Source organism: Zingiber officinale, chromosome 6A, assembly GCF_018446385.1.
Source record: "Zingiber officinale cultivar Zhangliang chromosome 6A, Zo_v1.1, whole genome shotgun sequence".
In the NCBI taxonomy this organism is placed as follows: domain Eukaryota; kingdom Viridiplantae; phylum Streptophyta; class Magnoliopsida; order Zingiberales; family Zingiberaceae; genus Zingiber; species Zingiber officinale.
Genome location: NC_055997.1, coordinates 84,286,559 through 84,358,647, shown reverse-complemented (window position 1 = coordinate 84,358,647; position 72,089 = coordinate 84,286,559). Strand labels below are relative to the sequence as shown.

The 72,089-nt window shown below is 41.1% G+C and overlaps 1 protein-coding gene and 1 long non-coding RNA gene across 3 annotated transcripts; both read right to left on the bottom strand.

Annotated features, from left to right (window-relative positions):
* Positions 1 to 40,905: 40,905 nt before the first annotated feature.
* Positions 40,906 to 42,768, bottom strand: LOC121994143. The gene is made up of 2 exons (XR_006115602.1): positions 42,547 to 42,768; positions 40,906 to 41,130 (listed from the first exon to the last, which is right to left on the bottom strand). It is a non-coding gene; the product is annotated as an uncharacterized LOC121994143 (long non-coding RNA).
* Positions 42,769 to 48,436: 5,668 nt separating this feature from the next.
* Positions 48,437 to 54,308, bottom strand: LOC121996755. Of its 2 annotated transcripts, none has more exons than XM_042550834.1 (2): positions 53,496 to 54,308; positions 48,437 to 48,659 (listed from the first exon to the last, which is right to left on the bottom strand). In XM_042550834.1, the coding sequence occupies exons 1-2, from the start codon at positions 54,236 to 54,238 to the stop codon at positions 48,656 to 48,658; spliced, it is 747 nt and encodes a 248-aa protein (XP_042406768.1). In that variant the 5' UTR covers positions 54,239 to 54,308; the 3' UTR covers positions 48,437 to 48,655. The 2 variants fall into 2 exon arrangements, with proteins under 2 accessions (XP_042406768.1, XP_042406767.1); XM_042550833.1 differs by lacking the exon at positions 48,437 to 48,659 and adding an exon at positions 53,114 to 53,254.
* Positions 54,309 to 72,089: the final 17,781 nt, after the last annotated feature.

Genomic DNA, 72,089 nt, shown 5'->3' with positions numbered 1-72,089 from the left:
AGGGCTATTCTTGCTCATCAAGGGAATGGTAACTCCAAATCTATACACTTGAAAACAGGAATGACACCAAACTGCAGCTAAGGGAAAAATGAAACTTCGTGCTTACTGGAATAACCAACAGAATCCGTAAGGGTTAATATAAGTTCACAGCAGTAACTAAGGCTCTAAACAAAAACAACATCTAATAAAATTGTTCTTATCAATTTTAAGCTATCAGAGACTTGGTTCGGGTGGTACCAATTGGTAAGTCTCCATGGCAGCAAACTAATAAAGTTAAGTTATAACCACTAATACTCTAAACATTGCTTATCTAATGATTTGCATCCTTAAACTCATCTCTTGCAAATTGCTACACTCCCAATCAGATAAAATGCAGCCACCCACTGCTGTACAGAAGAAAAGACCCGAAATCCAAATCCTGAAGAACCCAATGAACACATAGCAATGTGTGCAATTACAAATAGTATAGAATTTGCTACTGGAACCCAACAAAAAGTAACAATCCTGCTTCAGGTTTAGTACCACGGCAAGGAGCAAAGAAAACCAATTTACCAAAACCTACATGCTCCACATACTAAACCCCCTCATGTTCTTTCTTTGCAACCCATGGCAGCAAGCCTTAAACAACAATCTCCATAATAAAATTCGGAAACAAAACGAAACCAAACTCCTGGAAATCCGAAATTTCTCACGGTACATTCACAAAACAAGAGATACTCTAAATCAAAGGCTCGAAACTATCTTACCGCAGGTGAGGAGCGACTTACCTCTTCTTAAACCTACAACCGGAACAACTTCTAGGGCTTGCGGAAATTGCAAGCTTCGACTCCTTCGTGCTTACGGTTCCTCCTCGACGCAAGGATCACGACGGTGAAGAACCACCCCGAGTTAGCCACCCGCCGGCCGCCGGAATTGTGCCCTAGCCGCAGCTTGTTTCCGCCTGAGCTGCCTTTGTCGCGCGAGAGAGGAAGGGATCGGGAGGGAAAAAGATTAGGTTTAGGTCACGGGAAAATTAAGCCTTAAGTTTCTCTTTTAAATTCCCGGATTCCATTAACTTCCTTAAATAAAATTTCCTATCTTTTCTAAATAGAACCGGTGGTTGGATCACTTGGTCAGCCGGGTTTTGACCGAGCCAAAGGCCGCAGGTTCAAATCCCCAGCCGAGCCTTTTATTCTCCTTTTATTCAGCTATTAACTATTTATTACTTAAATACAATTTGACCCTTATTTGATCAAGTAATAACTGCTAGCCCAGTTGGTTAGCCGGGGTTTGCTCGGGTCAGGGGTTGCCGATTCAAGCCTCAGTTTGGACATTTTTTTGTTGAAACTTCTTTCGTTTAGTAAAAATACCAAACGACCTCCTAAAATTGCATAAAAATATTCTATAAATTCCTAAAAATCTCTAGAATTTTTCTAAAGAATTTCTAGATTTTAATAAGGTCTTTTAGAACTCTAAATCATGAAATTTGGGGTGTTACATTTAAAACCATGATATCCACATAAGAAATAATTTTAATAAAATCCTTTTTAATATTTTAGTGGTCGGCCACCTAAGCTTGGGACCCAAGCTTTGGCCGGCCACCAACTTGACTCATCCACTTGGTCTTGGCCGGCCCTAGCTTGGGTTCCAAGCTAGCTTGGCCGGCCCAATTAGGATGGGTAAGAAGGTGGGTATGTGGTGGGTATAGATCTCTATATATAAGAGGTTACGATAGGGACCGAGAGGAGGAATTGGTTTTGGTCTCCCGATGAAATTAAGATTCCTATGTTCGCCCCGAACATACAACTTAATTTCATCAATAATAATTCATTCCACTAAAGAACTATTATTGAACTACCGCACCAATCCCAAATTATATTTTTGGGCTCCTTCTTATTATGAGTGTGTTAGTCTCCCTGTGTTTAAGATGTCGAATGTCCACTAATTAAGCGAGTTACTGACAACTCATTTAATTAATATCTTAGTCCAATAGTAGTACCACTCAACCTTATCGTCATGTCAGACTAAATCAACCTACAGAGTTTAACATGACAATCTTTATGAGCTCCTCTTGGGGACATTATCAACCTAGATTACTAGGACACACTTTCCTTCTATAATCAACAAGTCACACTATAAGTAACATCATTTCCCAACTTATCGGGTATTTTGATTTATCGAGCTAAATCTCACCCTTTGATAAGTCAAAGAAATAAATATTAAATATATATGTTTGTTATTATATTAGGATTAAGAGCACACACTTCCATAATAACTAAGGTCTAGTTCTTTTATTAAATCAGTATAAAAAGAACTTACCTTAAATGATCCTACTCAATACACTTAGAGTGTACTAGTGTAATCTATTAGTCAAGATAAACTAATACCTAATTACACTACGACTATTCCAATGGTTTGTTCCTTTCCATCTTAGTCGTGAGCTACTGTTTATAATTTATAAAAAACTGATAACACGATCTTCTGTATGTGACACCACACACTATGTTATCTACAATATAAATTAATTGAACATCTACATTTGGTATATATAAATGTAGACACTTGACCAATGTGATTCTTATAACTAGATAAATGTTTATACCAAAAGCTATACTTTTAGTATAAACTCTAACAATCTCCCACTTATACTAAAAGACTAAGCTGTCATATCTGCTGCCATACATCTGATTCCCAACCCTTCAACATGTCCATCAAAAGCTCTTGCCTTAAGGGCCTTATTGAAAAGATCTATAGGTCATCATCTAATGCAATATAGGTGGCAACAACTTCTCCTCGTTTATATGATTTCTCGTATTGGGTGGTACTTGCGCTCTATTGTGTTTACTCGCCTTATAGACTCATGGTTTCTTCGAGTTTGCTACTGCACCACTATTATTACAATAAATTGTAATAATCTTTGGACAAATTAGAAATCATATCTAAGTTTATCTTGAGGTTATTAAGTCATTCAGCTTTAATGGCTACCTCAGAGGCTTGCCATATACTCAGCTTCTATGGTGGAGTCCAGAAAAAACACCTATGTTTATTGTTAATACAGTCTGACCTGGATGTTGTTTTGATGTTGACACTGATTTAAGTTTGTATCAGATGTTATTTGAACTCGGATTGATTACTGATCAAGGTTGATCGTGTGGAAGGGAAAAGTCCAAGTTGGAAACTTGGCACGCGAAGTCGGAGAGGGCTTGGTAGCTCATTCTCCGTACTAGGTCGGAGAGGGCTCGGTAGCTCGTTCTCTAGACCTGATGAAGTCGGAGAGGGCTTGGTAGCTCGTTCTCCGTACTAGGTCGGAGAGGGCTCGGTAGCTCATTCTCTGGACCTGACGAAGTCAGAGAGGGCTCGGAAGCTCGTTCTCCGGACTAGGTCAGAGAGGGCTCGGTAGCTCGTTCTCTGGACCTGACGAAGTCGGAGAGGGCTCGGAAGCTCGTTCTCCGGACTAGGCCGAGAGGGCTCGATGCTCGTTCTGGACCGACGGGTCGGAGAGGGCTCGCCTGCCTCCTGACTAGGCCGAGAGGGCTCGGTGGCTCGTTCTCTGGACTGGAGTCGGAGAGGGCTCGGTAGCTCGTTCTCCGCACTAGGCCGAGAGGGCTCAGTAGCTCGTTCTCCGGACCGGACCGAGTCGGAGAGGGCTCGGTAGTGTTCTGGATTAGGTCGAGAGGGACCCAAGTGGATATTCCATGGTGCATTTGATCGGTCGGCAGAGTGGTACATGAGACGGTGGATCGGTCGGCCGCACCGATCCGGAAAGTTTCTGATCGGTCGTGACCGATCAGAAACACTCAAGAGCACATCGAGTGTAATCTGATCGATGCGTGGATCGATCAGAAACACTCGCAGCACACTGAGGTAATCTGATGCAGACCGATCGTGAGATGCGAAGAGAAGAGGAAGGATCGGTCATGGAGACCGATCCACCGGCGTCTGATCGGTCTCCACGATCAGGATATGTCCTGATCGGTCCATGGATCGGTCTGGTGATCGATCCACACATAATCTGATTTGTTCGATGTTCTGCGATTCCTCCACTGCATCTGATTTGTCTGATTCATGTGATATAACCCTCTGTGCTGTTAGCTTTTGAGTTTGTAGGATTACAGGCACCATTCCAAGCATAATTTCAAATTAAGTCCATAAGAGGAATACGACAAATGGACTTTCTACTGTGATTCGCGGCGCATGGTGCATTTGAAGCATCAACGGCTACTGGTGAGATCTGGCTGCGATCCGCTTTACTCCCGGCGATTGGTTCGAGCTCAGAAGACACCAGTGAAGACTGTGATTTCATTGGTGTGAGTTCAGAGGACCAGGTAAGGAGGAAAAGGGATTGGCTGCAGCGATGATTTTGTGCAGATTTACCACGATCCGTGACAGCAGAGAACAGGGGCTTAAGAAGCAGAAAACAGCGAGAGTAAAAAATAAGAAGCAAGCAAGAAAGTGAAAAAAGTTCTGTTGATCGTTCTTGAGCTCTCGTGTGAAAAACTGCGATCTGTGAGTTCTTGTTTCCACTGATTCTTCTTTGCCACCGAGCTCTGTAAGTCTTGTGCTTTAACATATATATTTCTTGAGACTTTGTGGAGAGGTTACTCCACCGAGAAGGAGGATCTTTAGCCGGAATTTATCCGGGGTGCGATCTACCGAAGATCAAGGAGTCGTCCACCTTACGGACACGCCGAGGAGTAGGGGCAAGTTATCCCCGAACCTCGTAAATCCGTGTGTTAGTGTGCTTGTTTCTTTTGTTTTAGTTTCCTAATTTCGCTGTGCTAACAAGTTTCTCTGTAGAAATCTTTGCTTAAGTTTTTAAGAGGCTATTCACCCCCCCTCTAGCCATCTAAGATCCTAACAAGTGGTATCAGAGCCTGGTGCTCTTCATCTGGACTAACATCCTAGAGCAAAAGAAGATAGCTATGAAGGAAGGATTTAGCACCAATCGTCCTCCCTATTTCGACGGAGCGGATTTTCAGTATTGGAAGAGTCGCATGGAGTATTATCTCAAGACTGATATCTCCATGTGGTTCTCGGTCAAGGAAGGATTCACACCACCGAAGGATGAAGAAGGTAAGGAACTTGATTCATCAAGGTGGTCTACCGAACAAACTCGTAAAGGGCAAGCTGATGCCAAGGCAGTAGTCACCTTACAATGTGGGATTGCCAAGGACCAACTCGTCAAGGTAGGTCCATTCTCGAGTGCAAAAGATTTATGGAACAAGCTTATTGAGCTTCAAGAAGGAACTCGCGATTCTCGGATAGCCAAGAGGGACCTATTCTTGAATCAACTACAAAATCTCACTATGAAGGAAAATGAAACGGTAAGTGAACTACATGGGAGGTTCAAGGAAATCATCAACGGACTACATTCCGTAGATGAACGCGTGGAGAATCGTGATCTAGTAAGGTACGCTCTTAAATCCTTTCCAAGGAATGCCTTGTGGTCATCTATGGTAGATGCCTACAAGGTTTCCAAGGATCTTTCCATTGTTAAATTAGACGAATTCTTTTGTGAAATGGAACTTCATGAACTTGCTAACAAAGGTCAAAGAGAGAAAGGTATTGCCTTAGTTGCAGGACCAAAGAACAAGGATGGAAGAAGAAAGAGGGAAAAGAAGAGGGAGAAAGAGATTTCTTCATCTACATCCTCATCTGAGTCTGATGATGAAGGCGGATCATCATCAAGCGAGATGGCCAACTTCGTGAGAAGAATTATGAGGAGAAGCCGAAGATACAAAGGAAAAGGTAAACCTAATGATCAAAATATCGATAAGACTAATGTTACATGTTATGAGTGTAGCAAGAAAGGCCACTACCGGAGTGAGTGTCCAAAACTCAAGAAGGAGGAACGGGCCAAAAAGAAGGAGGAGAGAGCCAAGAAGAAGAAAGCTCTCAAGGCCACTTGGGATGAATCTTCCTCAAGCTCATCGGAGGAGGAAGAGAAGAAGGAGAAGAGTACTCGGCAATTGGCACTCATGGCAAGGGAGGAGTTCGAGTCCGAGAGTGATGACTCAAGCACTTCAGCCGCGGCTTCATCATCTTCGGATGATGAAGAGGTAACCTCTTCTCACTTAGAAAAATGTTATAAGACTATTACACATTTGTCTACCTTGCTTAAAAAATCAAAAACAGAAAATAAATCATTAAAAGAAGAAGTAGAGAACTTGAGAGCTCTTAGGGAAGATGAGGTTGATGACCTACATCTAGAGCTCCTTGAAGATGAGAACAAGGCCTTGAAGGGTGAGGTTGAGAAACTCAAGAAAATGCTTGAGAAATTCTCAACTAGCTCTAAGACCCTAGACATGATTCTAAATGCCCAAAGGGTGGTCTACAACAAGGCTGGATTAGGATACCAACCTAAGGAGTCTAGCTTTATTTCTTTAGTGTCAAGAACCCAATTTCATAGATCGCATGTTTCTAGGGTTCATGAGACTAGGAAGAAGGTAACAAAGGCATGGGTGCCTAAGTCCTTCATTGTAGATGCATTAGGTCCCAAGATTTGGGTACCTAAAACATCTATCTTTCGTGTCTTGTAGGCATTGGTAAAGGGGGAGCGTCTATCAACTTGGTTTGTTGATAGTGGATGCTCCAAGCACATGACCGGGGACAAGTCACTATTTTCTACCATTCAAAACAAAAATAGAGGTAATGTGTCTTTTGGTAATAATGGTAGTCTTAAGGTTATAGGAGTTGGAGACATTCATATATCCGAATGCCTCCAAATCAAGAATGTCCTTCTAGTCAAGGGGATGACTTTTAATCTCCTAAGTGTCAGTCAATTGTGTGATACGGGTTACACAATTGAGTTTCATTCGAGTCAATGTCTAGTCAAAAACATTGACACACTTGACACGGTACTAGTAGGCACAAGGGTAGATAACATTTATCAAGTTTCTTTTAAAAGTACTACTAATGCTCTTGCTAAGTGTTTCATGTCAAAAGAAGAAGAATCGTGGCTTTGGCATAGGAGGATGGCTCATGTGAACATGAAGAATATCCGGAAGCTGGTCAACAAAGGGTTAGTACGAGGCTTACCAAGCATCAAGTACCAAAAGACCAAATTGTGTGATGCATGTCAGAAGGGTAAGCAAACTAAAGCGCCTCATAAAGGTAAAAGCGCTGTAAGTACAACTACTGCCTTAGACTTATTACATATGGATTTGTTTGATTGCAGTAGTGTTATTTCATTAAATGGTAGTAGATACTGTTTAGTGATTATTGATGACTTTACTAGGTATACATTGACCTTCTTTTTGAAAACTATGGATCAAACCATAGATATTTTTATTTCCTTTTGTAGAAGAACTAAAAATGAAAAATCAACAATAATTAAAACCATTAGAAGTGATCATGGTGGGGAATTTCAAAATCATAGGCTTTTAGAATTCTGTCAAGAAAAGGGATATAGGCATGAGTTCTCTACTCCAAGGACCCCACAGTAAAATGGGGTTGTGGAGAGAAAGAACCGAGTCTTACAAGAGGCTGCACGAAGTATGCTCAATGAGTACTCACTACCGAGTTACTTATGGGCTGAAGCTGTAAATACAGCTTGCTATGTGCAAAACCGAATCCTGATACATAGGTTTTTAGGAAAGACTCCCCATGAACTTTGGTTTGGAAAACCCCCTACAATTAAACATCTTAGGGTGTTTGGTTGTAAGGTGTTTATTTTGAACACCAAGGACCATCTTGGAAAATTTTCGGCCAAGGCTGATGAAGGGATACTGGTCGGGTACTCGCTCACCAGCAAAGCCTATCGAGTCTACAACAATAGGACTAAATTGATTGAAGAATCCTCTGATGTAGCTTTTGAAGAAATCCCGAACTTAAATGATCAATCAAGGGATGTAGGAGAAATTCAACTTGAACTTAGAAGGCTAAGTTTGAATGATCGAAACATAGAAAGAGTCAAAGTTGACTCTGATGATGATGAACAAAGGCAACAAAGAACTCAATCTGATCCTTTGCCTGATATTGAGTCCTTGCCTGTGCCTAGTGAGACCATTCATGAGGCACCATCAATACCAAGACAATCTAGGATAGCCACTAGTCATCCCCAAGACCAAATTGTGGGAGACATCCAACAAGGGGTTAGGACTAGGTCATTCTTTAGAAATGAGTCTAATGAAGTCGCATTGATTTCAGAGATTGAACCAAAATTAGTTGATGAGGCATTGCGCGATCCTGATTGGATCATAGCTATGCAAGATGAGTTAGGTCAATTTGAAAGGAGCCAAGTGTGGGACTTAGTTCCTAGACCTAAGAAGACTACCATTATTGGAACTAAATGGGTCTTCAAAAATAAGTTAAATCAAAAGGGAGAAGTTGTAAGAAACAAGGCAAGACTTGTAGCCAAGGGCTATAGTCAAGTCGAAGGTCTCGATTATGATGAGACTTATGCTCCCGTGGCCCGATTAGAGTCCATTCGTTTGATGCTAGCTTTTGCTGCACATAGAGGTTTCAAGCTCTATCAAATGGATGTTAAATCTGCCTTCTTAAATGACTTTATTAAAGAAGAAGTCTATGTTGAACAACCACCGGGGTTTGTGAATACCGAAGCTCCAAACCACGTGTACAAACTCAAGAAAGCACTTTATGGGCTTAAACAAGCACCACGAGCTTGGTACGAAAGGTTGTCAACATATTTGCTAGAAAAGGGTTTTGTAAGAGGCCAAATAGACCCAATATTATTTCTGCGTAGAGATGGTGAAAACATTTTTGTAGCCCAAGTGTATGTCGATGACATAATTTGTGGCTCAAATAATAAGGGCTATTTGAATGAATTTATTTCTCACATGGAAAGTGAGTTTGAGATGAGTCTAGTAGGAGAATTGACTTTCTTCCTTGGACTTGAAATCAAACAAACTCGAGATGGAATTTATGTCCATCAAACGAAATACACTCAAGAGATGCTCAAAAAATTCAACATGAGTGACTCTAAGGAAGTGTCCACTCCAATGGCGACAAACACTCGTCTTGACAATGATGAGAGTGGGAAACCAGTTGATCTAACGCAATATAGAAGCATGATCGGTAGTCTTCTATATCTCACAGCTAGTCGACCGGACATACTTTTTGCTGTGGGCATGTGTGCTAGATATCAAGTTTGTGGCAAGGAATCTCATTTAACTGCAGTTAAGAGAATTCTAAGATATCTCAAGGGCACAATTAGAGTAGGACTGTGGTACCCTCGTACGGAGTCTTTTGATTTGATAGGCTATACCGATTCTGATTACGATTATGCTGGATGCAAATTGGATCGGAAAAGCACTAGTGGGGGTTGCCAATTTTTAGGTTCATCGTTGATTAGTTGATCAAGTCGAAAGCAACATTGTGTTGCTCTCTCCACGACCAAGGCTGAATACATTGCCATGGGAGAGAGTGTATCACAATTGTTGTGGATGATTCACACTCTAGAAGATTATGGACTTTCATATAAAGGAGTGCAAGTGTTGTGTGACAACATTAGCACAATAAACCTAACGAAAAATCCAGTCCATCATTCTAGGACCAAACACATTGAAGTGTGTCATCACTTCATTAGAGATCACGTAGCTAGGGGAGACATTGCACTCACATATGTTGAGTCAAAGTCAAACTTAGCCGATATTTTCACCAAACCCCTTCCGGAAAATGAATTTAGTCATTTAAGGAGAGAATTGGGAATGTGTTTGGCTCAATAAGTCATTTTGACCACATCATGATCAATAAGGACCATTAAAATGACAAGAGAAATTGGAAAATTAATTTGGGCAACTTGGGGACATCTCACACAAACTATAAGGTTTAACAAAATATTTTTGTTTGCTAGAAATGGGGTGAGATGCTAGGATCAACCAAATTATTCAAAATGTATCATGCATCCCATGAATAATTAGGTTAAAGAGACATAAACTGAGTATGGGGAAGGCCATTACATAATTCATATGTATTTGACTCCTAGATCTTACTCATATATTCCAACCAAGGAATCTTGGTTGGACCTGTGTCTAGAAATCATCTAACCTGGTTGATGTGTTGATTGATACCCTTGATTGATACCTTCCTGATTTTGATTGAAAATAGGACAAGTTGGTGAAGAAATTTTGACATATTTTGACAAACTTGTAACTACTCATAGCAAGGATATATTTTGAACCGATAGCCTGAGTCAGATTTATTACCTTGGTTCACTATAAATCATAGTTTCAGCAAACAAACAAAACAAACTTCTCTGGTTTTGAAACTTTGAGATTCAACACATTTGTTATGAAGTGTCTGAAACTTTCGAGCCCGTGATAATTCCAAATCATTAGAGCTCATCATTAGGAAATATTCATTGGTATAACTGAATATAATCTGTGGGCTCTTCAGATCCTAGGTTCTGAACTTGGAAGTTGTTGAATCAAGTTTCAGAGCTGTCGATACGAATTTCAGAGACTGAAGTCACTGATTATCAGACACTGATCGGTCCAGGGACCGATCAGGATGATATCTGATCGGTCTCTACGACCGATCAGGAGAGTTCTTCGATATCTGATCGGTCTGCAGACCGATCAGTGGTTCTGGCACGTATCAGCAGTTACTGGTCGACTTCTGATCGGTCCGGGGACCGATCAGGAGCTTCCCTGATCGGTCTCCACGACCGATCAGGAGGCTTGGCACGCTGATCCACCTCTGATCGGTCCGGGGACCGATCAGGAGGCTCCCTGATCGGTCTCCATGACCGATCAGGAGGCTCTACCTCTGATCCACCTTGATCAGTCCAAGGACCGATCAGGAAGCTCCCTGATCGGTCTCCGCGACCGATCAGAACACTCCCTGACCGATCAGGACGTTTCCTGATCGGTCAGGATTTCTCCTGATCGGACAGCCGTCCGATCTTATGATCTGATCACCCTTTTAACTTCACCCAGTCCTTCGTTCTCTCATTTCACGCCGAAAACCCTAGCCGAACCACTCCTCAGTCCTGACTCTTCTCTCCATCTTCTCCGAAAACCTCAAATGGCGCCCAGGTAACTTCCTTTCTCCCCTAAATCTGTTCATTTCTAACATGTTAGTTTCTTTTCACAGTGTTTCTCTGTGTGTTGTCTCGGTTCTCTTCTTTGTGGCTCCCGTGGTCTCCCATTTGCCTCAACCGTGTCCTATTTTTGACCTATTTAGGAAGAAATCTGCCGGTGAGGGTACTTCTAAGTCTTCTGCCGAGAAGTCCAAGTCCCAGGCACCCTCCCGACCTCAACCTTCCTCTTCTTCAAGATTCCCGAATCGACAGTTTGAACAAGCGTTTCAACAGAGGACATTCAAACTACTCCTATGTCGTTCTGTGGATCGAAAGTACATGGATGAGTTTTGTCCCTCTGTATCTGAAACACTAGCATATTACAATCTTGACTCGTTAGTCTACTTAGAAAGGGACATCAACTATGACCTAGTATCTGAATTCTACAACAATCTTCATCAAAGCAGCGATGGTATTTATAGAACCAGAGTCGCTAAGAAAACTGTTGATTTCTCTGTAGTAGAATTCTTTAGGTATCTAGGTTGCCGAGTTTGTTCAGGAGATCCTTTTCCCATTTTTCCTGATTTACCAGAATCATTACCTCCTCCACTTGATGTATCACCTGATTCCATCTATGAGTACTTCTTCGGTCATCCTAGACCAGGTGTACTGGATGAGTTGGATGTTGATTTTCCCACCTTTGCAGCTCTACGACTATCTGCCCCTGACTATATTCTTTTTAAGATAGTCACAAACTGTCTCCTTCCAATCACGTCCAAACCTTTAGCAGAGATTCGACCATACCACTGCCTGATGCTTTATGGTTTGTGTCGGCGTCTCGACTTTGACATTATGTCCAGCATCTATTCTTCGATCATCTCCTATTCTCAGCCTAGCAGCTCCACCATTTATATGCCTTATGGGCATATAATTACAGATTGACTCGAGACCCTTCAGATAGATGTGTCTAAGGGTAGGATAGTGAAGATGGTCAGACAGGATTGCCGGCTTGGGAAACGGGCATTTTCCAAGTCCGGTATCTTTGGACAGAATGGGGCTGTTCGGTGGAAGGATGGGAGAGGTCTAGGAGAGTTACCACGGGCACTTCCTCGACAGGTTGCTGTTCCTCCTCCTGCTGCTGATGAGGCCGATCCTGATCTGCGCCGATGAGCTGCTGGCTGCTGAGCTCCATGGACTGCGCGTTCGGATCGACCAGCGCTATGATGATCTACGCAGTCAGCAGCTGGTGACGCAGCAACTGCTTCTGGGCTGGATGGCCAACTACCCACCTCCACAGCATTTCTCGGGCCATCCACCTTCAAGCTCCAGCATGCCGCCTCAGGGTTACGAGCCTCCCGCGGATGATGATGATGTTCCACATGTTGAGGAAATTGATTGATACATTCTATGTGTTATTTTGCCTGTCTGTGTGTTGGATGATATTTGTTGGATATCTGTGTCTGACCTGGATACTTATGCTACTCATATATTTTTGCTATTCATTTGTCTATTTCTCGTTTTTCCTTATGCTTCAGTTCATATTAATATGTTGTTCCTATGCCATGACTTGATTGTATCTTATCTCTTTCTTACTGTCACATAGTACACTTCGAGGGAACTCTAGGTGCATTAAGAAAAGACAGTATGGGTTAAGGGGGAGTCTTTTGAGTCTTATCACCCCATTCGCACCTTTTCGGTATTTGACAAAGGGGGAGAGATATCTAAGTTTAGAGATGTATGAAGGTTTGATTTTAGGGGAGAAGATAACGGGGAGGATCTTGATTCTCGTTATTGACTTCCTTACATCATGGTATATTCATATTAGGGGGAGGATCTTGATTCCCCTAAAATTATGAAAATAAGAACATTTCTGATCTAAACTTAAATCGTGTTGTCAAACAACAAAAAGGGGGAGATTGTTAATACAGTCTGACCTGGCTGTTGTTTTGATGTTGACACTGATTTAAGTTTGTATCAGATGTTATTTGAACTCGGATTGATTACTGATCAAGGTTGATCGTGTGGAACGGAAAAGTCCAAGTTGGAAACTTGGCACGCGAAGTCGGAGAGGGCTTGGTAGCTCGTTCTCCGTACTAGGTCGGAGAGGGCTCGGTAGCTCGTTCTCTGGACCTGACGAAGTCGGAGAGGGCTCGGAAGCTCGTTCTCCGGACTAGGTCAGAGAGGGCTCGGTAGCTCTTGGACTGGCAAGTCGGAGAGGGCTCGAAGCCTCTCCTGACTAGGCCGAGAGGGCCTCTGAGCTCGCTCTGACCGACGAAGCCGGAGAGGGCTCGGAAGCCTGTTCTGACTAGGTCGAGAGGGCTCGGTAGCTCGTTCTCCGGACGGGAGTCAGAGAGGGCTCGTAGCTCGTTCTCGGGACTAGGTCGAGAGGGCTCGGTAGCTCGTTCTCTGGACCGAGTCGGAGAGGGCTCGGTAGTTTGTTCTCCGGATTAGGTCGAGAGGGACCTAAGTGGATATTCCATGGTGCATTGGATCGGTCGGCGGACCGATCCGGGTACATGAGACGGTGGATCGATCGGCAGACCATTGAAATGTCTGATCGGTCCGGTGACCGATCAGAAACACCTAACATCGAGTGTAATCGATCGTCCGTGGATCGATCAGAAACACCGAGCACATGTAATCGATCGTGACCGATCGTGAGATGCTATTGCGAAGAGAAGAGGAAGGATCGGTCATGGAGACCGATCCTGCTGATCGGTCTCCACGACCGATCAGGTAAGCTATGGACCGATCAGGCTCCCTATGGATCGATCCGGTGACCGATCCACACATAATCTGATTTGTTCGATGTTCTGTGATTCCTCCACTGCATCTGATTTGTCTGATTCATGTGATATAACCCTCTGTGCTGTTAGCTTTTGAGTTTGCAGGATTACAGGCACCATTCCAAGCATAATTTCAAATTAAGTCCATAAGAGGAATACGACAAATGGACTTTCTGCTGTGATTCGCGGCGCATGATGCATTTGAAGCATCAATGGCTACTGGTGAGATCTGTCTGCGATCCGCTTTACTCCTGGTGATTGGTTCGAGCTCAGATTTCATTGGTGTGAGTTCAGAGGACCAGGTAAGGAGGAAAAGGGATTGGCTGCAGCGATGATTTTGTGCAGATTTACCACGATCCGTGATAGCAGAGAACAGGGGCTTAAGAAGCAGAAAACAGCGAGAGTAAAAAATAAGAAGCAAGCAAGAATGTGAAAAAAGTTCTGTTGATCGTTCTTGAGCTCTCGTGTGAAAAACTGCGATCTGTGAGTTCTTGTTTCCATTGATTCTTCTTTGCCACCGAGCTCTGTAAGTCTTGTGCTTTAACATATATATTTCTTGAGACTTTGTGGAGAGGTTACTCCACCGAGAAGGAGGATCTTTAGCCGGAATTTATCCGGGGTGCGATCTACCGAAGATCAAGGAGTCGTCCACCTTACGGACATGCAGAGGAGTAGGGGCAAGTTATCCCCGAACCTCGTAAATCCGTGTGTTAGTGTGCTTGTTTCTTTTGTTTTAGTTTCCTAATTTCGCTGTGCTAACAAGTTTCTCTGTAGAAATCTTTGCTTAAGTTTTTAAGAGGCTATTCACCCCCCTCTAGCCATCTAAGATCCTAACATTTATCACTCTTCCATAGTTATAACTTTACCTCCTAAAGCAAACACAAAACCCCGAGGTTGACTTACTATTGTCCCTATCCGATTGGATGTCAAAATCCGTGCAACCCACAGGGACCAAATTAACTGCCTTGTAAGCTAGCATATAATCTCAAGTGCCTCTAAGGTACTTCAATATATGCTTTACCACAGTCCATTGTCCTTATTCAGGGTTACTTTGATATCTGCTAACTATGCCCTTGACAAAATAGATTTCTGATCTCGTGCATAGCATACATTAGGCTTCCGACAGCCGAAACATAAGGAACTGCCTTCATTTACTTTATCTCCTTTGATGTCTTCGGAAACATCTCTTTAGATAAAGCTACTCCATGCCTAAAAGGTAAGAAACCTTTCTTGGAGTTCTGCATGCTAAAACGAGCAAGGATTGTTTCGATATATGAAGCTTGGAATAAGTAAAATATATTCTTTTCTGGCGATCCCTTTGATCCCATGAATATATGCATTCTCCCAAGTCCTTCATATCGAATTGTTTGGACAACCATACCCTTACTTCTGACAACACTTTGATATTGTTTCCAACTACCAAAAATGTTATCTACGTATAGTACAAGAAATACCACCACGTTTCCATCACACTTCTTGTATACACAAAACTCATTCGGTTATAAAATAAATCCATAGGTCTAGATTACTTTATTAAACCGGATGTACCAAGACCTTGAAGCTTTACTTCAGTCCATAGACTGATTGAGCTTACACACAAGATACTCTTTACTCTTTGCAATGAACCCTTCTGGTTGCTATATATGGATGTTTTCTTCAAAAATTCCATTAAGGAAAGCTGTCTTGACATCCACTTGCTAAATCTCATAGCTAAAAGAATCTAGATAGACTTAAGCATGGCTACCGGTGAAAAGTTTCCCTTTTCAATAAGCCTTGCTTTGAAAGTTTCTATCTTCCTGTCTATCCCTCTTTTCCTATTGTAGACTTATTTTCACCCAATGGATTTTACACCATTTGGTGATTTTATAAGCTCCCAGACTCTATTAGAATACATATATTCTAATTCTTTATACTTTGCAAAGATGCTGCATCTTTATCTTGGAGTGCTTCGTCATATGTCCGGGGATCAAGTTCATGTCTACCAAAGATCAAGTCTAAAGACTTTTCCAAAACATGAATCTTTTAGGTTGCCTAACAACCCTCCCACTACGACGAGACACTGTTTGTGTATCAATTGTGATATGTGTTACAGTTTATTGTGATATTTCATCTTGTACAGTTGGTACTAGATTAGACGTGTCATTTCTTTAAGAGCAATTTTACTTATGAGCTTGTGGTTCATTGTATAGTCCTTTTCTAAAATCAGGCATTGGTGCTAACAATGTCCTTCCGATTTTGAGGACTACAAACCTCTTTTCATTTTTCTAGGATAACTCACAAACAAGTGAACTCATGTCTAATTTTTCAGTGTCTCTCAGTGCTAGACCACCCAAATCCGAATATGCTTCAAACTAGGCTTACGCCCATTCTGCAATTTTGTGGGAGTAGAGAGTTCTGACTTAGAAGGTACTATGTTCACTTCTGTTTTCAGTGTATATCCATAAAATGAATTTGGTAATTTTCTAAATAACTCATCATCGATCTAATTATTCCATAAGAGCCTTATACCTTCTTTCTACTACACCATTCTGTTGGGATGTACCAAGTGCAGTTAGTTTGGATTGAATCCCTACTTCTGATAAGTGGCTCCTAAATTCTCCCAAGAGGTATTTGCTACTACGATCTCACCGTAGTGTCTCGATATTTTTACTTTGACATTTCTCCGCATCAACCTCGTACTCTTTGAACTAATCAAAGCACTTAGACTTGCGGTGTATCAAGTAAATCTATCTGTGTCTCGAATAGTTGTCTATAAAATAGACGAAATATTCGAAACTACCTCTTGTCTGGATAGTCATGGACCACACAAATCAGAATGAACCAATTCCATTATATCTTTGGCTCTATACCCCTTTAAAAGCTTTCTGGTTATTTTTCCTTCCAAGTAAGACTCGCAGGTTGGAAAGATTTCCACTACCAATGAACTCAAGAGTTCATTGGTTATTATCCTTTGAATTCTACTCAAATTAATATAACCTAGTCTTGGATGCCAAAAATATGATTGGTTCATTTCCGAAGGTTACTTTCTCTTAAAATTAGAAAATGTGTTATTAATTTTCATTTATTGCATCGTGGGAGTTATTGGATTATAAATTGTCAACCAACGTACCAGAACAAATATCTTTCCTATTTTCTTGATAACAAGTTTGATAGAATATCTATTCTTCTATAGTTTAGAAACTGAAATCAAATTCTTTCTAAACTTGGTACGTAAAGATAATTTCTTAAAATCCATATTTTATTCCTATCAAAGGATAAACATCTCCCACTACAACAGCTGCTACTTTTACAGTAGTGCCCATGTGGACGGTGATTTATATAGTTGTCAGATTTCCTGGAACCCCTGCAATGAATTGCAGACATAATCAGTGGTTCCTGTATCTACACACCAGGTACTGGTAGATAACACCACTAAATATGTTTCAACAACTAATAAAATACACCGTTATTGTTCTCAGTTTTGTGAGGACAGTCTACCTTAATGTCCAAGTTTTCCAATCATTACAATTGGGACTACTAAGTCTATTATATAGTATGATAGCTAGGGGATTGACTAACATTTGTAAACCTAAGAATCACAAAATTATTTGGTCAAGACCAACATTTCAAAATCCTCGTGAATTTTGTATGCCACGTTAGTGTGGACATATACAAATTTTAAAAAGAGATTTTATCCATTAATTTTATTATCTTGTCAATCTATGACAAATAAAATTAATAGTTGATCTGTCTTTGATCAAATATTTGGTCAAGACTCTAAATTTAAAATAATATTGATTCCTCTAACAATACTATTTAAATTTACCAACACCTCAAAACACCGTGAATTTTGCATGACACGTTAGTGTGGACGTATACAAAATCATCATTTGTAAGAGAAGGGTTTTACCCATTAACTATCTTGTCAACTAACTTTATGACAAATAAAATTATCTCAAACACTGTTAATTTTGTATGCCACGTTAGTGTGGACGTATACAAAATCAATCATTTGTAAGAGGGATTTTAACCCATTAATTTTATTATCTTGTCACCCTAGTTTTATGACAAATTAATAGTTGGTTTCTTTTTGGTCACACAAGTGATAGCAGTGACTCCGTTGGGGAGGATACTATTAAATGTGTCTAAGTGTATACCATTACTTGATACTAAGTCCATTAAATAGAATTGTGCCCCTTCAGTTGGAGAAGATCACACACATCCTAAATAACTTCCTATAACCATCCATTAAGGAAGTTTGATCTAGTGATCCGCAAACAAACTCATCCGTTGTGGAGGGAGGCACTCAGAGCCAACACGCAAGCTTGTTGCATCAATTACAAACCAGTAATGGAGACCATGGAATTAATATACTAATCCCTCTCCCACTTAGTTATTTAAGGTGAGGAATTTTAACCTATGCTAGCATATAACACATGCATACACACACATCACAGTAAATAAAAGCAATAAACATGGAAATTAATTTTCCAACTATTATGGCATTTTCATCACTGTCCTCCGTGTGCTCCAACCCTAGATGCTGCCACCTTTAGCCACATCCATCGGGTCGAGTTGTCGCATCTATCTTGCTTCTTATTCCGCTGCGCCTCTGGTCCTCCGATAGCACCACACCTCGCAAGGATACGATTCGTGACAAATATAGAATTTTACATACATCAATCCTATATTCCATAAAGGAATGTACATATATTCTAGATCGAACAAAAAATGTAAAATCCTAATAACTAATACAGCTCCTGTTGTATTTAATTTTACAATTATGCACACACAATTAAATGCCCTTGACATGTCCAAGGGTCCAATCACACACAATAGCAACCATGTGAGGGCGGAGCGCTACTGGACTACTAACATTACTTAACTATCCTTGTTCACATGTTTATAGTAAGTCCTAAAACTCTCAGAGAACTCAAAACTTACAATTAACTAGCAGCGGAAGACTAAATGACTCATCTAATACATTCTACTCAACTCTTTGTTAATAAATTCTTATGCTAAATCCCAAGGCTTCTATAGTTTAGGCATCACACATCCATCCGCACCTCCTCGTCGCCTTCCTTTGCTATAACTTTTCCTTTCCTTTATCTGCAGTAAGAGGAAATGCAACTATAAGCAAAATTACTTAATAAGCGCTATCTAACTCACAAAACTCGAATATGCATGTGAATAAAATAAATCTAAAACTGATTTGTGAAGTTTTGAAAACTATTTTCATAATAGATAAAAATAATAATCATGTTGCTGATGGGCCCGGCAACTGTACTTGCTATGTGCGCATCCCTAACTAGACCCGAGATAGCTGGTCCCGAATCTAGTAGGGTTTACTAGGTTATCTAAACCTATGGACGACTATGGGAGCCCAACCCAAGGACAACTAAGAGTCCAGCACAGTGTCATTGATAAAAGTAAAATACTAATTTATAAGCTAATTTATCTTAATTACTTCTTCTTTAAATGCCTTGGCATTTTAACGAGCACCTTGTGTGTCAAAATCCCTAAAGCCTTGACTTTGGCACCTACTTAAGGCCTTGGCCTTTTTCTTTCTTTTCTTTATCTTTCTTATACTTGTTAATACCTCTAATAAAAGAATGCTTCTTTAAAAACTGAAATGTTTAAACAAATTCTAACTTTGAAATGCATAAACAAAAATCTGCATACTATACTAATCAAAATTCTGCATACTATACTAATCAAGATTCTGTATTCTATGGTACCCTATTTCTGCATACTATGCAAACATAAATTCTGCACTATAATACTTAACCAAACTGCACTATAATCTTTTTCTTTAAAAACTGCACTATAAGTTCCACCAAAAATTTGCACTACAAGTTCCACCAAAAATCTGCACTATAAATTCCACCAAAAATCTGCACTATAAACTTTAAAGAAATCTGCACCATAAGCTCTTAAGAAATCTGCACTGCAAGCTCTAAAGAAATCTGCATTTTAAGCTCTAAGAAATCTGCACTACAAGCTTAATTAAAATCTGCACTATAAGCCTACATAAAAATCTGCACTATAAGCTTAATTAAAATCTGCACTATAGGCTTAATTAAAAATCTGCACTATAACAACAACAACAACAACAACATCCAAGCATTTTCCCACTAGGTGGGGTCGGCTGTATGAATCTTTTTACACCATTGAGCTCTATCTCCTATTATATCATCATCTATATTTAAATAAATTTAAATAAATTTAAATAAATTTTATCTTGTTTTAAAATCTGCACTATAAGCTTAATTAAAATATGCACTATAGGCTTAATTAAAATATGCACTATAAGCCTAATTAAAAATCTGCACTATAAGCTTAATTAAAATCTGCACTATAAGCCTACATAAAAATCTGCACTATAAGCTTAATTAAAATCTGCACTATAGACTTAATTAAAAATCTGCACTATAAGCGCTTCTCATGCTTCGAATTCAAGAAGAACAAAGGTCCGAAACTACTCCTACTGCAGGTGAGAAGCACTTACCTTGATTTTTGGACTCACAACCGAACAAAAAGGGCTTCTAGGACCTTGGCTGGCCGCCGGAGATGATGCCCTAACTCCCTTTCGTTTTCTGCCCGAGCTCTGCCATCGTACGGAGAAGAGAAGGAGAGAATGATTTAAGTCACGGGAAAATAGAGCATCAACTTATCCCTTTTTATAACTTAATATTTCTGTTAACTCCTTAAATAAATTCGCTACCTTTTCTAAACAGACAAATCCAACATCAACTTATCCCTTTTATAATATTCTGTTAACTATCTTAAATATATTCGCTACCTTTTCTAAATAGACAAATCCAAGATCAACTTATCCCTTTTATAATCCAATATTTTGTTAACTATCTTAAATAAATTCGCTACCTTTTCTAAACAGAAAAATCTGTTTGCCCACCTAGTCAGCCGGATTTTGACTGAGTCAAAGGTCGTGGGTTCAATTCTCGGCTTGGACATTTTTTTGTCGAAACTTCCTTCGTTTAGTAAAAATACCAAACGACCTCCAAAAATTATATAAAAATACTCTAAAAATTTCTAAAATATTTCTAAATATTTTTAAGAACTTTTAGAACTCTTAATGAGGAAAATTGGGTCGTTACAGATACGATCCGTGACAAATATAGAATTTTACATACATCAATCCTATATTCCATAAAGGAATGTAAATATATTCTAGATCGAACAAAAAATGTAAAATCCTAATAACTAATACAGCTCCTACTGTATTTAATTTTACAATTATGCACACACAATTAAATGCCCTTGACATGTCCAAGGGTCAAATCACATACAATAAAAATATTCCATAATAGTTAGAGCCTGCAACCACAAAGTTAGCACATCCTACTATTATCCTGCCTAAATTATGTATGACATGTGCATAACCTAATTTGAAAACCAAATACACAGAGGCAAACCCTAGCTTTGATACAAATTGTTGGTTAGTCATAAGAAAGTCGTACCGGTTCCACTGTACAAAAATTTTTTATACAAGTGTCGAACCTTTCCTTAAATAACCTATTGTGTTCTTTAGAAGTTAAATTAGGAATCACAGACGGAACTTAACATCATTGATTCCAAATTTAACTTATCTGTTCTTAATGGTTTAGATTTGAATCGCAAGCGGAACTTAACACTATTGATTCAAATCTACCTAAGTTATTAATTCCATAAATATTAATTTCCAAATTGGCTTCTAGGACTGCATGGCGAGGCACATATCCTTCTTGGATATGGGAGCAACCACCACCATCTAGGCAAAGCCTTTTAAGGAAAGCTAATATTTATTTCCTTAAATAACTCTAGGTTAACCAAAAAGAACAATCGAATCACAAATTCTAAAAAAAAGAAAACACAAACTCGAAAAAACTATTTCGAAAACTCTAGAATCATATGCCTCTTGTGTTTGGTATTTCCATAAATAACTATATAAAGAAAAACTAGTATGATGCAGAAAACAATTACTAGTTATACCTTTCTTTGTAAGCAAAATAACCTCTTGATCTTCTACCGTATTCCTCTTCTTATCTCGGACGTTGTGTGGGCAACGATCTTCCGAGACGAGAACCACCAAGCTCCTTCTTCTTCAAGCTAGATTCGGCCACCAAGAATTCTCCATGTGAAGTAGAGGTCCGACCACCACCACCAAGCTCCAAGGGATGCAAGAAACAAAAAACCTCCTTTCTCTCCTTCTTCTCCTAGCTTGAACCGGCCACCATCAAGAGCTCCAAGAGGGAATAAAACCGGCCACTAGAGAAGAAGAGAAGAGGAGAGGGAGAACCTCTAAGGGCCGGCCACACCAAGGAGAAAAAGAGAGGAAGAAAAGAATAGAGTTGTTCACCATGAAGGCACCTCTACCCCCTCTTTTATATTCCTTGGTCTTGGCAAATAAGGAAATTTTAATAAAAACTTCCTTAATTCTTTTACCATGAAAAATAAAAATTATTTAATTAAAAATAATTTTCTTTTCTTAATATCAATGGTCGACCACTTATTTCCCCAAAACAAAGAGAGTTTTAATTAAAACTTCCTAATTTGCTTCCGGAAATTTATAAAAAATTTCTCCAATAATTTTTTCCTTCATGGTGGGTTATAAAAAGGGAATTTTATAAATTAAAATCTTTCTTTTAAACATGTGGATAATTTCCAAAAAGCAAAGTTATATCAAAAAATAAAATATCTTTTCAATCTACAAATAAGGAAAGATATCAAATCTTTTCTTAATCTTTTGTAGAAACTAATAAAAGAGAATATTTAATTTTTAAAACTCTCTTTTAAATTATGATCATGGTTAAAAAGGAAAGTTTTCTCAAAATTAAAATCTCCTTTCAATCTACAAATAAGGAAAGATTTCAAATCTTTTCTTAATCTTTTGTAGAAAGCTATAAAAGGAAAAATTTAAATTTTAAACTCTCTTTTAAAACCACGATATCCACATAAGAAATAATTTTAATAAAATCCTTTTTAATATTTTAGTGGCCGACCACCGAAGCTTGGGACCCAAGCTTTGGCCGGCCACCAACTTGACTCATCCACTTGGTCTTGGTCGGCCCTAGCTTGGGTTCCAAGCTAGCTTGGCCAGCTCCATTAGGATGGGTAAGAAGGTGGGTATTGTTGGTGCAACCTTAGGTCAAGGTTGACCTGGGTGACTCGACTCGAGTTGACCTGACTCGAGGTATATTTTGATGTTTGATAAGAATGGAGAAGTTATATTTGGATGTTTGACAAGAATAGGAACTTGGGGGATTGTGGGTGCCACCTTTGGTCAAGGTTGACCTGGTTGACCCGACTTGAGTTGACCTGATTACGGAAAAGTCCAAGTATGGAGACTTGGCACGGAAAAGTCCAAGCAGGGAGCTTGGCACGGGAAAAGTTCAAGTATGGAGCTTGGCACGGGAAAAGTCCAAGCAGGAAGCTGGGCACGGGGAAAAGTCCAAGTATGGAAGCTTGGCATGGGAGGTCGGAGAGGGCTCGGTAGCTCGTTCTCTGGACTGGATGGAGTCGGAGAGGGCTCGGTAGCTCGTTCTTCGGACTAGGTCAGAGAGGGCTCGGTAGCTTGTTCTCTAGACCGGACGAAGTCGGAGAGGGCTCGGTAGCTCGTTCTCCGGACTAGGTCAGAGAGGGCTCGGTAGCTCATTCTCTGGACCGGATGTAGAAGTCGGAGAGGGCTCGGTAGCTCATTCTCTGGACTAGGTCAGAGAGGGCTCGGTAGCTCGTTCTCTGGACCGGACGTGGAGGTCAGAGAGGGCTCGGTAGCTCGTTCTCTAGACCGGACGTGAAAGTCGGAGAGGGCTCGGTAGCGCTCTCCTGACTAGGTCGAGAGGTCGGTAGCTCGTTCTCTAGATCGGGAAGACTTTAGGTTTAAGGATGGGAAATTGATCGGTCTCATCGACCGATCCGGTGATACTATGGGTATCTCGATCGGTCCGACCGATCCAAAGGATACACCGATTCTCATCAGGTCATCGACGGTCCGTGACCATCAAGAACCAAACAGATTGGGAGAAGGAATAGGAGGGATCGGTGGACCGATCCATTCAGCCTTGATGGTCCACTGAATCAGGGTCTTCAACCACTCTCTGTGAGAGTTGGGATCGGTCTGGGGATCGATCAGCCTAGGGCCTGATCGGTCCCCTGACTGATCAGATCCTCCCTGGACCGATCAGGGTGGAGCCTGATCGCTCCAGGTCTAGCCGTTGAGTCACAACGGCTAGATTTCTGTGTCTTCTTTCTTCTTCTTCGCAGGTTCATATAAATCAAGAGGTGGAGGTGGAGGGTCTCTAGAGATTTCTGGTTATCTTCTTCTTCCTCCTTGCGATCTGAGCTTTGCTGAGCTCTCCATTACTGAAGCTTCGTGTGAGCTTCCCTCGGCTGGGTTTCCAACTGATCAGTTGCTGCTGTGGTTGGCATCCGTGAAGTTGCTGCTTCATCAACAGTCGACGAGAAGGCAAGCAAACTTGTGTTTTTACATTCATATTGTTCTTGGCTTCTTGCTGTATTTCTTGTACTCTGATCTTGCTGTTGCAAGAGAAATTGTGGCGAGGTTTCTCCACCCAGAAGGAGTTTTTATTAGCCGGTTTTCCGGGGTCTCATCCACCGACAGATTGATAGGATTCGTCCACCTTACGGACACGCCGAGGAGTAGGAGTATCATCTCCGAACCTCGTTATATCGTCGCATTTGAGGTTTGATATTCTCCATTTTCGTTTCTACTTTTTATTTCTACTGCGGTAACTCAAATTATAGGAAGAAACGAGAATTTGGGGTCGGCTATTCACACCCCCCTCTCTAGCCGCGTCCGAAGGTCCTAACAAGTGGTATCAGAGCGAGGTCGCTCTTCGTCGGATTAACACCCGGGGGAGCACGAGCTAGAGAATGGATCAACTTGGAGAAGACGTCACGATTCCACCCTTCTACGTTCACGATGACTTTGCGTATTGGAAGGTAAGAATGAAGTATTTTCTTATGACTAACCTAGTAAATTGGAATTGTGTACAAGTAGGTTTTATTTCTCTGGTGGATAAAGAAGGAGAACCTCTCGAGAAGAAGAAGTGGACGAAGGAACAAATCCACCAATCCATAATCAACGACGAGGTAACGAAAATCTTTGAATTTTCATTACCTAATGATATCTTGTGTAAGATAGGTAGATACAACAATGCCAAGGAGTTGTGGAACAACTTGGCTAAGTTCCATGAGGAGAGCTCCAATTCAAGTCATGAAGAGGAGTCAAGTGAGCCAAGTAGCTCACATCATGGAGGTATGGAATTAGAAGTTGAGGGCTACTCAACATCTAAGGAAGAAGAGGAGGAGAGTTCTTCTTCAAGACTGGAGCAAGAAGAAGAAGCCTCTACCTCCGGAAGGGATGAAGGAGAGAGCTTATATCCATCCTCAACCCTAGGTAACTCAAGCAACTTAATTTCAAGTAAATTACATATAATGTGCTTTGAGTGTAGGGAATATGGGCATTACAAAAGTAAATGTCCAAAGAGGATTAGGAAGACTCCACTGGCACCAAAAGTCAAGGAAGCTGGAGTCCCGATACGCAAGGGCAAGGAGCACGTGGTGTGCTTCCAATGCAAGCAAAGGGGGCATTATAGGAGTCAATGTCCAAGGGGGAGGCAACCTCACAAGGACAAGAGACCAAGCACATCTATGGGGGGAGCTAAGGCAAACCCTAAGGTATCCTTTAAGGCACATTTTTGCAATTCTAATAAGACACATGCTAGTAGTTTTATTGCAATTGTCAATAGTGATAAGAATGATAACCATAGAAACCGATACATGTGCTTAGGTGCCAAACATGTTAGCCTAGATAAGGACAATGCTAGAAATGCCAACCCTAGAGTTAACTCATCTAAGGTTAAGGAAAACCTAGATAGGAATCCCAAAACAACTAGACATATGCCTAGGAATACCTCAAAGAAAAATGGAAAATTAAAGCTTGAGGTATTAAAAAAGGAAAATCAAGTCTTGAGGTCAAGACTTGACACTTTAGAAAAGGCTCTCAAGAATTTGGAGAAGTCAACTCTAGGGTCTAAGGGTCAAAAATCAAAGCCCAAGGACATAAGAGGTTTGGGTCACAAACCTAAGTCTCAAGTGGTCAAGCCCGCTTACCATAATGTTCCATTCGATTATAGAACAAGACCTAGGGCTAAGAAGACCATCACCAAGGTCACAAGGGGAGTCACCCCTAGAGTTGATCTTGATGAGTCCCAAATGACCAAGGCTTTAAAGCCTAGGAGGGTCATTAGGAGGGTTGCTAGGGAAGTCATCCCTAGTGAATATTTAGTGAACCTAATGAGCTCAAATAGGTATTGGGTTCCTAGGAGCGTGATCCCTTCATGCTAGATGGTTTAGGGTGTGCCAACCTTAATTGGATAGGTAGTTAACCTACTCATGGCAAAAGGTGGCATTTTAGGAATTTTCAAGGTGTAATCAAGCCTTGAAAATGAAATTAAAAATTATTCCTAAGGTGATTAGGATGTGCCAATCACATTTGAGGTGTAAAATACCGGAAAATAGGCGAATCTTAATAAGGGAATTTTCAGGAATTTTTCGGAGCTCGTACGGACGAGTTAACGGGGATAAATACGGGGCCCGGAAAAGCCTGTTTAGGCGACCCGTTTAAGCGAGGAAATGTTTATAATTACATTTCCTTTTTACTTTTCTTTTCCTTTATTTTATATTCTTCTTTTCTCCTCGTCGAAGCCTTTGCGCCCGAGCCCTTCGCACTTTCATCTCGAGCCCTAACCGACGCCGCACGGTTTCGCCGCCGCACACGATCCGCCGGCCGCCGTTGAGCCTTGCCGAAGCCGCTGTGCCCTCTTGCGCCGCTACCTTCTTCGACCCACTCTTTGCCGCGTCGACCTCCGATCAGCGTTGAGCCCTAGCCCTGGCTAACCGCGGTTCCTTCTCTTCTTCGGTTTTCTCGGCACGGCAGAGCACCCCGACAAAGCACCATCTCTTCTAATCAGAAACCGTGCCCTAATTTCCGACTTCTTCGTCGGTCTCACGCCTCAACGCCGCTGTCTCTGCCCAAACCTCCAGCTGCGTGCCCTAGTCGATCTTGGAGGTAAGTTAGTTGGAGTTAGGTTTGTTTGGCAGTAGTCTTCACTCTGTTCTTGATCCTCCTGATGTGGATCAAGATCACGAGATTTGAGAGGAAGCAGTGAGTGGTATTCCTTCTTTGGAGTTCAACGATTCACTAATTTTAGATGATTGGTTGTCTGGTTAATCAGTGAATCTCCTCTCCTTGAATTCCGATAGTGAAGTTTCCAGCAGGGGGTCTTGTTGTGGAGTATTTTTAGTCCAGCAGCCATCCTGTGTCCTGCAGCCACGATCCTTGTTGTTGATCAACAAGAGGCAGTGAATTGAGGTGAGGTGTAGAAAATGGATTTCATAATTAGTTGTACATGTGTAATAAAATTAGGTTTATATTATGTGTTATTTAGGGTTTGCCCTGTTTTTAGTGTTAAAGATTTTTATTTAGCTGTTTCATTTGGATATTAGCTAAATAAAAATGTATATATATTGGCGATACAGGATTTTGACGCGAGATGAGTATCTCGGAGTCGGAATTGGATCTTTCTTTTGTCGGAGGCGGGTACTTTGACTTATGTCTTTTGATATGCATAATAAAGTGTTTAACATATAGCAATGATTGTGTTATCCTTTTGATTCGGTTGGTCACTACATGATCTGTTACATGTTGTTTGTTTATTTATTATGCACTGTATGTTATTATTGACCTGACCATACATTCTTTCGGTAGTGACCCAACCATATGATACATCATGTTCAGGACCTAGGGTTTATTTGATACCCTATCTGTTTGTGTACCTTCCATCTGATACATTGACTTGTGGTACACCTTTTATTTATGTATGGATCTTGCTATGCTATTCATGATATTGCCATGTTTAGAGGCATGCATCATTTTGCATGATTGCATGCTGAGTGCTGCTCCATTATTGTGAGCGCATCGTCGATTACATGTATCTGCACACACCACCACCATGGGTTAGTGGTATATCGACATGTGTGTGCTGTTTGGTCTGGTGACTCAGCGTGGTAGTCGGCAGACGTTCCGCTCTGTTTGGCTCCTTGGTTTAGTGTAGCAGCGTTGTAGCCGGCAGACAGTTGGACTTTGTTTGGCTCCGTTGGTCCGCTCATGGGTAGTGTGACTCAGCGTGGTAGCCGACAGAGAGTCCTTCCCGTCATCGTGTACCGGGAGATGAGAGCATTGCGCTCCCCCATTTATGATTTGGGGTAGGAGTATGTATGTACTCCGAGAGCATCCCGTCCACTCGGTCACTCATCAGGGGCAGTGATGTCAGAGTGTACGGTTGTCATAGCCCTCACCATTGTGTGTGAGATGGCTGACTGGTGTCAGGGGTGACCATGTCATTGGCATCATATGCATGATGCATTGATTGTTTGTGTTTGTTGCATTTACTTGCTGCATTTATTTGGATGCATATGATTGACATGCATACATGATTGGTTAGTACAGTTCTCCTGTTTTTGTTTCAGTTGCATTTATCCTTCTCGAATACAGGAGACTGTACGCATGATTAGTGTTGTCTGTTATTTACTTTATTTTGCATATCAGTTGTACCTGTTGAGTGTTGGACTCACCCCGCCTCCATTGTTGTTATATTTTCAGGTTGAGGCTGTCCGGAGCAGTTCCAGTCGCTGGTCCCCACAGCACGTAGTGCTAGTCCTCTGTTGGTTTTGAGTTGTTATTTTATTTTAGCTTTTCTCTATCAGACTTTGTTTTAGTCTTGTTTTAGATTTTACATATGGATATTGTATGGAATCCTTCCGTTTGATGGACTTTTGGTATGATTTGGATTTTATTCTACTACATGCCTGCCTGGAGGGCAGAAGAGGTGAGTTCATCGGATTTGAGCTTTACGAGTGTAGTTGAGTAGGGTGGATTTCGAGTCAGAGTACTATAGTTTGTGATTACTATTATTAACTGCGTGGTTGTGACAGCCAGAGGCTGAATATCTATATAAACTGCGTGGTGATTGTTTTTATTTATTGTTATTATTCCAGCCGCCTGTGGCTGAGGTATATGAGGATGTAGAAAAGTTTCAGTTTGTCCACCGTACATGGGAAATGCTGCCGAAATTTTCTCGGACAGGGACTCCTCTGGGCGTGACAATTTAGTGGTATCAGAGCTTAAGTTTTATGATCTTTGTTTTCGTATTTTGGATGTTTTGGATAACCTGATACCAATTTATTTTTTTGGTATCAGTGCGCCAAGTTTGGCGATACTTGTTTGGTTTCCGTGTGTTGGATTTTCGAGACTTATCTGATACCAATTGATGGGTATCAGAGCAGGGTGTGATACCTGCTTTTGGTATTCTAGATATATTGTGCTATATTGTGCTAGCCCGAGTTTGCGAGTCAAACTGGGTAGTTATTTTTGGTTGCATGGATTTTTTTTCCATTGCGTATATGTTTTGGACTTCCGTTTCAGATTTATATGGATTTCCGGTGAATTTTCTCGTTCGGAATTTTGAGGTCAAATTGGGGACTGGACAGCGACGGAACATCTCCAGACAGCAAATAGGTATGATGTCTATTTTATAATTATTATACTGGTGGTAATATCTGTGATATAATTTAACAGATATGAGGCGATCTACACGTATTGCCGCGAGACGTGGTGCTAGACGACCACGTACGAGGACCGCGGGATCTCTGGATATGCCAGAGATGCCTTCTGTTGATGAGCCTGCACCGTGATGCACTCACCATCGTAGGTGCGGCCTCGGACCTCGATGGCTTCCTTAGAGATACCTACCAAGACCGACAAGATCCATCGTCAGATTTTCCACCAGGGTACCATTAGCATTCCCGCCTAGCCTACTTGTATCCAGACCACCGCCACTTGACCCACCGTATCCAAGACTCAGCAGCCCGTGCCCAAAGACATACAAAGGTACACAAGAAGACCTGATTAGGATACCGGCTACTCCACATTCGATACCATTGTTCATCAGACATCCAACAAGGCCACCTATGTTCACCCCTACACCGACCGATATGCTCCAGCCAAAGAAGACCTGGAGTACCTCCTCCATTATGCACCACCGTAGCACCAGCCCAAGAGCCCGCCATCCCGACAAATGCCCGACACACCTCACTTACTTTGCCGCAGCATCCGAGTGTTGGCAGTCGATGAAGAGTCGATTCACACTCTTCCGAGGAGACCGAGATCCGAGTGTGGCCTTGTCTTGGATTGAGACTATGGAGCGGACTTTCTTTATATTGCTTGCTCCAATTGGGAGAAAGCAGAGCTGGCTGCTTTTCACTTACGGGACGCGGCTGACACATGGTGGCTTACTCAGTGTTCCATCATCGGTGAGCGGAACATCACTTGGGCCAGATTCAGGGAGGCTTTTGAGAGCCGTTTCTTTCCACAAGCTTATCGGATGGCTCGCCTAATGCAGAGTTTGATAGATTCGCGCGATTTTGTCCGAGCTAGTTGCTGAGGACGGTTCACGTATGCAGCAGTTCATTCAGGGGTTGGATGGACATTTGCAACTAAGACTTGTCGGTCTTGGTATCACATCTTATGCGAGATGTTGACAGGCCCTCATTATTGAGTCACCGAGAGTTTTTCCTGATAGAAAAGGAAACAACCGAGTCGACATCCGGATGTATCCAGAAATTTCGAGCTACACCACGCAGAGCGAGTCGATCAAATCGTGGTACATCCGGGTATCACGTAAACCTCGTAAATCGTGGCGCCTTCTTCGGTCTTGGAACAACCCGCCAAATACATTTGCATGTGGATCCAGATCATGTCATTTCACTGCTCCGGGCTTTCATTGCATCGCCTGCACCAGAGCCGAGATTGTCCGCAGAAGACTCAGCATATGACTTCCGGAGGGTCTGATCATGGAGGACAGTCCGGTCAGTCCGGAATATATCGAGGAGGGCGACGAGCCCAACCTTCACATGGTCAGCAGCAGAGTGCTTCACCTGCAGCAGCGGCATTTGGCATGCTTGGACAGGAGTACTCCAGTGCTTCCATAGCACCCCAGGGTTCTGTTCCGGGACTTTATTATCCGATACAGGGGCAGTATCAGATGCAGCCTCAGCCTTTAGGTCAGTACCAGACTCAGTCTCAGCTAGCTGCACAGTATCAGTCACCGTCTTCTCAATCTTCTCTGGCACATTATCCAGTAGCGCCTTAGTGGCAGGCTTCTGCCCAGCTGCAGCAGCCGCTGGCAGCGTTACCACCGCCTCCTCCGTCAGAGACTGGACGTGTACATGCGATTACCAGGGAGGATGCACAGCGGGCCGACGGATCCGTTTTCCGCGGTATGGTTTCCATTTATTCATTCTCCGCTGATATATTGATTGATACTGGTAGTTCGCATTGTTTCATATCTCGTACCTTTATGCGGGAGATTGGTAGATTACCCACTTGCAGACCCCAGCGATTGACTGTCTCTCTACCGTCCGGTGATACTTTAGATGTCACCCAGGAGGTCAGAGGTTGCCCGTTAGATTTTGGCAACATGATACTTACAGTAGATCTTCTAGTATTGGAGATGGTCGAGTTTGATATCATTCTTGGCATGGATTGGCTGTCAGTATATCATGCTACCGTTGATTGCCAGACGAGGGTGGTCACCTTCCAGCCTCCGAACCAACCGTCGTGGAGTTTCACTGGCATTAGGGACGACGGCATCTCGATTATTTCGGCGATTCAGGCTCAGAAGCTGTTGTCACATGGCTGTCAGGGTTTCTTATTATCTTTGATTAGTACAGACGACAACAGCAGTTCGTAGCTCTCCGACATTTCTGTAGTCCGAGAGTATCCAGATGTATTCCCTGAGGAGCTTCCTGGTTTGCCTCCTAGAAAGCCAGTGGAGTTCACTATTGAGCTGATTCCGGGAACCTCACCGACATCGAAAGCTCCGTATCGTATGGCACCGAAAGAGTTGAACGAGCTGAAGGTTCAACTCCAAGAGCTTTTGGATAGGGGATTTATACGCCCTAGTGTTTCCCCATGGGGTTCTCCGGTGTTATTCGTCAAGAAGAAAGACGGTACCATGAGGTTATGTATTGACTACAGGCAGCTGAATTCAGTGACCGTCAGAAATAAATATCCATTACCACGGATTGAGGATTTGTTTGATCAGCTCAGAGGTACTTCTGTGTATTCTAAGATTGATCTGCGATCCGGATATCTTCAGCTGAGAGTCAGAGACTCAGATATTCGTAAGATGCTGTCTGCATCAGACAATATTATGAGTTTTGGTAATGCCATTTGGCTTACCAATGCTCCAATGGTGTTTATGGACTTGATGAACCGCATTTTCTTGAGTATCCGGATCAGTTTGTTATCGTTTTCATTGATGACATATTGGTCTACTCGCATTCGAGAAGGAGCATGCACAAGATCTTCAGATAGTCTTGAGATTCTTAGGACGACATCATGCGCCAAGTTCACAAGTGTGCTCGCTATCCTCAGTCGGTTTTCTGGGACACGTGGTTTCTAGTAGAGGTATTTCGGTTGATCCTCAGAAGATCGAGGCTGTCACCAGTTGGGAGCAGCCGAAGTCAGTTCAGGAGATCCGGAGTTTTCTGGGATTGGCCGGATATTACCGACGTTTTGTCGAGGGTTTATCGCGTATTGCTATGCCGCTGACACGTCTTACCAGGAAAGGCGTGAAGTTTATGTGGTCCGAGGATTGTGAGACCAGCTTTCAGGAGCTGAAGCGGAGATTAGTGTCGGCTCCAGTTTTGGTTTTACCTTCTGGAGATGACGGTTTTGTACTCTACACCGACGCGTCTCATCAGGGTTTGGGCGCTGTTTTGATGCAGCACGGCAGGGTAGTCTCTTATGCTTCTCGTCAGCTGAAGGAGCATGAGAAGAATTACCCAGTTCATGACTTGGAGTTAGCTGCTATCATCTTTGCTCTGAAGCTTTGGCGGCATCATTTATACGGTATTACATTTGAGATTCTCACTGATTATAAGAGTCTCAAATACATTTTTACTCAGAAGGAGCTTAATCTCCGACAGAGGAGATGGATGGAGTTCCTGAAGGACTACGATTGTACCATTAGCTACCACCCGGGGAAAGCCAATGTGGTTGCCGATGCACTCAGCAGGAAGTCCAGAGGGACTTTGGCTTGCCACCGGACTTCAGTCACGGACTTGATTCAGAGTTTTTCTGAGTTAGACCTTGAGGAGCAGGGATCTACAAAGCAGGGTATTCTTGTTACTATGGTTGCTCAGTCGTCGATCAGGACGAAGATCCGAGAGGCACAGGCTGGTGATCAGCATTTGCAGTTCATTAGCAGTCAGATAGCTTCCGGGCAGCAGACTGAGTTTACACGAGATGAGGAGGGTATCATATACTTCCGAGGCAGATTATGTGTACCTCAGTCTCATCCGGTCTTACAGGAGCTACTCCAGGAGGCTCACCGTTCTCGATTTGCGATCCATCCAGGCGGGACCCGTATGTATCGAGACTTGAGGCGTTCCTACTGGTGGAACGGCATGAAGAAAGACATCGCGGATTTCGTAGCTAGATGTCTTGTCTGTCAACAGGTGAAGGCTGAACACCAGAGACCTGCAGGATTACTTCAGCGGATTCCTATTCCTGAGTGGAAGTGGGATCACATTACCATGGACTTTGTGGTGAGTTTGTCGAGGACACGACGAGACCATGACGCGATTTGGGTAATCGTTGATCGATTAACCAAATCCGCGCACTTCTTAGCGATTCGGAGGACTGATTCCCTGGATCGATTGACTGATCTGTATTGTCGAGAAATCATCAGATTACATGGCGTTCCGTTGAGTATCATTTCGGATAGAGATCCACGGTTTACGTCTCGTTTCTGGCAGAGTCTGCAGCAGGCTTTAGGCACACAGCTCCGTTTCAGTACAGCTTTCCATCCACAAATAGATGGACAATCAGAGCGGACTATTCAGACTTTAGAGGACCTGCTGAGGTCATGTGTTATGGATTTCGGAGGCAGTTGGGAGGATCATCTGCCGTTGGTAGAATTTGCCTACAACAATAGCTTTCATTCGGCTATCCAGATGGCACCGTTTGAGGCGTTGTATGGTAGACCTTGTCGGACACCTGTCCTCTGGGATGAGGTTGGAGAGGCTCAGTTATTGGGACCTCATAGAGTTCAGCAGGATGCAGAGTTGGTCCGTACTATCAGACGGAGGATGTCAGAGGCGCAGGACCGCCAGAAGAGTTACGCTGATCGGAGACGCAGACCACTAGAGTTCTCTATTGGCGACCATGTATTTTTGCGAGTTTCACCCACGAAAGGGGTGAAGAGATTTGCCCTCGGAGGTAAGCTAGCTCCGTGGTACATTGGCCCTTTCGAGATCTTGGAGAGGATCGGAGCGGTAGCTTACCGATTGGCACTACCACCGTCCCTGTCAGGCGTCCATGATGTATTCCATGTATCGATGCTGAGGAGATATGTACATGACCCGACACATGTGCTGGCAGATATCCCAGTTCCAGTTCAGCCTGACATTACTTATGAGGAGGTTCCGGTACGGATACTCGACCGGAAAGAGCGTCAGTTGCGGAACAAGACTATCCGGCTGGTTAAAATCGGATGGCAGCATCATTCAGACGAGGAGGCTACTTGGGAGCTCGAGGATACTATCCGAGCTCGATATCCCCATCTTTTCACTTGAGGTATGTGATTTAGTTTACCGTTCAGCATTTGTACTTTCTGTCTGTTGTTAGTACTTGCTGATGGTAGATAACGAAATTTGGGGACCAAATTTTTATTAGTGGGAGAGAATGTAAAATACCAGAAAATAGGCGAATCTTAATAAGGGAATTTTCTGAAATTTTCTGGAATTTTCGGTAATTTTTCGGGAATTTTTCGGAGCTCGTACGGACGAGTTAACGGGGCCCGGAAAAGCCTGTTTAGGCGACCCGTTTAAGCGAGGAAATGTTTATAATTACATTTCCTTTTTACTTTTCTTTTCCTTTATTTTATATTATTCTTTTCTCCTCGTCGAAGCCTTTGCGCCCGAGCCTCTTCTCCTTGTGCGTTTTCTTTTCTTCTCTCGAGCCCTAACCGACGCCGCACGGTTTCGCCGCCGCACACGATCCGCCGGCCGCCGTTGAGCTCTGCCGAAGCCGCTGTGCCCTCTTGCGCCGCTGCCTTCTTCGACCCACTCTCTGCCGCGTCGACCTCCGATCAACGTTGAGCCCTAGCCTTGGCTGACCGCGGTTCCTTCTCTTCTTCGGTTTTCTCCGCACGGCAGAGCACCCCGACAAAGCACCATCTCTTCTAATCAGAAACCGTGCCCTAATTTTCGACTCTTCGTCGGTCTCACGCCTCAACGCCGCTGTCTCTGCCCAAACCTCCAGCTGCGTGCCCTAGTCGATCTTGGAGGTAAGTTAGTTGGAGTTAGGTTTGTTTGGTAGTAGTCTTCACTCTGTTCTTGATCCTCCTGATGTGGATCAAGATCACGAGATTTGAGAGGAAGCAGTGAGTGGTATTCCTTCTTTGGAGTTCAACGATTCACTAATTTTAGATGATTGGTTGTCTGGTTAATCAGTGAATCTCCTCTCCTTGAATTCCGATAGTGAAGTTTCCAGCAGGGGGTCTTGTTGTGGAGTATTTTTAGTCCAGCAGCCATCTTGTGTCCTGCAGCCACGATCCTTGTTGTTGATCAACAAGAGGCAGTGAATTGAGGTGAGGTGTAGAAAATGGATTTCGTAATTAGTTGTACATGTGTAATAAAATTAGGTTTATATTATGTGTTATTTAGGGTTTGCCCTGTTTTTAGTGTTAAAGATTTTTATTTAGCTGTTTCATTTGAATATTAGCTAAATAAAAATGTATATATATTGGTGATACAGGATTTTGACGCGAGACGAGTATCTCGGAGTCGGAATTGGATCTTTCTTTTGTCGGAGGCGGGTACTTTGACTTATGTCTTTTGATATGCATAATAAAGTGTTTAACATATAGCAATGATTGTGTTATCCTTTTGATTCGGTTGGTCACTACATGATCTGTTACATGTTGTTTGTTTATTTATTATGCACTGCATGTTATTATTGACCTGACCATACATGCTTTCGGTAGTGACCCAACCATATGATACATCATGTTCAGGACCTAGGGTTTATTTGATACCCTATCTGTTTGTGTACCTTCCATCTGATACATTGACTTGTGGTACACCTTTTATTTATGTATGGATCTTGCTATGCTATTCATGATATTGCCATGTTTAGAGGCATGCATCATTTTGCTTGATTGCATGCTGTGCGGTTGTCTACTCCATTATTGTGAGCGCATCGCCAGTTACATGTATCTGTACACACCACCACTCATGGGTTAGTGGTATAACAGACAGGTGTGTGGCAGTTCTACTGTTTGGCTCCGTTGGTCTGGTGACTCAGCGTGGTAGCCGGCAGTCAGTTCCGCTCTGTTTGGCTCCGTTGGTTAAGTGTAGCAGCGTTGTAGCCGGCAGGCAGTTCGACTTTGTTTGGCTCCGTTGATCCGCTCATGGGTAGTGTGAATCAGCGTGGTAGCCGGCAAAGAGTCCTCCCCGTCATCGTGTACCGGGAGATGAGAGCATTGCGCTCCCCCATTTATGATTTGGGGTAGGAGTATGTATGTACTCCGACAGCATCCCGTCCACTCGGTCACTCATCAGGGGCAGTGATGTCAGAGTACACGGTTGTCACAACCCTACCCACTCGGACTCACCGTTGTGTGTGAGATGGCTGACTGGCATCAGGGGTGACCATGTCATTGGCATCATATGCATGATGCATTGATTGTTTGTGTTTGTTGCATTTACTTGCTGCATTTATTTGGATGTATATGATTGACATGCATACAGGTTTATGACACTCTCGGTCTGACGACCCAGATATCTTTTACCTTGATACTGGTTAGTACAGTTCTCCTGTTTTTGTTTCAGTTGCATTTATCCTTCTCGTATACAGGAGACTGTACGCATGATTAGTGTTGTCTGTTATTTACTTTATTTTACATATCAGTTGTACGTGCTGAGTGTTGGACTCACCCCGCCTCCATTGTTGTTATATTTTCAGGTTGAGGTTGTCCGGAGCAGTTCCAGTCGCTGCTCCCCACAGCACGTAGTGCTAGTCCTCTGCTGGTTTTGAGTTGTTATTTTATTTTAGCTTTTCTCTATCAGACTTTGTTTTTGTCTTGTTTTAGATTTTACATATGGATATTATATGGAATCCTTCCATTTGATGGACTTTTGGTATGATTTGGATTTTATTCTACTACATGCCTGCCTGGAGGGCAGAAGAGGTGAGTTCGTCGGATTTGAGCTTTACGAGTGTAGTTGAGTAGGGTGGATTTCGAGTCAGAGTACTATAGTTTGTGATTACTATTATTAACTGCGTGGTTGTGACAGCCAGAGGATGAATATCTATATAAACTGCGTGGTGATTGTTTTTATTTATTGTTATTATTCCAGCCGCCTGTGGCTGAGGTATATGAGGATGTAGAAAAGTTTCAGTTTGTCCACCGTACAGGGGAGATGCTGCCGAAATTTTCTCGGACAGGGACTCCTCTGGGGCGTGACATGAGGAGTTTCCTAGGATCAATCTAATTGGCATATAGTGATCTAAAAATCTTGAGTATATGATTTTAGGTCTATTACACTTAGGAATATAGAATTTATGGTAAAATGATCAAAATTATCAAAAATGGCAACTAAGGCTAGTATTAGGTATTTTCTATACCTTTATATGTTATTTGCCATACATTGTTTGTCATATGTCATGTCATGACATCATATTTATTTTATTATCATTTGAAATGTCATGATAATGCTTAGGTTATTTATATGTCATGCCTTATTTAAGTTTCATACTTGATGACATGACATCATGACATTGGCACATGTTTCCACTTATGATATTATTTTATGCCATGTCATCATCTCTTGCATTTATGATCAATTAATTTGATGTAAGGATAGAAACACAATTTGATATGGAGATCAAATTGTTGTTTAGAAAATGCATGAGAACTTAGCTTAAGATGACCTAAACCCATATCTCACATCGAAATTGACTTGGATGTGTTTGATACACCTTAGATGTGTGTGAGATATTAGGATTATGAGTTAGGATCAAGGTGCATAGTTCTTGTACCTAGATGAGCCTAATTCGAATTTGAGGATCATAGGGAAAACTTGTGTACAAGTCATGTACATTTAGCCCTAAGATTGTGGTCCTAAATTAAATGGTTTAAGATCATTTCAAAATTGATTTGAAAAACCTTGATGAAGCTTTTCTAGTGATAGCATTCATCACTGAGCAAGTTGATACAAAGATGGATTAACCTTGAGCTATTTCAAAGTCTTTCGAACTTTGTATCAAGATTTAAAATTGGAGTTATTTTCATAGAAAACTATTTTTCCATGATAATATATGTTATGAGGAATGTATCCTCAAAATTTTACAATTTTTGGAATTTTCTGTAATTTTTTAGGGGTTTCTGAACTTTGGGAGAAAAATCAGAATTTTATCGGATGGGACCATCTGGAGACATCGATCTGAAGAATTCGAAGGTGAAGAAAGGGGTCGGCGAGGGTGATCGACAGTAGAGACGATGGGGGCAAGGTACGACCGTGCCAAAATGCTGATTTTCGACTGTTGTCTGAAATTTCAGCTATGGAAGTTGGTGTTTTAGATTTCTAAAGGGTTGAAACTCTCCAAGACATTGTTGGTGCAATGGTCAAGGAGGAGTTGACCTTTAGGGGGAGTTTTACCTAATGGTCAAGGAGGAGTTGACCTTTAGGGGGAGTTTTACCTATTGGTCAAGGGGGAGTTGACTTTTAGGGGGAGTTTTTACTCGTCAAGACTTCTGAGGATGAGTGATATGTGATTATCACGAAGTTGATTGTTGATTTTAGTATCAAGGGGGAAATTAAGGGTTTCAATGAAAGGTATGAGACTTTCATTAGGAAGAAACTCTTGACCTTGATTCACTCTTTTTGATGTGTGTCAAAAAGGGGGAGAATGTCCAGAGAATGTTCAAGGAAGAACATTGGAGTTTGGGGAGAATGTTCAGAGAATGTTCAAGGAAGAACATTGGAAAACTATTGGAAAACCTAAGTTAGGTTATCGCGGGTTAACCTAACTTGATTATGGTTTTGTCAAACATCAAAAATGGGGAGATTGTTGGTGCAACCTTAGGTCAAGGTTGACCTGGATGACCCGACTCGAGTTGACCTGACTCGAGGTATATTTTGATGTTTGACAAGAATGGAGAAGTTATATTTGGATGTTTGACAAGAATAGGAACTTGGGGGATTGTGGGTGCAACCTTTGGTCAAGGTTGACCTGGTTGACCCGACTTGAGTTGACCTGATTACGGAAAAGTCCAAGTATGGAGACTTGGCACGGAAAAGTCCAAGCAGGGAGCTTGGCACGGGAAAAGTCCAAGTATGGAGCTTGGCACGGGAAAAGTCCAAGCAGGAAGCTGGGCACGGGGAAAAGTCCAAGTATGGAAGCTTGGCATGGGAGGTCAGAGAGGGCTCTGAGCTGCCTCCTGACTAGACTGAGAGGGCCTCGGTGAGCTCTCTCGACCGGATGGAGTCGAGAGGGCCTGTAGCTCTCTCCTGACCAGGCCGAGAGGGCCTGTAGCTTGTTCTCTAGACCGACGAAGCCCGGAGAGGGCTTGCAGCTCGCCTCCTGACCAGGCCGTGAGGGCTCTGGCTCGCCTCGACCGGACGTGGAAGCCTGAGAGGGCTCGCTCTCCTGACTCAGGCCGAGAGGGCTCTGAGCTCGCTCTCCGACCGAACGTGGAGGTCGAGAGGGCTCGTAGCTCGCTCTCTAGACCGACATGAAAGTCTGAGAGGGCTGTAGCTTATTCTCCTGCCAGGTCGAGAGGGCTCGTAGCTCTTTCTCTAGATCGTGAAGGCTTTAGGTTTGGTCGAAATTGATCGGTCCGACCGATCCAAGGATACTATATCTGGATCGGTCACCGACCGATCCAAAGGATACATCTTCTCAGTGAATCACCTGATCGGTCTAGTGACCGATCAGTAACCAAACAGATTGGGAGAAGGAATAGGAGGGATCGGTCGGTGCACCGATCCACCTATGGCCTGATCGGTCCATAGACCGATCAGGGCTCGACATCCACTCTCTGTGAGAGTTGGGATCGGTCTGGGGACCGATCAGCCTAGGGCCTGATCGGTCCCCTGACCGATCAGATCCTCCCTGGACTTATCAGGGTGGAGCCTGATCGGTCCAGGTCTAGCCGTTGAGTCACAACGGCTAGATTTCTGTGTCTTCTTTCTTCTTCTTCGCAGGTTCATATAAATCAAGAGGTGGAGGTGGAGGGCCTCTAGAGATTTCTGGTTATCTTCTTCTTCCTCCTTGCGATCTGAGCTTTGCTGAGCTCTCCATTACTGAAGCTTCGTGTGAACTTCCCTCGGCTGGGTTTCCAACTGTGGCATCCGTGAAGTTGCTGCTTCATCAACAGTCGACGAGAAGGCAAGCAAACTAGTGTTTTTACATTCATATTGTTCTTGACTTCTTGCTGTATTTCTTGTACTCTGATCTTGCTGTTGCAAGAGAAATTGTGGCGAGATTTCTCCACCCAGAAGGAGTTTTTATTAGCCGATTTTCCAGGGTCTCATCCACTAACGGATTGATAGGATTCGTCCACCTTACGGACACGCTGAGGAGTAGGAGTATCATCTCCGAACCTCGTTATATCGTCGCGTTTGAGGTTTGATATTCTCCATTTTCGTTTCTACTTTTTATTTCCGCTACGCTAACTCAAATTGTAGGAAGAAACGAGAATTTGGGGTCGGCTATTCACACTCCCCCTCTCTAGCCGCGTCCGAATGTCCTAACAGGTATGTGGTGGGTATAAATCTCTATATACAAGAGGCTACGATAGGAACTGATGTAACGACCACCATTCTTACTACTAGTCTGTAAGGGTTACCGTTACTAATTTAACTACTAACTCCCTAACGTGGTTAACGCTACCTACTTGACTACTAACTTTTTTTTTAAAAACTATTGTCAGGCCTCGAGAGAGATTTCTGCTAGACAAAAAAATTTCGACAGCACCTCCCCTGTACCGGTGACAATAATCATGGATACATATATAACAATCATATTAAACAAACAACCACGCAGTTCTAATAAATATAAAATATAAAACATCTAAGAAGCTAAACCAAATCATCACATGGTGGCAAAAACTCCAATAGTCTAAATACAAGTCTTTATAGATTTCTAAAACTTATTCCCAAGGCTTCTATAGTCCACACATCACACCTCCATCAGCTCCTTGTCGCCTTCCTTTCATACTTTAGCTTTTCCTTTATCTTTACCTTTATCTGCAGTAGGAGGAAAGTAGTATCTATAAGCATAAAGCTTAGTAAGCACTATCTAACTCACAAAATCTCGATATGAAAAGCATGTGTACGAAATAAATTCGAAACATGATAAGAACTACTCATGCTTACTAAAAACAGCAAGTAAAGTATAACTAACTGAAATACTAAACATGTGAAGCTAGTCATGCTCATAAATAGCAGTAGAAAGTCTCAATGGCATGCTAATATAAAAGAACTAACTTGCTGAATTTAAAGAGATAGAAATGACTATCTTGCTGAAATAAAACTAAGACAGTTAACTTGCTGAACTTGAAACAAAAAGAACTATCTTGCTGATTTCTGAACTTAAATTAAGTTTATTTCTTTTGTTCCAAAAGCTTATATATATATATATACTTCAAAATAGATAATAAACTTCTTCTTGGGCCCGGCATTGTACCACTTTGCGCGCATCCTTAATAAGAGTCGAGGTAGCTAATCCCGAAACTACTAAGGTACTTCTAGGCCTTGTGCCTAGGGGCATCTTGGAGCCCATCCCTTGGACCTTGTGTCCGGTACATGCCCTTTAAAAGTAAAATACTTTTTATCTTTAAATACTTCTTATAATAAAATGTCTTGGTATTTTAATAAGCACCTTGTGTACCAAAATCCCTAAAGTCTTGACTTCGGAATCTTACTTAAGGCTTTAGCCTTTTTCTTTCTTTTCTTTATCTTTCTTTTACTTATCTTTTGGTAATTTAGTAGAGGATCATAACTAAATCCAAAAGTAGATCTGTTCATGCTAAATGAGGTAGTAAAGAAACTTAAATCTAAACTGCATACTATCCTAAACAAATTCTGCATGCTTTGTTAACAAAATTCTAAAATACTATAAATACATGCTATCCATGTTCATTGCATATCTATAAAAACTAAAACTATATATTGAACACATGCTGTTCAAGTTCATTGCATATATATACAGAAAACTAAGCAAAGCAATAAGAAAATCCGCTTGTCTAACCGCAATAAGAAAATATGCTTGTCTAATAGCAATGGAAGCTACTGGTGAAGTAAAACAAAACATGTTTCAAAATCAAGCAAAAATGAAAGTCATGTTCTTCTTCTCTTGTTCATAATATAGGCAAATATTGATTGACTTTGCATGACCCCTTGGACTTATTCCGTATACAAATCACACACGTGCTTGGAATTAATGACTTAAATGTTAAACAAGGAAGTATCCACCTCAGTAAACAAAACAAACTGATCATTGCTCATTAAGGTTGATACGGATCAAAGAAGATTCCAAGTTTTCAATATTAAAGCACTCTTCATAAACCAAAACTAGAATGAACGCTGCTATTGTTCATTTCACAACAAAAATGCAAAACAAAACCCCGTGAGCTACTCCTACCGCAGGTGAGAAGCACTTACATCGCTGTTCTTGGACTTACAACCGAAAAGGAGGAGCTTCTAATGCTGCTAGGGTTTCGGATAGCTTGGATTTCGGCTCTTCTTCGTGCTCACAAACTCTCCTCAACGATGGTGGTCGCACACAGGTGAAGACCGGCCGGAAAAAGCCTAGCTCCGTCGCCCTTTTCGCCCGAACAGCGAAGTCGCTGCCGCCGTTCGCGAGAGAGAAGGAGAGGTTCGGGTGAGAAAAAATTTAGGGTTCGGGAAAAACTTAAACCACTTCTTTTAACTAAGATTTTTATTAATTACTATACCTTAAATACAATCCATTCTTTCCTTAATTAACAACAGCCGCTGGCACAGTTGGTTGGCTGCGTTTTGCTTAAGGCGCAGCTCACGGGTTCAAGTCTCGGCTGCAACCATTTTTCTTCCTATTTACTCCCTAATCATTAACTACTGCTTAACTATAATATTTTTCCTTCTTTAATAAGAAATGCCCGCTAGCACAGTTGGTTGGCCGACCTTTTACCGAATCAACGAGTCTCGGCTTCAATCCCTCAGCCGCGCACTTTTAATTCCAATTTATCTTAAACGTTCCAACTACTGCATATATACATTTCACTCCGTATATGATTAACAAAAATCGTGTAGCTCAGCTGGTTGGGCCGGTTTTGCTTGGGTCAGTCCGACCCGAGATCGTGGGTTCGAATCTCACCTTCAACATTTTTTTTTTAAACTTCTTTCTTTTTGTAACCCTACTAAATGACCTCCAAAAATTACGTAAAAATACTCTAAAAATTCCTAAAAATCTCTAGAATATTTTAAAAGTATTTCCAAATATTTTTATGGACTTTTAGAACTTGAAATAGGGAAAATTGGGTCGTTACAATTCCCCATACCTTATAAAAAGCTCGTCCTCGAACTTAGAATAGCTCTGGATACTTCTGTCTCATACTGTCCTCCCGCTCCCAAGTGACTTCTTCGTGCTTCTGGTTCTGCCAGATAACCTTCACTAGTGGCACTTCTTTATTTCTTAGTCTCTTGACCGCTCTGTCCACTATCTGTGTAGGTCTGCTCTCATAACTAAGATCCTCTTGGATCTGCACTGACTGAGGCTGAATCACTTGGCTCGGGTCATGGAGACACTTCTTTAGCATGGAGACATGAAACACATTGTGTATTGCTGACATGTCTTGTGGTAATTCCAGCTTGTAAGCTACCTTCCCAATCCTGTCTGTAATCAGGTAAGGTCCTACATAGCGAGGACTTAATTTGCCCTTCTTGCCAAATCTCATCACTCCCTTCATAGGAGCAACTTTGAGAAAAACTGAATCTCCTACTTGAAATTCCAGTGGCCTACGACGTGTGTCAGCATAGCTTTTCTGTCTACTCTGGGCAGTCTTGTCTGATTTTCTGAATAGCCCGAGTGGTTTCTTCTATCACCTCCGTCTGATACCCACTCTACTTCCATTTCCTTTCTTTCACCGCTTGCCAAAGATATAGGTGATCTCGCACTTTCGCCATACAACGCCTATGGTGCCATCCTCGATGGTGGCTTGGTAGTTGTTGTAGGCAAACTCACTAACACGGATACTTGCACCAACCGCTTTTAAAATCTAGTGCACAAGCCCGAACATATCTTCTAGAATCTGATTTACTCGCTGTCTGTCCATCACCGAGGATGGAAAGCTGTGGAACTTGAGTTTGGTGCCTAGTGCGACGAACACATTCCCAAGTGAGGGTGAAGCGCCCATCTCTATCGAAACAATAGATTTGGGAACCCATGAAGTCGATCACTTCCTTAACATATAATCGTGTCAACCGCTCTATAGAGTGGGACACCTTGATGGCTAGAAAATGGGCAGACTTGGTCAATCTATCCACTATTACCCATATTGCATCATATCCATTCGTAGTTCTTGGGAGACCTGTTATGAAGTCCATAGAGATGTCTTCCCACTTCCACTCTGGTATAGGAAGAGGCTGTAGAACTCCTCCTGGTCTCTGGTGTTCTGCTTTGACCCTCTGACATGTCAGGCAGGTACTGACATATTTAGCTACATCTCTTTTGAGTCCAGACCACCAGAACCTCTGTTTCACGTCTTGGTACATCTTGGTAGAACCAAGATGCATGGAGTACGGTGTATTATGGGCTTCTTCTAGAATCTTCTTTCTCAGCTCTTCATCATTGGGACCACAAAGGCGACTTCCCTGATAAAGAATTCCACTGTCTGATACTCGAAATTTTGAATTTCCTTCTTCTTGTATCCCTTGCTTGATCTTTTGGATATCTGGATCTTCACTTTGCTTCTTCTGTATATCCTCAAGCAGGGTTGACTCTAGAGTCAATGCAGAGAGTTTCCCATAAATAATTTCAAGTCCGAAATCTGACAACTCCTTCTGTAGTGGCAGGGCTAATGATGACAAAGACATCAGGGATGCACTGGATTTTCTGCTTAATGCATCTGCCACTTTGTTAGCTTTACCTGGGTGGTAGAGGATTTCACAGTCATAATCTTTGACCAACTCTAGCCACTGTCTCATGTTTAAGTCCTTCTGAGTGAAGAAGTACTTAAGACTCTGATAGTCTGTGAAGATTCTGCACTGGACTCCATACAAGTAGTGTCGCCAGAGTTTCAGTGCAAAGACCACAGCCGCCAGCTTTAGATCATGAGTGGGGTAGTTCTTCTCGTATTCTTTGAGTTGTCTGGAAGCATAAGCTATAACTTTTCCTTCTTGCATGAGTACAACTCCTAGGCCCATCTTGGAAGCATCACTGTAGATGTCAAAACTCTTGTCACTCTCTGGAACTGTCAGAATGGGAGCACTGGTCAGTCTCTTCTTTAGCTCTTGAAAACTCTGCTCACATTTATCTGACCATTCAAACTTCTTGTTCTTCCTGGTGAGGGCTGTAAGTGGAGAGACTATTCTGGAAAAGTCTTCCACGAATTTCCTGTAATACCCAGCTAAACCAAGGAAGCTTCTGATCTCCCTGGCATTCTTGGGTCTCTTCCAATTGCTGACCGCTTCTACTTTGGCTGGATCTACTTGTATGCCTTCTCTAGAAACGATGTGACCTAGAAACGCTACCTGCTCCAACCAGAATTCGCACTTTGAGAATTTAGCATAGAGTTGCTTTTGTTGAAGGGTCTGCAGAACTATTCTCAAGTGCGTGTCATGCTCCTCTGGGGTCCTTGAATAGATTAGAATGTCGTCGATGAATACAATGACAAATTTGTCATGGTATTCTCTGAACACTCTGTTCATCGTGTCCATGAAAACTGCAGTGCATTAGTCACACCAAAAGGCATGACTACGAACTCGTAGTGTCCAGATCTGGTCCTGAAAGCCGTTCTGGGTATATTCTTTCCTTCACTTTCAACCGATGGTACCCAGAGCGCAGTCTATCTTGGAGAACACTGTTGCCCCCTCCAACCGATCAAATAAGTCGTCGATTCTGGGAAGAGGATACTTGTTCTTGATGGTCACTTGATCAGAGCTCTATAATCTATGCACATCCGCATAGATCCATCCTTCTTCTTGACAAACAACACAGGAGCTCCCCAAGGTGAGTGACTAGGGCGGATGAAGCCCTTGTCAAGTAGCTCCTGAAGTTGCTCTTGTAACTCCTTTAGCTCTGCTGGAGACATGCGATATGGAGCTTTGAAATTGGACCGGTAACCGCTTCAATCTCAAACTCCACTTCTCGCTGGGAGGTAGTCCGGTAGCTCTTCCGAAATACCTCCGATACTCCTGCATCACCCGAACTTCCCCGCCGCTAGGTCTTTCTTCTTCTTCTCAGACTCACAATGAATGAAGAAACCAAAGACACCCTTTAGCTAGCATCCGGTGAGTCTGAGGGAAGAGAGGAATTTCAGAGTCTTCCTTGGCACTCCTGTAAATTCAAAGGATGATTCACCTTCGGACTAAAGATTTTTCGGCACTCGATTGAAGCTCATATTTGCTAAGGAAATCCATACCCAAAATGATATCGAAATCTTGCATATCGAGGACTACCAGATTAACACATAGCTCTCGGTCTGAAATTCTGACTGGTACAGACCGAAGCCACTGACTAGATTCCATGACTTCCCCAGAAGGTAGGGTTGTCAGGAACTTAGAATTCATGCTTTCTGTAGGTACCTGTAATTCTTTGGCAAAAGGTATGGATACAAAAGAATGGGTCACCCCACTATCAAATAGTGCAGTAGCTATATGTTGAAAAATAACTACTTGACCTGTTACGACCGTGGAGGAACTAACAGCTTCCTCTTTAGTAAGGGAGAATACTCTGGCATTGGCTGGAACTGGTGGAGCTTCCAACCTTCCTTGACTGATCAGAGGTCCTTCCAGAGTTGCAGGCATGTAATGTAACTGAGGCTTGCCTCCATATTGTATTGGCTGTGGCTGAGGTGCTTTGAACTTGTTAGGACACTGTTTAGCCATGTGCCCTTCCTGACCACAAGAATAACATCCAGTCTTTCCCGAAAGACAGGCTCCTGGATGTGTTCTCCCACATTTGGAGCAGGGAGGGAAATTAGTCTGCTTGTTTTCTGGTTCTCCCTTCTGGTTACTCCCTGAATTTCACTGCTTTCTTTTAGTACCCTTGCCTTTCCAGTTCTGATTATTTAACTGGGGTTTCTGACTTCCCCCAGTCTTGGTTTCTATCTTGATTGGCTTGTGCTGCTCTCGTTGTGCCTTCATGCTGTTCAGGTAATTCTCAGCTACTAAGGCTCTACTAACCAACTCTTCTCCAGTCAGGGGCTGATGAGCTCCACTACTCACATTAAGTGATCTCACAGGCTTCAGCATTCTGAGCATTAGTCTGACTCGCTCCTTCTCTGTGCTTACTAGTTCTGGGCAGAGACGAGCTAGCCTGTTGAATCTTTTACCTGCTTCCTCCACCGCCGATCACCCGTCTGAACTCCATAAACTCCTCGTAGTGCTTATCGGTGATCCTTTCGGAAGAACTCGTCAGAGAACTCTATCTCAAAATCAATCCATCTCATCTGATTGCCCTCTTGCTCTTGACTCTCTCCCACCACATACGTGCCTCCAAGTCAGCAAAAGGAGGCACACTTGACCTTCTCGACTGGCGCCAAGAAGCTCCATGGTGCTCTCCAAGAGCCAACCAAGCCTGGCATCCTGTGGCTCACCGTGCCTCGAGAAGCTCTCGTTTCATTTGCCCACCCAGATAAGGTAGGCTTTGTCTCGGGTGCCGGACGACTGGCAGTGGTGGAACCTCGCCACATGAGTCTCCAGCCATCGCTTGAGGTGTGGAGGAACGGTTGTTGATTTGCCATCGATTGGCAATTACTTGTTGTCGCTCATACTTGTTTCTGAAGTTGAGCAACAACTTCAGAAATATTGGGCCCAGTTGAGCCTGGCCCCTCATTCTCCTGAACTTGGTCCTCAGTACGAGCGGTACGGGGACATCCTCTTCTTGACATCTAGTTAAACAAATAAGAAGATTTGATATTTTCTCTATCCTTTCTAAACACATATGTATATGAACAAAGAAAACTGTAAAAACTTTTATCTTACTTTAGCACTTATAAGCAATCACTCCATACTGCAATTAATAATAAAGGAAAGCAATAAATAAAGAACTTAAATACTTTATTACTTGAAGACGGCAAGAATGATGCTGATGTGTGTGATGCTGGAGAATGGGACACTGCTCTGATACCAACTGTAACGACCACCCTTCTTACTACTAGTCTGTAAGGGTGACCGTTACTAATTTAACTACTAACTCACTAACGTGGTTAACGCAACCTACTTGACTACTAACTTTTTTTTTTTAAACTATTGTCAGGCCTCGAGAGAGATTTCTGCTAGACAAAAAAATTTCGACAGCACCTCCCCTGTACCGGTGACAATAATCATGGAAACATATATAACAATCATATTAAACAAACAACCACGCAGTTCTAATAAATATAAAACATAAAACATCTAAGAAGCTAAACCAAATCATCACATGGTGGCAAAAACTCCAATAGTCTAAATACAAGTCTTTATAGATTTCTAAAACTTAGTCCCAAGGCTTCCATAGTCCACACATCACACCTCCATCAGCTCCTTGTCGCCTTCCTTTCATACTTTAGCTTTTCCTTTATCTTTACCTTTATCTGCAGTAGGAGGAAAGTAGTATCTATAAGCATAAAGCTTAATAAGCACTATCTAACTCACAAAATCTCGATATGAAAAGCATGTGTACGAAATAAATTCGAAACATGATAAGAACTACTCATGCTTACTAAAAACAGCAAGTAAAGTATAACTAACTGAAATACTAAACATGTGAAGCTAGTCATGCTCATAAATAGCAGTAGAAAGTCTCAATGGCATGCTAATATAAAAGAACTAACTTGCTGAATTTAAAGAGATAGAAATGACTATCTTGCTGAAATAAAACTAAGACAGTTAACTTGCTGAACTTGAAACAAAAAGAACTATCTTGCTGATTTCTGAACTTAAATTAAGTTTATTTCTTTTGTTCCAAAAGCTTATATATATATATATATATACTTCAAAATAGATAATAAACTTCTTCTTGGGTCCGGCATTGTACCACTTTGCGTGCATCCTTAATAAGAGTCGAGGTAGCTAATCCCGAAACTACTAAGGTACTTCTAGGCCTTGTGCCTAGGGGCATCTTGGAGCCCATCCCTTAGACCTTGTGTCCGGTACATGCCCTTTAAAAGTAAAATACTTTTTATCTTTAAATACTTCTTATAATAAAATGTCTTGGCATTTTAATAAGCACCTTGTGTGCCAAAATCCCTAAAGTCTTGACTTCGGAATCTTACTTAAGGCTTTAGCCTTTTTCTTTCTTTTCTTTATCTTTCTTTTACTTATCTTTTGGTAATTTAGTAGAGGATCATAACTAAATCCAAAAGTAGATCTGTTCATGCTAAATGAGGTAGTAAAGAAACTTAAATCTAAACTGCATACTATCCTAAACAAATTCTGCATGCTTTGTTAACAAAATTCTAAAATACTATAAATACATGCTATCCATGTTCATTGCATATCTATAAAAACTAAAACTATATATTGAACACATGCTGTTCAAGTTCATTGCATATATATACAGAAAACTAAGCAAAGCAATAAGAAAATCTGCTTGTCTAACCGCAATAAGAAAATATGCTTGTCTAATAGCAATGGAAGCTACTGGTGAAGTAAAACAAAACATGTTTCAAAATCAAGCAAAAATGAAAGTCATGTTCTTCTTCTCTTGTTCATAATATAGGCAAATATTGATTGACTTTGCATGACCTCTTGGACTTATTCCGTATACAAATCACACACGTGCTTGGAATTAATGACTTAAATGTTAAACAAGGAAGTATCCACCTCAGTAAACAAAACAAACTGATCATTGCTCATTAAGGTTGATACGGATCAAAGAAGATTCCAAGTTTTCAATATTAAAGCACTCTTCATAAACCAAAACTAGAATGAACGCTGCTATTGTTCATTTCACAAAAAAAATGCAAAACAAAACCCCGTGAGCTACTCCTACCGCAGGTGAGAAGCACTTACATCGTTGTTCTTGGACTTACAACCGAAAAGGAGGAGCTTCTAATGCTGCTAGGGTTTCGGATAGCTTGGATTTCGGCTCTTCTTCGTGCTCACAAACTCTCCTCAACGATGGTGGTCGCACACGGGTGAAGACCGGCCGGAAAAAGCCTAGCTCCGTCGCCCTTTTCGCCCGAACAGCGAAGTCGCCGCCGCCGTTCGCGAGAGAGAAGGAGAGGTTCGGGTGAGAAAAAATTTAGGGTTTGGGAAAAACTTAAACCTCTTCTTTTAACTAAGATTTTTATTAATTACTATACCTTAAATACAATCCATTCTTTCCTTAATTAACAACAGCCGCTGGCACAGTTGGTTGGCTGCGTTTTGCTTAAGGCGCAGCTCACGGGTTCAAGTCTCGGCTGCAACCATTTTTCTTCCTATTTACTCCCTAATCATTAACTACTGCTTAACTATAATATTTCTCCTTCTTTAATAGGAAATGCCCGCTAGCACAGTTGGTTGGCCGACCTTTTACCGAATCAACGAGTCTCGGCTTCAATCCCTCAGCCGCGCACTTTTAATTCCAATTTATCTTAAACGTTCCAACTACTGCATATATACATTTCGCTCCGTATATGATTAACAAAAACCATGTAGCTCAGCTGGTTGGGCCGGTTTTGCTTGGGTCAGTCCGACCCGAGATCGTGGGTTCGAATCTCACCTTCAACATTTTTTTTTTAAACTTCTTTCTTTTTGTAACCCTACTAAATGACCTCCAAAAATTACGTAAAAATACTCTAAAAATTCCTAAAAATCTATAGAATATTTTAAAAGTATTTTCAAATATTTTTATGGACTTTTAGAACTTGAAAAAGGGAAAATTGGGTCGTTACAACTGAGAGGAGGAATTGGTTTTGGTCTCCCGATGAAATTAAGCTTTCCGTGTTCGCCCCGAACACACAACATAATTTCATCAATAATAATTCATTCCACTAAAGAACTATTATTGAACTACCGCACCAATCCCAAATTATATTTTTGGGCTCCTTATTATGAGTGTATTAGTCTCCTTGCGTTTAAGATGTCGAATGTCCACTAATTAAGCGAGTTACTGACAACTCATTTAATTAATATCTTAGTCCAAATGTAGTACCACTCAACCTTATCGTCATGTCGAACTAAATCCACCTGTAGGGTTTAACATGACAATTTTTATGAGCTCCTCTTGGGGACATTATCAACCTAGATTACTAGGACACAGTTTCCTTCTATAATCAACAAGTCACACTATAAGTAACATCATTTCTAACTTATCGGGCATTTTGATTTATCGAGCTAAATCTCACTCTTTGATAAGTCAAAGAAATAAATATTAAATATATGTGCTTGTTATTATATTAGGATTAAGAGCACACACTTCCATAATAACTAAGGTCTAGTTCTTTTATTAAATCAGTATAAAAAGAACTTACCTTAAATGGTCCTACTCAATACACTTAGAGTGTACTAGTGTAATCTATTGGTCAAGATAAACTAATACCTAATTACACTACGACTATTCCAATGGTTTGTTCCTTTCCATCTTAGTCGTGAGCTACTGTTTATAATTTATAAAGAACTGATAGCACGATATTCTGTATGTGACACCACACACTATGTTATCTACAATATAAATTAATTGAACATCTACATTTGATATATATAAATGTAGACCCTTGACCAATGTGATTCTTATAACTAGATAAATGTTTATACCAAAAGCTAGGCTTTTAGTATACACTCTAACACTGACCTGCACAACCGTTCTATATCCTGACCTGCTTCTGTCTGCTGTTATCCATGGCCTGTACGTTCTGACCTGCACGACCGGTTCGTATCCCGAACGACATCTATTTACTGTTATTTATGGCTTGTACATCTCGACCTGTACGCCAGGTCTATTTCCCGACCTATTTATGTTCGCTGTTATCCATGGCATGTACGTCCCGACCTGCGCGACCGGTCCGTATCCTGACCTGCATCTGTTTACTGTTATCCATGGCTTGTACGTCCCGACTTGTACGCCAGGTCTATTTCCTGACCTGTTTATGTTCGCTGTTATCCATGGTATGTACGTCCCGACCTGCGCGACCGGTCCGTATCCTGACCTGCATCTGTTTACTGTTATCCATGGCTTGTACGTCTCGACTTGTACGCTAGGTCTATTTCCCGACCTGTTTATGTTCGCTGTTATCCATGACATGTATGTTCCGACCTGCACGACCGATCTGTTTCCTGGCCCACTGTGTTTCGCCCGAGGCCCTTCCTTTTGCGCCCTTAGCTGGCCTGTGGGCCTTCTCATTAGCTTTATTTGTCCTGTGGACCCCGTTCTTGATTGCTATCGTGGCTGGATCTGGTTCAACTTGGAATCCTATCCTTTGACTGCCCTGTTAGCTGGGACTCTGAGTACAGCCATACAAGCTTGATTTCTGATTTCCACGGAGGCTAGACTTTTGACCTCTAAGTAAGTTTGACTTTTGACCCGCCACGGAGGCTGGACTTCTGACCAGCCACCGAGACTGGACTTCTGACCTACACATAAGCTGGACTTCTGACCAACCACGGAAGCAAACTTCTGACCTTCACGTAACCTTGACTTCTGACTCCTCTGTAATCTTGCCTCTTAATCACATCATTTTATCGATCCCATGATAATGCACCGTATCAAATACCATTAATAAATCCGAAGCATAGGTGTACCTCTCTTATAAATTTTTGTGCATTTGCCTTGCCTTCTTTCCAAATTTTATTGGACTACATTTGGCCCATATCTGTTGGGCTTTACGCAGGAAGTCTAGTATTCATATCAGTTTACTATTTTCAAAGTAGATTTTCTTTTTTCTTTGGAGAAGAATTATTGATGCGCACATTTATGTATTCATTCTATTAATGATTCGAACTATTTCCATGCTCATGGCGATAAAAATCTAGTTTGTTTGTATAAATCATAAAATTCCTTGCATCGCAATTCCAATTGACATTGCTTTATCGGCCACCGATTTTTAGCAGTCTCTTATCGTTTAATTTAATTACACGCTTGACAGTTTTTTTTATTTTTAAAAAAATAAAATATACAACGCGAGTAAGCAATAATGACATGAGCACGTGCAAAGGATGACGCATCGCCACGCTTTGTCGCGTGTTCCTTGTTCGTTATCCTCGGCTATTAAAAATTGCAAATAAATTAGACTAATAAAAAATAATAATGCGTTTATGTAATTACAAATTTATAATTTAGCAATTAATATGAACAAAAATGAGGAAAGAAGAACCACGAAACAGCGGAAATCGAACTGCATTCTGTTGCATTACAAACAATAATAATAGTATACTCGTAAATAGTTGTATAAACCGATCGAAGATAAAGCACTAAAGCAGTAGAGATGGAGAAATTAGAAGTTCACCCGCGCCACACCGGCGATCGTTCGTGTCCTGCCGCCGTCTTGGCGGGCTGCTTCAGCTGCCGGAATACCTTCATCGGGCTTGGAAAGTGCCACCTCCGCCCCGGCTTCCTCTTCTCCTCCTCTTCCGGAAGGCCCCAGCCGCGCATGGAAGAGCGCCCCACCGCCACCGTCCTGGATCGGAACAAACCTGCCGGCGGCGGATCCTTCTTGCCCTCCCCCGCCGACCTCGAGAACAGCCAGAAAAAAGTCCATCCCCTTCCTCCGCCCCGCGCCTTCGAGGGAGGTGATGGATCGTCGCCCTCCGCCGTAACGGCCGCCACTGATCGCGACGTTACGAGAGGGATCCCGACCGATCGGGACCGCCGAAAGGCCGGCTCTCTGGCGATGAGACGGGAGACGGTCCCCACCTGCCCCAAACCCGCGTCTTCTCCGGCGATCCATCGGCAAGATCTGGAGGATCCGGAGGAGGAGGAAGCGGAGGAGGAAGGGGAGGCGAAGCAGCCGCACGGGCGGAGGCTCGCGCAGTCAGGGCAGAGGCGCAGGAGGCGATCTCGGAGGCAAGCGGCGCAGATTCCTCCGGGAGACTGCATCGGGTGTTTCCAGCACCTCCACCCCGTCTTGTCCTCCTCCTCCACCACCATCGCCTTCTCCTTCTTCTCCGCCGGCTCGATCTTTATCGCTTCCTCCTCCGCCCTCCACCACGGTAGCGCCTCGACCGGAGCAGATCCCAGATCGCCTCCCATCCTCCCTCCGGCTCGCTGCCAGGTCCACTTCCTCACTCGACGGCTAAGTTTCTGGTAGGCGCAGTTGAACCAGTATTCATATCCTTACACAAGAGAGGAAGGTGGGCTGTAGAAACAAAACACTCTCGATCTTGAAAGTATTCACGATTATGCCATCGGCGAAAGCAATGGCTCAGGCGGCGGGGACCGCGCGGGTCTCCATCGTTCCGTGTTCTGAGGCGGCGGGGGCCAACGTCCGCAGGGCGCACGATGCAACGATGGCCCACCAATTGAACGGACAAGATTGCCTTATACGATGACGAACCCGAAATGATGAGCGAGCGAGCGAGCGAGGCGTACGGGGACGTTGTTGCCACGCAACGCACTGTTTGCCAAGTCCACCACGCCATCTTTGACACGTAAAAAAGGTGCGTTTAAAGAAAAATATTATTACATTTTCTTATTATTAATATTTTTCCATCAAATTGTTAGTATGGCATTGAGTCACTCCTAAGCCGGACCGTTAATTATGGTGATCACAATTATAAAACAAAACTAAATACTAACCTACAAACCGCGCCTTTCTCAAAGAATTTGTTTTTACCAATAAACAATAATAATTTTTATGCCCCTTTGAACAAATTTCCACATCTTTCCAAAAATTCAACCTTCCTTTTAGGGTCAAAGTAATATAATCCAAAATCAATCTGAAACGGCGATGAAGTCTAAAAGGTACCACATCTTGAACCCGTCAAAAAGTAACATACATATGTTTTGTTCTCATTCAACAGATATATTTACTTTTTGACCATAAATAGGAAAGGTCTTTTGAGAATTATGCATGGTAAGTTGACATTGACTTCATTCACATTTAACTAGAGACAATTATATAATCCGTTCTAAATTATGTATTCATTGCATGGATTGAGCCGTTTCACATTATGCCTGGAGACTTAATTAACTACTCGGTATTGATTGGTGCCTTTTTTGTTTCAATAACATACTGTAATTGAATTGGTTTAACTAATCAGTGCGTCGGCGCATCAAATGTGTTGGCGCACATGGATGCCACATGTGATGCGATTCAACAGCGAAGATTAGTAGTTAACCGGTAATGAGATTACTATTAAGACACTAAAAATATCATGCCTTAAAATGGATTTTAGTAAAAATATCATTATTATTATTTAGTAAAAAGAAATTACTATATATCTCGCTATGCCAAAATTACTATATATCTCACTGATCTTGTTTGAAAATTAGAGAGATGATATACTGGACAAGTGGATGCGTTGATGACCGCGTGAAGACTTTGAATTAAAGGAAAAGGGATTTCTTTTTCTTCTCTGCACACAGCAAAGATAACAGACAGAACGTCAGTGCTAAAAATTAAAAGGGGTTCTTAGTGAAAATCCTCAGACACTCAAGTCAGTGCGATGTCCGAGCGAACAAATAAAGATAAGAATAGTAGAATGAGTGCGCGTAAGTAAAATTATCGTAAGACGTGCATATTTTGCCAACGGAGAGGATCTCCTTTATATACCACCTCTCATAACCTCCGCAATAATAAGATAATAGAGAATGTTAGAGATTATTGAATAAAAGAAGACATACATCCTGGGCGATGTACAGTAACCGTCCGAGGAATCTTCTATAGTCCACATGTGCACCTTTTTTATTTCTTGTAGTTTACGCTATTAATAATGTAGTTGAAGGAATATGCTATCATAAGTTGTCAGTTGATGAGAAGTGTAATCACCTTAGAATAAGGTTCTAATAAATGCTCATATTATAATAGAGGAATATTCTCTGACAAACGGCTGTTATTCTGACAGGTTATAGTGGTTCTTTGACCATGTTGTCTGTTGAGTGTATCTTAACTAGATTTATAAACCAGCCGACTGTATATCCGTCCTTCCCTTAAGATGCTCGGTTATGCACTGGACAATGCTAGAGATCTGTTCTGGAAGTAATATGAAGCTAAGTCCTTTAGGTCTGATCGATTCTTTAGCTGACTGGCCATATACCTAGATACTTACCTCTCAGGAATAGGGAACTGAGCCCCTGGAGATTCAATCAGTACTTTAAGTCAATCATCCATATGAGAGAAGACTTACCTTTGAAGTGAGAACCTAAGATCTAGAAGTCCAGTCGAGTTTATAAGAAGAGTTGCTTTACACTCCTCTTCTATACGTATAAGAGACGAGCATGTTGAACTGAGTAAATCTAATCGGAGTTATTATCGATTGACTATAAGAAAGAGGATTGACATGTGAGAAAACTTATAGGGTCGACCAACGGTATGGTTGACTGGTCATATGACGAAAGACATGTACTAAGTGGGAAGCTGAGTCCCCTTATTCAGTCTAGACTAGTCGGATCTGTGGTAGGTTAAACATTCCTTAAACTCTATCAACTATTTAATGAACAGATATATGATAGATGTCTTAATACATGAATGTGGTACTAGGTCCCCTAGGTCCAACCGACTTCTAGGTCGAACGTCCTCATTTTGAAGGCCTTAGCGTTGGGCGAAAAACAAAGTCCTATTGAGAGTGACACACTGGTTGCCACCTCTCTTTAACTTTGACTGCCATGTCACCTTGACTTTGATTATCACGTCATACCCGGGGCAGTCCATAAAATCTCATATCACTAGCCTCCCCTTCAAGTATAGTCGAAGGAAGCTTGTAACCGACTGACTAAACCCAAGTCTAATTTTCGTTTGATTGCCCAATTTGCTGGTTCGACTGGTAGGGCGTGTTTTCGCTCGTTCGTCAATGCTATACTTAACTATATTTCTTGGACAAATCCATGTCCATTGCTTGACATGCCCAATATTGCATCATTGATACGCGGGAAAACATTTTTCAGCGTAATGATTCTGCTGTCGCATCCATCATAAATGTCCATTTATGGGTAAATATCACATGCCCCACTAACACATTCTTTGAAGCAATAGCTGATGCATGCCTCTCCGTACAGACTAACTATTAGTGTAGTTAGCACTAATAGTCAACCCTAAGTTTTGATGAATGACAAATGGATTAAAGTTAGGCTTTGTGTTATCTAAACTTTTTATCAAATGTATAGGACTTGATGGGTTTGACAGCAGGCTGAAATCCTGCTAGGTTTGGAGGACCTAATAACTAATATAAAAGTCCAGATAGGTCAAGGAGTGACCTAATATATGACTGAAAGTTCGGTTGGGTCCGCGGGACCTGACAACTGGTCGAATTTCAGTTGGGTCTGTGAACCTGCCAATTGGTGGAAAGACCTAGTGGGTCTAAAGAGAGTTAAGTGAATCTACATGGTAAGTAAGAAAAGTCACTGGAGGAGAATGTCCAATGAGGACGAGTTCCAATTAGGTACTTTAGGCACAGGTTCACTTTGGGTCAATTTTAGAAACCTAGAGTGTGACCGTGACTAGATCCTGATTTCGGGAAGACAAGATCTAATTACTAATACTTATATATGTTGGGACCGTTGGTGGCTGGCTGTCGGAGGGGTTGAATATCTCTCCACAAGATAAAAGAGATACCCTTCTCGAACTTTTTAAGATAACACTTGCATAAATAATTAAAGACCGAACTTAAAAGAAAAGAGACATCGGAGTTTACTTGGTTACAACCGGGGAAATTGTTAATCCAAGGAAGATGATCGCACTAAATTCTCTTTCGGGCGGAGAAGCCTCTTTTACAGTAGTGTAAGCATAGAAAGAAGGAAGCTAAATAAAACAGGAAAGCACGCAAGTGTTGTTACAATTGCTTGTCTGATTCTAGCTTCTTGGGCCAAGGCTATATTTATAGCCTTGGTCGGGGCGCCTGAAGGGTTCCAAGCGCCTGGAAGGGGATAAAACTTTATCCCCTTCACAACGAATCACGGTCAAACGTGATCTGGTCAAAAGTCGCATTCTAGGCGCCCGAACCCTTAAAGTCAACTTTGTTGAGTTTTTGCGGTCCGAGCTCTCTGCTCCGGTTTTGCTCGCCTCAGTCCAAATATTCCACTCCGCTCGCTTGGGTGACTTCGGCCAACTGAAATAAGGCTCACCCGAACCCAATTTCGGCCTTCTCGATCAATCTTCCGCTCCGGATTCTCGTCCCTTGGAAACACCACACGCTTCCTTCTCGTCTGCCAATGTACTCTTCCGTAGTGCCTCGTCCCTCAGACGCACCAAGCTCGTTGGCTCTCTCTCGTGTCGTTCTTTTCGCTAGCCACGTCTTCTGCTTGACTTCCTGTGCTTCTAAGCTCCTACACACTTAAACACAGGGTTAAAACACCACAGGACCTAACTTAACTTGTTTGATCACATCAAAACAACCTGGGGTTCTAACAATATATTGAGCTAACTTTGTTTTGTAGGTTAAATATTTTTTCTATTTTCCTAACATGTTTTTGCAGGAGAAAAAAATCAAGTTAAGCCTCGGATAACAGTGTCTGAGGCGTCTCGAAGGGTCATGGAGGCGCCTCGGAGTTGTGCGGAGGTACTCTAGCTCCAGTGGAGGCGCCCTCTCTTAGATGAACTTTAAGGATAAAGTTCTCGCGATGGGGAGGTGTCTTGGAGAGCGCTGGAGGCCCCTCAGAGTGCTTCAGAGGTGCCTCTGAGATCATGGAAGGCGCCCTCGAATGGATAGAAGTTGAAGTTCGCACTGTTTATTGTGACCAAGATTTAAGGGATTAAACTTCAGGTTGGAGGTGCCTCTGATTGGCTTGGAGGCACCCTCAACACTCTTTAAAAGAGGTGTTCAAGCAACACATGATATTCATACATTCTACAAGCTTCAATAACTCTTGTGCTGCTACAACTATGCTATGCCACTTTGCTACACTTCGAGGACATCCTACCGCTGTTGGTAGACCAACACCGACACACAAATGTGTTCAAATTCTATAGTATTGGCAATGATTTAATATTGTTGTAAATCTTTTCTTACTTGCAAAAGGAAAGTATAGGTTATTACACTTTCCTATTTTTCCTACATGTACTTGATTCCCTCTTCCGAAGTTTCGGAAGATGGGAAGAGGTTTATAGTAGATTGCCCATCGATACAGTCTGAGGGATTATGAGTCTTGTAGTAGGAGTCACCGAAGGTTCCGAACCAAATAACTTCTCGTGTTCTTTTCATTTCTGTTTCTATTTTATTCCGCTGCGCACTTTGATTTTAAAACAGAAAAGATAATTTTTTTTAAATGCACATGATTAACCCTCACTCTCACATACGCATCGATCCTATACCAATGATACTTCTCCCTCTACAAATCAATGGTTCCTTGAGAATAGGGCTTCTTGATCCAACAACTGTGGTTGCACCATATCTTGTGGCTTATGTTTAAAAACCTTAGACAATGTAGAAATAAATCACTTGCACTTCATCTTCTTCAACCTGCTCTTCGACGATTTCCCTTGATAGGTTTTCCCCTCTCATGATCTGACTTAGTAAGTCCTTTTTCTGATTCTTCTTTGTATTCCTTGCATTTCCCTATGGCTTAAGAGTTCTTTGCTCCCTAGTATACTTTTACTCATTCATATTTTGATAATGCTGATTGAAACTTGATCCGTCTACAATATGAAATTCTCAAAAATCATCGTATCGTCCTTCCTTCCCCCCAAGATCATCCTCATCATCCAGCTCCTGGCCACATTACATTCTTCAAAGACCAACTACAAGTTGGTTTGCATTTTTCCCATCCCTTGCTTTTTATGTGAGATAAGCCACTACTTTAACATTCCTCTCTAATAATTCGATCTGAATGCCTTTCATACTATGTATGAGATGTTTATTTTATTTCACCTATATGACATTCCCCCAACTTCCCGTAACTTCCATTTATTTTCTTACCCTAAAAAATCAGAGCCAGAGGTATTTTTGTTTCAATCTTGCCTTAAGGCAGTGTTCTTTAAAGAACTGTCTTCTTCAAATAAGGGATGAAAATCTCTTTTTTTTCTTTGTTCAGATGCTCGAGTCTGTGTTTTGGCCGAGCGAGTGACGGTTCAACTTTCCCCCATCCCTGACCTGGGGAACCATAAACTCAACTCGGTCTTAATTTCTTATTCAAAGATGATGGGCAACATTCAATTCAAGGCCCACAAGTTACTAATGGAGGGCCTGCTGTATCTGTTCGGATTAAGCCCCTTTCGGGCTAAGCTTCCTTATTCCTTTGGTAAGCCTTAACAACTTAGTTATTATGTTATTACTAACTAAGATATTTATTGTTTTATGCAATGGATGCCTTTTCTGAAGCTTTGGTCTTGAATCACATTAACTTGGAGGATGCAGAGCTTATTCGACGAGAGTAAACACTTTTGGACGAACAGGCCCAACAGCTGACCGACCCTTTTGTTGAGGATGTTAGCAGCTGGGCGGCAGAATCCAGTGTGGCAATCGCAACAGAGGGGTTTCCTGCTGACCCTCTCCTACCACCCAAAGATTCTCCTACAGATAAAGCTAAGGCCCCTCTAAAGAGGAGACATAAGAGGCGTTGACTTATCCCTTCTTCTTAAGTCCTCATGAGGTGAGCGTCTCCCGTCAACGTGCCCTCACCTCAGCTTACACTCATCTGGGAAACCACTTCAGTCCAATCCTTCGAGCAGATTTCATCCGCTCTTCCTTCCATCAATCCAACTCGAGAGGGGGACACCTCGCAGTCGGGCAACTCTCTTACACCCATCCAGGAAGCCACTTCAATTTAATCCTCCGAGCAGACTTTATCCGCTCTTCCTTCCATCAATCCAACTCGAGACGAGGCCACCTCGCAGCCGGGCGGCTCTCCTACAACCTCTATACATGTATCTCCCCTCTCCCTTCTACTCCTCTCGCTAAAGCTCCACCAGCTATAACTTCCTGCATTGACCTAAAAAGGTTCTATCAATTCTTCGTCGCCTACAATCTACCGTCCACACAAGCTATAGCTTCTCCATCAACTTCCAAACCGATTAGCAACCGAATATTATTGAGATGCCAATTAATAGAAGCCCAGGAGTAGCTTATGAGCTAGTTGGATGAACCCGTGCTGGCGGAGACGGCAGACGAGTATTCATATAATTTAACCACGGTATGCTTTAACTTTCCAACAATCTTTTTCTCCAAACGCCTCTAATGATGTTTGTTTTTAGCAATGGATGATCGGGATAGGCCTAACGTAAAATTTAGCACATCTAACCCAAGAAAATGATGCCATGAAGACACGCTTATCAGAGGCGGGCTTCCTTTATGCTCTTGCCCACACGGCCCAGAGGAGTCAACTACAACTCGACTAGCTGAATGAATTGGAGAGCCAACTCCAGGAGGCTTGGTCATCCATAACTGTTGGGGCAGAGTGGGCATATAAGGTTGAGGCTGCCTTGAAAACTTCAGAGGATAAGCTCTATTCAAAATCAATCCACCAGACAAAAATAGTGGTCGAGCTGGATGAGAAGATTATAGAAGTCCAATGCATATTCGTTCAATTAGAGGAATCAAAGGCTACAAGTATTGCAGAGATGGCTGCTAAAGAGCCCGAGCTAGTGGCCCAAACACAACTTGTGTCCGAGCGGCAACAAAGTTTGGATGCCTAAAGAGCAGAGCTGGAATCCTTCCGGGCGAACTTAGAGACCAGCCAAAATGCCCTAACCACCTCTAAATATGAATTAGCGGGTTCATCTTCAGAGTTAACAGCTGCTCAGGCAGAGTTAGCTGCTTATCAAGTGAGGGAATATGAACAGTTCGAAACAAGGAAGACAACCCTCCTCCAATCACGGGACTTTAACTTGCTGATCGCGGACTCCATTACCGAGGCTCTCCTTCTTGAGGCTGAGGTGCAGTCACTCAACCTAAAGAGGGGGGAGGGGGGGGGGGGTTATTTGGCCTCTGAACCTCTAGCCCATTTTCTCGACCACCAGCAATTAATCAAAAAATGCCCGCTCGACTTATTCCCTAACTTACTATAGTTTGTTTTTTGTTTTTTTTTCCGCCTTCCTATGAGGAAATGTATCTTTGTAATTAAGACTTCCTTCTTATGTAACTAAGATTTTATTAAGTTTCGACAACTATTGATCTATGCTTGATTGTTTGAATGCTCCTACTTCTCCCAAGTATTTGTGATGATTTTGTGAGCCTAAGTGAAGGGTTTTCCTACTCCCATTTTATGTATCGAGTGACTCAGAAGTTCTATTACTCAATTATAGGTGATAAAACTTTGGCGGTCTGACTGGGTCTTAACTCGATCAGGTGTAATGTAAAGATTACTTATGTAAGGGTGACGCTTTCACGGACCGCTCAGAGTTAAGCCGGTTCGGCATCAAAGCCAGTTGACCTGTAGATCATCACCACACACTAAAAGGGTTTGATCGATTCTCTTGTCAATTGAATAGGTGACAAGGACTACCCTCAAGATATAGGAAAGGCAAAGCCTTAAAGACTCGACCAGAATTAGAGTCGACCGAAATTTTAGATGACACAAAACAAGGTTCACCTTGATGCACACGCCATCACTTCAGAATAATGATTTACCTATCATATATGTTATAAATGTGTGTCTCCTATGGGTGACACATGTGTACACACCTCATTCTTCTGACACAAAAATCGATGCACAATCTTCCATATACCCATCACTTCACTTTCTCATCTAACAGCTCTGGGAATTAGCTCGTCTTTTTATTACCATGATCCAACAATCCCATTTAAAAAGGGGATTTGAAGGGTTTCCTTAAAAACCCTAATGTCTTCATCCTTAGTGTGAAGGAACCCCCTGCTTCTACGAACTCTGATGAACTCGTTTCTCTTGCGCTTTTTCTTATTTGACCTTACTCGCTTTTACCATGGATGCTCCTGGCGCCTGGTATACACTCCTCACTTCGAACTTTAATGAGGTAGACATTGATGACCTATATATTTCACCTATGGGATTCCTGCTCACATGCATATAATCTTACCAATAGAGCAGGAATGCCCCCATCTCCCTCCCAAAGGTTATGTACCTATTTTTAAAGAACAAATCTTGGTAGGACTATGTTTTTCTATTCCCCCTTTCTTTACTGAGGTAATCCAATATTTCCATATTCCCCTATGATCCTGTCTAAAAACTGCAGAGATGATGTGCTGGGCATGGTGGATCAGTGGTTGACTGGCAGAAGATCTTTTGTTTGGAGAAGAAGTTTCTCTTTGATCCTGCGTACACAGAAACGATCCAACAAAATATCAGTGCCTAGAAACCAGGGGGAAATCCCTAGTGAAGGTCCTCCGACGGTCAAGTTAGTACAAGTTCGAATGGGTGGACGAAGAACAATCGTAGATGCGTGCATGAGGATGAGTTGTCGATGTTCAGAGAGCATACATATTGGATCGAGTCACACGTGAGAGAGGGGTGAATCACGTGGTTTTAAAAATTCATCTTTTCGATTTTGAAATCAAAAGTACGCACAACGAAAATTAAGTAAAAAAAAGAACATAAGAAAACATGGTCAATTTACTTGGTTCGGAGCCTTCGGTGACTCCTATTCCAACATCCAGGTCCCGTGGACCTATCTATGGGTAATCCATTAAAATACCTCTTTCAGTACCTCCGGAAGAGGGAATCGAGTATAAAGATAAGAAATAGAAAAGTGTAACAGGCTACACTTTCCCTTTTATAGAATTAAATATAACAAAATAACTTCGTTACCGATGAGTAAGAATTGAAGTCCGAACGCTTGTTTGTCGATGTCGGTCTATCGTCCATGATCGGAGGTCCTCGGAATGGTTGTTAGGCACAACAACTTCGTAGTATAGCAGGAGGACAAAGTAATAGCACTTGGAAGCCCAAAGGATCGCATGGAAGCTCGTATGGAAATTATTTTTGAAGCATTGGGCGAGCATCCTTATAAAGAGCTTGGAAGGTGCTTTCTATAGCCATTGAAGGTGCATCCAACCCAAGAAATCTAAAATCTGATTTCGAATAGCCCGACTTCTATCCATGATGAGGTCTGAATTCTATCCTGTAGAAGGTACCTTCAAGCCATTGAAGGCACCTTCCATGAACAGTGCGAAGGCGCCTACCATGGCCAGTGAAGGCACCTTCGGGTATTGTTCATCCAAAGACTTTTTGCTTCTTTTGCCCTGCAAGTTTTGTTAGTCCAAAACTAAAAAATCTAATCTGCAAAACAAAGTTAGCACAGTAAAAAATAAGAAGTAGTAATTAGTTCATGTCCTCTCTGGACCAGGAACTAGTCAAGGTCTCAGATTAGGGATCCAAAATGGACCTAACCTGGACCGATGCCTACTGTCTCTCAACCGGGACACGCCCTCATAAAGTCACTCTCCTCCACTGACTCACCTTTACTTACCATCTTGCAGTTGGTTTGACTAGTCTTCCGACTCACTAGATCTTCATGCCAGTTGTCCGGTCTGCAAACCCAACCAGACTTCTGTCGATTGTCCGGTCCTGTGGACCCAACCAAACTTCCTGCCAGATATCCGGTTGACCCTTTGACTTATCTAAACTTTGCATAGCTATCCGGTCCCTCGAACTTAGCTAGATTTCATCCTGGTATCCGGTCCATTGGATTTGTCAATTCTTGCACACTCGGTAAAGTAATTAGATCACAAAACACCTAACTTAACTCACTTGTCATTTATTAAAACTTGAGTTAGACTGTTAGTGCAAATCACACCAAAAATCTCCCCTTTTTTGATGCAATAATAACCTGGGTTAAGTTAGAAAAAAAAAGAAAAATAAAATACACACAAAATGATTCTAAGAGAAGCAAAAAATGTGTTAGTTAGTTTCATTCTCTTTATCATTTTTAGGGTTAAATTATTCTGATTTTCGTTTGTTTTCTAACTTTTTCATTTGTTTTCTAACGTTTTTGTTTGTTTTCTAAATTGACCCCTAACCCTCCCCCTTTGATATTCATCAAAAAAACATGAGTACACAAATGAAAAATAAGAATAAAATAATCAGTGAGAATAAAAAAAATTTTAACACAAGAGAAATTTTCTGTAGGATCGAAAAGCGCTAGAGGGGGCGTGAATAGCGCTCGTGGCTAATTTGTTCATTTTAAAAATTCGAGTAAACACGTAGCGGAATAAATAAAAATCAATCTCAAACACCAAGAATTTACTTGGTTCGGAGCCTGTGTCAACTCCTACTCTAAGGCCTGCACGTAAGAGTGCTTTCGATGGGCAATCACTATAGCTTCAAAAAATTACAACTTGAAGTACAATTTTATTGCAATAATTAAAAGTATACTGACAAGTATGAAGAGGGAATTTAAGGCTTCCGATTGTCGGAGTTGAGTTATGGCTTTCTCGGATCATTCTTTGAGCAGTGCGCAGCAGAAAGATTGCCAAAATCAGAGATGTGTAAGGCTCAGCTCGTGACTGCCTTAAATAGCTCGTTGAGGGCACCTCCAGCCTTCATAGAAGGCGTCTCTAGTTGGGGTTTTTATCCCGAATTCATAGCGTCGATAAACTCCATAGCTCCCACTGCTTATCCACTTGAAGGCGCCTCCAAGCTCCATGGATCGCTCCCTCCATCCAGCATCCAAGGCACCTCCAGCAGCCTTGGAGGGCGCCTTCTGCTCTGTTGTGCGGAGTCTTCGACTAATGCACCCGAGGTGTCTCCAAGCTCTATGGAGGGTGCCTCGGGAACTGTTCATCCGATGTTTTAAGTCCTTTTCACTCCTTGCAAGATGTGTTAGTCCAAAAAACCAACCATACCCTACAAAAAAAAGTTTACCACAATATAGACATGAAAAATAAAGCTTTTGACGGTCTCCGAACTGTCCGGTTCTGACTTCGGATTTCACCTCCGGAAATCCTAGGCCAAACTAATGCCTACTATTCCATCGTTGGGGAATGCGTCATCACCTACTCCTCTCAGGAGAGTTTACCTGTTGCCAGATCGATCCTCTAGACCAACTGGACTTTCTGCCTAGGGTTACCACCCCTTAGGACTTAGGGTTACCACCCCCTAGGACCTAGGGTTGCCACCCCCTGGGGATTTCTACTAACCGCAGCTAGGACTTTCCATCACCTAGGGTTACCGCTCCCGAGGGTTTTCCACCTACCTAGAATCCACTAGGACTTTTGCTTAAGACAACTTAGGATTTTCCTACAAGCTCAATCAACCTTGTCAGACAACAAATAACCTTAACTTTGAATCCTTTGCCATTATCAAAATCCAGGTTCAACCGTCTGATGCTTCTTGCACCAACAATCTCCCCCTTTTTGATTATGAAAGAAATGCAATAATAAGAAATGCAACATTTAGACTAAGTTAGGAAATTCATTCAACATCGAATAATTTGTTAGCTCCCCCTTAACCCCCCCCCCCCCCCCCTCCCCCCTCTTTTACCACTTAATATTAGCTCCCCTTAATCACTTAACTTTCACTTTTCTCTCCCCCTTTCGCTAGATATAAAAAAACACTAAGTAGTTTTCAAAAACTTAGTATTTTTAAGAAAAATACTAGGATAAGTAAGAATTTGTGATAAAACTTAGTATTTCCATAGAGACTTAGCTTTGTCAACAAAATTTTACTAAATTTATGCTTTGACAATAATACATAGCTCTAAAAACTTAGTTTTGGTGAAAAGCATAGGTAAGTACTTAGTTTTAAAGAATTTTTAGATAAACAGCATAGTTAAGCACTTAGCGAATTTAGAAATCTTTGAAAGTACTTAGCTTTTTCCAAAAAAAAAAACTTAGGTAAATTTTAGCTTTGAAAATAATTATTTTGATAAACACTTAGCTTTAATACTTAGCTCTATAAAGTTTTGAAAAAAAAAACTTAGTTAAAAGTACTCAACTTAAAAAAAAATTAACAAAAGCTTAGTTTAAAAGATTTTTTTTAACTAAAAAAACTATCTTTTCAAAAAAAAATTGAACTTTATTTTTCAAAATACTTTTAAAAATTTTTTGAAAAAAACATTGACTTTCAAAGGAAAAATTTAACTTTGAAAAAGATTTTTTTTTTAAAAAAACTTTAACTTTCAAAGATATTTAACCCTTAACTTGACTCTTTTCACTCCCCCTTCATTAATGCCAAAAATTTCTTTAAGCTTTAGAGTCATAGAGTCCAAGTATGAGTGTTAAAAAGAAATTCAACATAAACATCTTTCTTATCGAAATGTCTAACCTCTACTAGTTGTTTACCATGAGGTAGTAACTTTCACTATATTAGTCAAATTAAGTAGATGGTTCATTTAGTTTGACTAAACATGGATAACTTAACTTAGTATTTATTGCCCAGATTTATGTTGATGCACAAACATAAGTATTCTGAAGTCCAGGCAGTACTCTATGCATCTCACACCATTCTAAGTGTTTTTCATATACAAGTAAGGTAATCCTAGTGTGCTTGTGAGATGCTCTGGTTGAGACCTAGGGGAACATACTTTCTAGGGGATAGATACCTAGGCTAAGTCTAATCTTTTGAAAATTTAATAAAATTATAATTTTAAAAATATTTTTTTAGAATTTTAAAACCAAGTAAAAAATTATAACTTTTGAAATAGCAATAGTAAATAAGAATATTTTTGAAAGTAAACTCTATTTTACTAAGCACATCCCTATTTGTCTTTTAAGTGCACTGAACTCAAGTTTAGGTAAGGATTTTATGAAAATGTTAGCCAAGTTTGACTTAGACTCAACATAGTTAAGTACAATGTCACCCTTAGTTACATGATCCCTTACAAAGTGATGTTTTACTTCTATGTGTTTAGTCCTTGAATGGTGGATTAGATTTTTGGTTAAGTTAATTGAACTTATATTATCAATTGAAATTTTTATATTTTTATATTCTAATTGATAGTCCTTTAAGGTATGCATCATCCATAATAGTTGAGATACACATTCCCCCATGACTATGTACTCTGCTTCAGTAGTGGATAAAGCAACACTTGTTGCTTTCTGCTTGACCAACTTACTAGGTATTGACCTAGAAATTGACAGCTTCCACTTGTACTTTTTCTATCTAATTTACACCCAGCATAGTCTGAGTCAGAATAGCCAACTAGGTCATAAGTATTAGTCCTAGGGTACCAAAGTTCTACATTTAGGGTTCTTTTGACATTTGTTAGGTGTGATTTTTTTGCACAAGATTGGTACCTTGCACACATACTTACTACAAATAGAATATTAGGTCGACTTGTAGTTAGGTATAGTAGACTCCCTATTGCACTTTGATAATATTTTAAGTCTATTTATTTTCCTTCTAAATCAGAATCAATTTTAACATTAGTTACCATTGGGGTATTTATATTTTTAGAATTTTCGATGCCAAACTTTTTAATTAATTCCTTAACATATTTTGTTTGAAATATATATATATATTCCTTCTTTTGTTTGTTTAATTTATAGGCCTAAGAAAAAGTTAAGTTCTCCTACTAAGCTCATTTCAAATTCACTTTCCATTAATTTTGTAAAATCTTTTAAGAACTTAGTGTTGGTTGAGCCAAAAAATTATATCATCTACATAAATTTGAGTTATAAAGATATCTTTTTCTAAGGTTTTAACAAATAAAGTTTGATTTATATGTCCTTGGTTAAACCCTTTGGATATTAGATAAGTTGATAGACATTCATACCAAGCTCTAGGCGCTTATTTTAGTCCATATAAGACTTTCTTTAACCTAAAGACATGGCTTGGGTGATCTAAATCCTCAAATCCTGGGGGTTGATTTACATACACATCTTCCTTGATGAACGCATTTAAGAATGCAGATTTTACATCCATTTTATATAATTTGAATTCTTTATGTGCTGCATAGGTCAACAACATTCTTATAGATTCAAGTCTGGCTACGGGTGCATAGGTTTCATCATAGTCTAATCTTTCTACTTTGCTGAACCCTTTTGCTACTAGCCTAGCTTTATTTATTACTATTTCACTCTTGTCATCCAATTTATTTCTAAATACCCATTTAGTGTCAACTATGGATTTATTTATGGGTTTAGGTACCAGTTCCCAGACTTGGTTTCTTTCAAATTGGGCTAACTCCTCTTGCATTGCTAATATCCAATCTAGGTCAGGTAAGGCTTCTTCTATAGTCTTGAATTTTAGAAATAAGGGCTATCTGACTCAAGTTTCTATAGGATGATCTAGTTCAAACTCCTAGGGTTAGGTCACCCAAAATTTGGTTAGATGGGTGGTTGGAACTTATTCTTGACGGTCTTATGTCAAGATCAACAACTGGTTCTTGTGATTCTTTAGGTTTAATTTAAATATCTTCATCATCTTCTATGTTTCTTGTATTAATATTGTTTGTATTTTGATTGATATTTTCATTTATTGGATTAGGTAAGTTATTTTCTTCATCAAAAATCACATTTACAACTTTTAGGATATCTTTGTTATAGACTTTGTAAGCCCTACTGGTTGTGGAGTACCCTAAAAAGATTCCTGTTGTTGATTTTGATGTAAATTTTCCTAAGTAGTTCTTAGTGTTTAGAATGTGGACTTTACATCCAAATACCTTTAAATAATTTAAGTTAGGGATTTTATTATAATATATTTCATATAGAGTTTTATGTTGAAATTTATTGATTAATATTCTATTTTGAATGTAACATGCCGTATTTATTGCTTCGGCCCATAATTGATTATTTAGGTTGTATTCGTTTAACATGGTTCTAGCGGCTTCTTGCAGTGTTCTATTTTTTCTTTCTACTAGACCATTTTGTTGAGGGGTTCTATGACATGAAAATTCACGATTGTAGCCATTTGTTTGGCATAATTCATTAAACCTATGATTATCAAATTCTCCTCCATGGTCACTTCTAATTCTTTTAATTTTAGTGTATTTTTCATTTTCTATTAATTTGCAAAAATATTTAAAGATTTCATAAGTCTCATCTTTGGTTTTTAGAAATTTTACCCAAGTAAATCTTGAGTAATCATCAATTATAACTAAGTAATATTGATTTTTGCTTAGTGACTTGGCTCCATGTGAATCAAATAGGTGTAAGTGTAGGAGCTCAAGTATTGAATTAGTTCTATTTAGGTTGGTTAACTTGTGGGTTGACTTAGTTTGTTTACCATGTTGGTAAGTATTACAGATTGTATTTTCTAAAATTTTTAATTTAGATAAACCTCTAACTAAGTCATTTTGACTCATTTTTGAAATAAGTCTGATATGAGTGTGACCAGTCTTCTGTGCCACAACTTAGTTTCCTCTTGTTCTGTCAGTAGACACTTGAGTGAGGAAGTCGGTAGATCAATTATGTAAATATTCTATTTCCTAATTCCCTTAAGTATAATTTCAAGATTTTTTATATTTTTAATTAGACACTCAGAGTTTGAAAGTGCCAATAAGTACCCAGAGTCACACAGTTGATTAATGCTTAGTAAGTTAAAATTTAATTTATCGACAAATAGAACTTTTCGAATAAAAAAATCAGAACTTAGTTTGATATTACCTATTACGATTACCTTAAGTGTTACATTGTTTCCGAATGCAATAAATCCTAGATTTTTGAATTTTAAATTGGTGAACTTCAATTGATCTCCAGTCATGTGCCTGGAGCATCCACTATCCAACATCCATTGATCCAAATCATTATGTTCCTACACATAAAGTATTTGATTTGGATCCAACTTAAAGAGGATTGTAAGATAGATTGATTGGGTTCATCCCCTTATTTTCCATCTCACCCAATCTATGTTGTCAATCATGTTATACCTATGGGTGATTGTGAGATGGTTTATTAAATTAGATTAAGTTTAAGTTTAGTTAAATTTTAATTTTAATTTCAATTTAGTTTTATTTTAGGTTTAGAATTTAGTTTTAATTTAATTTAGATTAGGTTTAATTTAAATTTAAGTTGAATTTTGATTAAGTTAAATTTTGATTAAATTGAATTAAGTTAAATTTTGATTAAATTAAATTAAGTTAAATTTTGATTAAATTGAATTAAGTTAAATTTTGATTAAATTAAATTAAGTTAAATTTTGATTAAATTGTCAACTAATTTAAACATAGATCCATCTCACCCTTTTTCTAGATTATCAATTAGGGAACCTTATTTGTTTTTTGAGATGGTTAATTTTATCTTTACTTTAGATTAAAATCTAAGGATTTATTCATATTTGAATTAGATTAAGGTTTAACAGTTAGTTAATTAAATATCCATTTCAATAATTGGTTTCCAGGCTGTGGCGAGACACTAGGCCTTCTTAGGTATAAAATCATCCACTACTTCTAGACAAAGTTGTTTAAAGAAATTAAATATTTAATTTCTTTTCTAAAACTCCTCGGTCTAACTAGTCAAGAGTGAATCAAGCTTAGGTCCTTACCTACCCTAGTCTAAGCATGTATAGTGAAGGCAGTAAAGCAAGCATCAAACAAATCTATTTATTGATAAAAATTATTTTTCTATTGGCTCCCTCTGGATCATAGCCTCGATAGGGTCTATCAAGGTAGTAGATTTGATGCTTAGGGACCCAATATTGACCAAGTCAAACTTGATTAATCAAGTTTGACTTGGGGACCCATTCTTGGTGTAACACCCCACCCTCCTTACTACTAGTCTGCGAGAGCGGAGCGCTATTTGACTACTAACTTTACTTAATTAGAGTTGTTCACATGTAAAGATCAATACATAAACTCTCTAAACATGCAATTAACTAGCAGTGGAAAACTAAATGACTAATCTACACATCTAAACTACATATCAATCTCAAATGACATGGAATATAAGGTACAATCTCAAATGTCTAAATACAAAGTATCTTAATAAAATCTTTAACTAAATCCCAAGGCTTCTATAGTCCAGGTATCACATATCCATCCGCACCTCCTTGTCGTCTTCCTTTATCTGCAGTAAGAGGAAATGCAAACTATAAGCGAATGCTTAGTAAGCGTTATCTAACTCACAAAACTCGAATATGCATGTAACTGGAAGAAATCTAA

Excerpts from the sequence above, each read along its gene's own strand:
- LOC121996755 (XM_042550833.1), bottom strand. The coding sequence starts at position 54,238 with ATGGGAGGCGATCTGGGATCTGCTCCGGTCGAGGCGCTACCGTGGTGG.